The 72,089-nt window shown below is 38.7% G+C and overlaps 3 protein-coding genes across 3 annotated transcripts; all 3 read right to left on the reverse strand.

Moving 5' to 3' along the window:
- Positions 1-25,841: 25,841 nt before the first annotated feature.
- LOC109568715 (myelin P2 protein) lies at positions 25,842-30,995 on the reverse strand. Its single transcript, XM_019974138.2, has 4 exons — positions 30,853-30,995; positions 28,488-28,660; positions 28,176-28,277; positions 25,842-26,920 (listed from the first exon to the last, which is right to left on the reverse strand). Exons 1-4 carry the CDS (start codon positions 30,923-30,925, stop codon positions 26,870-26,872), a joined length of 399 nt encoding a protein of 132 aa, XP_019829697.1. The 5' UTR covers positions 30,926-30,995; the 3' UTR covers positions 25,842-26,869.
- A 10,964-nt stretch (positions 30,996-41,959) lies between these two features.
- LOC109568313 (fatty acid-binding protein 9-like) lies at positions 41,960-45,488 on the reverse strand. Its single transcript, XM_019973504.2, has 4 exons — positions 45,416-45,488; positions 43,077-43,249; positions 42,174-42,275; positions 41,960-42,010 (listed from the first exon to the last, which is right to left on the reverse strand). Exons 1-4 carry the CDS (start codon positions 45,486-45,488, stop codon positions 41,960-41,962), a joined length of 399 nt encoding a protein of 132 aa, XP_019829063.2.
- A 12,251-nt stretch (positions 45,489-57,739) lies between these two features.
- Positions 57,740-62,148, reverse strand: LOC109568624 (fatty acid-binding protein, adipocyte). Its single transcript, XM_019974028.2, has 4 exons — positions 61,996-62,148; positions 59,113-59,285; positions 58,424-58,525; positions 57,740-57,960 (listed from the first exon to the last, which is right to left on the reverse strand). The coding sequence occupies exons 1-4, from the start codon at positions 62,066-62,068 to the stop codon at positions 57,910-57,912; spliced, it is 399 nt and encodes a 132-aa protein (XP_019829587.1). The 5' UTR covers positions 62,069-62,148; the 3' UTR covers positions 57,740-57,909.
- Between the last annotated feature and the right edge of the window lie 9,941 nt (positions 62,149-72,089).

A 72,089-nucleotide genomic window follows, 5' to 3' on the forward strand; every position in this document is an offset into this window, starting at 1 on the left:
GGGAGGAGCTACCCCACGCCCCCATGCCCGAGGCCAGGGGCGGCGGCCGGGAGGACCAACCCCATGTCCAAGGAGCAGTGGCTGCACGGGTGCAGGAAGGCCTAGAGGAGCTATCCCACACTGAAGGTCAGGAAGGGCGGTGGTGAGGAGATACCCCTCGTCCAAGGTAAGGAGCAATGGCTGCGCTTTGCTGGAGCAGCCGTGAAGAGACACCCCACGCCCAAGGTAGGAGAAACCCAAGTAAGATGGTAGGTGTTGCAAGAGGGCATCAGAGGGCAAACACACTGAAATCATACTCACAGAAAACTAGTCAATCTAATCACACTAGGACCACAGCCTTGTCTAACTCAATGAAACTAAGCCATGCCCCTGGGGCAACCCAAGATGGGCAGATCATGGTGGAGAGATCTGACAGAATGTGGTCCACTGGAGAAGGGAATGGCAAATCACTTAAGTATTCTTGCCTTGAGAACCCCATGAACAGTATGAAAAGGCAAAATGATAGGATACTGAAAGAGAAACTCCCCAGGTCAGTAGGTGCCCAATATGTTAATAAGATCAGTGGAAAAATAACTCCAGAAAGAATGAAGGGATGGAACCAAAGCAAAAAGAATACCCAGCTGTGGATGGGACTGGTGATAGAAGCAAGGTCTGATGCTATAAAGAGCAATATTGCATAGGAACCTGGAATGTCAGGTCCATGAATCAAGGCAAATTGGAAGTGGTCAAACAAGAGATGGCAAGAGTGAATGTTGACATTCTAGGAATCAGCGAACTGAAATGGATTGGAATGGGTGAATTTAACTCAGATGACCATTATATCTACTACTGCGGGCAGGAATCCCTCAGAAGAAATGGAGTGGCCATCATGGTCAACAAAAGAGTCCAAAATGCAGTACTTGGATGCAATCTCAAAAACAACAGAATGATCTCTGTTCGTTTCTAAGGCAAACCATTCAATATCACAGTAATCCAAGTCTATGCCCCAATCAGGAACGCTGAAGAAGCTGAAGTTGAGCGGTTCTACGAAGACCTACATGACCTTTTAGAACTAACACCCAAAAAAGATGTCCTTTTCATTATAGGGGACTGGAATGCAAAAGTAGGAAGTCAGGAAACACCTGGAGTAACAGGCAAATTTGGCCTTGGAATATGGAATGAAGCAGGGCAAAGACTAATAGAGTTTTGCCAAGAAAATGCACTGGTCATAACAAACACCCTCTTCCAACAACACAAGAGAAGACTCTATACATGGACATCACCAGATGGTCAACACCGAAATCAGATTGATTATATTCTTTGTGGCCAAAGATGGAGAAGCACTATACAGTCAGCAAAAACAAGACCAGGAGCTGACTGTGGCTCAGACCATGAACTCCTTATTGCCAAATTTAGACTTAAATTGAAGAAAGTAGGGAAAACCACTAGACCATTCAGGTATGACCTAAATCAAATCCCTTATGATTATACAGTGGAAGTGAGAAATAGATTTAAGGGCCTAGATCTGATAGATAGAGTGCCTGATGATCTATGGAATGAGGTTCGTGACATTGTACAGGAGACAGGGATCAAGACCATCCCCATGGAAAAGAAATGCAAAAAGCAGAATGGCTGTCTGGGGAGGCCTTACAAATAGCTGTGAAAAGAAGAGAAGCAAAAAGCAAAGGAGAAAAGGAAAGATATAAACATCTGAATGCAGAGTTCCATAGAATAGCAAGAAGAGATAAGAAAGCCTTCTTTAGCGATCAATGCAAAGAAATAGAGGAAAACAACAGAATGGGAAAGACTAGAGATCTCTTCAAGAAAATCAGAGATACCAAAAGAATATTTCATGCAAAGATGGGCTCAATAAAGGACAGAAATGGTATGGACCTAACAGAAGCAGAAGATATTAAGAAGAGGTGGCAAGAATACACAAAAGAACTGTACAAAAATGATCTTCACGACCCAGATAATCACGATGGTGTGATCACTCACCTAGAGCCAGACATCCTGGAATGTGAAGTCAAGTGGACCTTAGAAAGCATCACTACGAACAAAGCTAGTGGAGGTGATGGAATTCCAGTTGAGCTATTCCAAATCCTGAAAGATGATGCTGTGAAAGGGCTGCACTCAATATGCCAGCAAATTTGGAAAACTCACCAGTGGCCACAGGACTGGAAAAGGTCCGTTTTCATTCAAATCCCAAAGAAAGGCAATGCCAAAGAATGCTCACACTACCGCACAATTGCACTCATCTCACATGCTAGTAAAGTAATGCTCAAAATTCTCCAAGCCAGGCTTCAGCAATATGTGAACCGTGAACTTCCTGATGTTCAAGCTGGCTTTAGAAAAGGCAGAGGAACCAGAGATCAAATTGCGAACATCTGCTGGATCATCAAAAAAGCAAGAGAGTTCCAGAAAAACATCTATTTCTGCTTTATTGACTATGCCAAAGCTTTTGACTGTGTGGATCACAATAAACTGTGGAAAATTCTGAAAGAGATGGGAATACCAGACCACCTGACCTGCCTCTTGAGAAACCTGTATGAAGGTCAGGAAGCAATAGTTAGAACTGGACATGGAACAACAGACTGGTTCCAAATAGGAAAAGGAGTACGTCAAGGCTGTATATTGTCACCCTGTTTATTTAACTTATATGCAGAGTACATCATGAGAAACGCTGGGCTGGAAGAAGCACAAGCTGGAATCAGGATTGCCAGGAGAAATATCAATAACCTCAGATATGCAGATGACACCACCCTTATGGCAGAATGTGAAGAGGAACTAAAAAGCCTCTTGATGAAAGTGAAAGTGGAGAGTGAAAAAGTTGGCTTAAAGCTCAACATTCAGGAAACAAAGATCATGGCATCTGGTCCCATCACTTCATGGGAAATAGATGGGGAAACAGTGGAAACAGTGTCAGACTTTATTTTTGGAAGCTCCAAAATCACTTCAGATGGTGACTGCAGCCATGAAATTAAAAGACGCTTACTCCTTGGAAGGAAAGTTATGACCACCTAGATAGCATATTCAAAAGCAGAGACATTACTTTGCCAACAAATGTTTGTCTAGTCAAGGCTATGGTTTTTCCTGTGGTCATGTATGGATGTGAGAGTTGGACTGTGAAGAAGGCTGAGCGCCAAAGAATCGATGCTTTTGAACTGTGGTGTTGGAGAAGACTCTTGAGAGTCCTTTGGACAGCAAGGAGATTCAACCAGTCCATTCTAAGGGAGATCAGCCCTGGGATTTCTTTGGAAGGACTGATGCTAAAGCTGAAACTCCAGTACTTTGGCCACCTCATGGGAAGAGTTGACTCATTGGAAAATACTCTGATGCTGGGAGGGATTGGGGGCAAGAGGAGAAGGGGACGACAGAGGTTGAGATGGCTGGATGGCATCACTGACTTGGTGGACATGAGTCTGAGTGAACTCCGGGAGTTGGTGATGGACAGGGAGGCCTGGTGTGCTGCGATTCATGGGGTTGCAAAGAGTCTAACACGACTGAGCGACTGATCTGATATATATATATATATATATATGAAAGTGAAAGTTTATTTGCTCAGTCGTGTCCAAATCTTTGTGACCCTATGGATTGTAGACTACCAGTCTCCTCCATCCATGGGATTTTCCGGGCAAGAATACTGGAGTGGGATGCCATTGCCTTCTCCAATATATATATGTGTGTGTGTGTGTGTATATATATATATATATATATTCTTTTCAGATTCTTTCCCCTTATAGAGTATTACATAATACTGTGTATAGTTCTCTGTACTATACAGTAGGCACATATTAATTATTTATTTTATACACGGGTGGTATTTATATGTTGAGCCAGATAAAGACAAATATGATATGATATCCTTCATATGTGAAATCTAAAAAAAAAAAAAAAAAAAGACACAAATGAACTTATTTCCAAAACAGAAAGAGACCCACAGACACTTACAGTACAAAAAGGTAACTTACGGTTACAAAAAGGAAAGGCTGACAGGAAGAGATAAAATAGCAGGCTGAGATTAACATACACACACAACTGTGTATGAACTATTACTTCTAAATTGTGAGTGAAAAAAAGATTGTCAAAGTGGTTAATTAATTTAAAGATGTTCTTGGAAGAGATGGGGCTTCCCAGGTGGTGCAGTGGTAAAGAATGTGCCGGCTAATGCAGGTTGTGCCAGAGATGGGGGTTCAATCCCTGGGTGGCGAAGATCCCCTGGAGTAGGAAATGACAACCCACTCCAGTATTCTTGCCTGAAAAAGTCCATGGACAGAGGGGCCTGGCAGGCTACAGTCTATGGGGTTGCAAAGAGTTGGACATGACTGAGCACACACACACACACGTATTGGAGCAGATAACATATAAGCATTTCCCCTGCTCCCCCAGAGCTTTTGAAGTTTGACTCCAAAATCACCAAGTGCTTCTGTGTTCTGAACTTGTTCATAAAGAGTCAAGTTCAAAATTCCCTGGATGCTAGTGTATTCTGGAACATGAAAAGTCATATTTCAAATACTCAACTCAATTTATTCTTCTTAAACCCCTTCAGTAGAAAAGAATTTTTTCTTACAAAAGAGTTGCCCTCAACATTAAAACAATTTCTCATAATGTTTTAATCAAAATAAGTTGATGAATTTTGGATCAGAGTCTTAAAATCAGTGAAATATTCTTTAAAATAAACTCTACCATTGTATTAACAGTTTAAAAATAGTTGAGTTTTTGTCATTGATCATCAGTTCAGTCAGTCAGTTCAGTCGCTCAGTTGTGTCCAACTTGTTGTGACCCCAAGAATCCCAGCACTCCAGGCTTCCCTGTCCGTCACCAACTCCCGAGTTCACTCAAACTCATGTCCATTGAGTCGGTGATGTCATCCAATCATCTCAACCTCTGTCGTCCCCTTCTCCTCCTGCCCTCAATCATTCCCAGCATCTGGGTCTTTTCAAATGAGTCAGCTCTTCGCATCAGGTGGCCAAAGTATCGGAGTTTCAGCTTCAACATCAGTCCTTCCAATGAACACCCAGGACTGATCTCCTTTAGAATGGACTGGTTGGATCTCCTTGTAGTCCAAGGGATGCTCAAGAGTCTTCCCCAACACCACAGTTCAAAACCATCAATGCTTCGGTGCTCAGCTTTCTTCATAGTCCAACTCTCACATCCATACATGACCACTGGAAAAACCATAGCCTTGACTAGATGAACCTTTGTTGGCAAAGTAATATCTCTGCTTTTAATATGCTATCTAGGTTGGTCATAACTTTTCTTCCAAGGAGCAAGCATCTCTTAATTTCATGGCTGCAGTCACCATCTACAGTAATTTTGGAGCCCCCCAAAATAAAGTCTGCCATTGTTTCCACTGTTTCCCCATCTATTTGCCATGAAGTGATGGGACCAGATGCCATGATCTTAGTTTTCTGAATGTTGAGCTTTAAGCCAACTTTTTTTTTTTCTTGGTGTACCCTTTTAAAAAAAAAATTATTTATTTAATTGGGGGCTAATTACAATATTGTACTGATTTTGCCATACATCAACATGAATCCGCCACAGGTGTACACGTGTTACCCATCCTGAACCCCCCTCCCACTTCCCTCCCCGTACCAATCCTCTGGATCAACCCAGTGCACTAGCCCCAAGCATCCTGTATCATGCATCGAACCTGGACTGGTGATTCGTTTCATATATGATATTATACATGTTTCAATGCCATTCTCCCAAATCATCCCACCCTCTCCCTCTCCCACAGAGTCCAAAAGACTGTTCTATACATCTGTGTCTCTTGGTGTCTCGCCTACATGGTTATCGTTATCATCTTTCTAAATTCCATATATATGCATTAGTATACTGTATTGATGTTTTTCTTTCTGGATTACTTCACTCTGTATAATAGGCTCCAGTTTCATCCACCTCATTAGAACTGATTCAAATGTATTCTTTTTAATGGCTGAGTAATACTCCATTGTGTATATGTACCACAGCTTTCTTATCCATTCATCTGCTGATGGACATCTAGGTTGCTTCCATGTCCAGGCTATTATAAACAGTGCTGCGATGAACATTGGGGTACACGTGTCTCTTTCAATTCTGATTTCCTCGGTGTGTATGCCCAGCAGTGGGATTGCTGGGTCATATGGCAGTTCTATTTCCAGTTTTTTAAGGAATCTCCACACTGTTCTCCATAGTGGCTGTACTAGTTTGCATTCCCACCAACAGTGTAAGAGGGTTCCCTTTTCTCCACACCCTCTCCAGTATTTTTTACTGTAGCAATAAAGTCTACTTTATTGCTTGTAGACTTTTGGATAGCAGCCATTCTGACTGGTGTGAAATGGTACCTCACTGTGGTTTTGATTTGCATTTCTCTGATAATGAGTGATGTTGAGTATCTTTTCATTTGTTTGTTAGCCATCTGTATGTCTTCTTTGGAGAAATGTCTGTTTAGTTCTTTGGCCCATTTTTTGATTGGGTCATTTATTTTTCTGGAATTGAGCTGCAGGAGTTGCTTGTATATTTTTGAGATTAGTTGTTTGTCAGTTGTTTCATTTACTATTATTTTCTCCCATTGTGAAGGTTGTCTTTTCACCTTGCTTATAGTTTCCTTCGTTGTGTTGCTGCTGCTGCTGCTAAGACGCTTCAGTCGTGTCTGACTCTGTGCGACCCCAGAGATGGCAGCCCGCCAGGCTCCCCCGTCTCTGGGATTCTCCAGGCAAGAACACTGGAGTGGGTTGCCATTTCCTTCTCCATGCATGAAAATTAAAAGTGAAAGGGAAGTCGCTCAGTCATGTCCGAATCCTAGCGACCCCATGGACTGTAGCCTACCAGGCTCCTCCGTCCATGGGATTTGTGAGGCAAGAGTACTGGAGTGGGGTGCCATTGCCTTCTCCGTCCTTTGCTGTGCAGAAGCTTTTAATTTTAATTAGGTCCCATTTGTTTATTTTTGCTTTTATTTCCAATATTCTGGGCAGTGGGTCATAGAGGACCCTGCTGTGATTTATGTTGGAGAGTGTTTTGCCTATGTTCTCCTCTAGGAATTGTATAGTTTCTGGTCTTACATTTAGATATTCAATCCATTTTGAGTTTATTTTTGTGTATGGTGTTAGAAAGTATTCTAGTTTCATTCTTTTACAAGTGATTGACCAGTTTTCTCAGCACCACTTGTTAAAGAGATTGTCTTTTCTCCATTGTATAGTCTTGCCTCTTTGTCAAAGTAAGGTGTCCATAGGTGCGTGGATTTATCTCTGGGCTTTCTATTTTGTTCCATTGATCTATATTTCTGTCTTTGTGCCAGTACCATACTCTCTTGATGACTGTGTAAGCCAACTTTTTCACTTTCCTCTTTCACTTTCATCAAGAGGCTCTTTAGTTCTTTGCTTTCTGCCATAAGGGTGGTGTCATCTGCATATCTGAGGTTATTGATATTTCTCCTGGCAATCTTGATTCCAGCTTGTGCTACATCCAGCCCAGCATTTCTCATGATGTACTCTGCATAGAAGTTAAATAAGCAGAGTGACAATATACAGCCTTGACGTACTCCTTTTCCTATTTGGAACCAGTCTGTTGTTCCATGTTCAGTTCTAACTATTGCTTCCTGACCTTCATACAGGTTTCTCAAGAGGCAGGTCAGGTGGTCCGGTATTCCCATCTCTTTCAGAATTTTCCACAGTTTATTGTGATCCACACAGTCAAAGGCTTTGGCATAGTCAATAAAGCAGAAATAGATGTTTTTCTGGAACTCTCTTGCTTTTTCGATGATCCAGATGTTGGCAATTTGATCTCTGGTTTCTCAATAAAGGACAGAAATGGTATGGACCTAACAGAAGCAGAAGATATTAAGAAGAGGTGGCAACAATACACAGAAGAATTGTACAAAAAAGATCTTCATGACCCAGATAATCACGATGGTGTGATCACTGACCTAGAGCCAGACATCCTGGAATGTGAAGTCAAGTGGGCCTTAGGAAGCATCACTATGAACAAAGCTAGTGGAGGTGATGGCATTCTACTTGAGCTATTCCAAATCCTGAAAGATGATGCTGTGAAAGGGCTGCACTCAATATGCCAGCAAATTTGGAAAACTCAGCAGTGGCCACAGGACTGGAAAATGTCACTTTTCATTCCAATCCCAAAGAAAGGCAATGCCAAAGAATGCTCACACTACCACACAGATGCACTCATCTCACATGCTAGTAAAGTAATGCTCAAAATTCTCCAAGCCAGGCTTCAGCAATATGTGAACCATGAATTTCCACATGTTCAAGCTGGCTTTAGAAAAGGCAGAGGAACCAGAGATCAAATTGCCAACATCTGCTGGATCATTTAAAAAGCAAGCGAGTTCCAGAAAAACATCTATTTCTGCTTTATTGACTATGCCAAGGCCTTTGACTGTGTGGATCACAATAAACTGTGGAAAATTCTGAAAGAGATGGGAATACCAGACCACCTGACCTGCCTCTTGAGAAACCTGTATGCAGGTCAGGAAGCAACAGAACTGGACATGGAACAACAGACTGGTTCCAAATAGGAAAAGGAGTACGTCAAGGCTGTATATTGTCACCCTGCTTATTTAATTTATATGCAGAGTACATCATGAGAAACGGGCTAGATGAAGCACAAGCTAGAATCAAGATTGCCGGGAGAAATATCAATAACCTTAGATATACAGATGACATCACCCTTATGGCAGAATGCGAAGAAGAACTAAAGAGCCTCTTGATGAAAGTGAAAGAGGAGAGTGAAAAAGTTGGCTTAAAGCTCAACATTCAGAAAACGAAGATCATGGCATCTGGTCCCATCACTTCATGGCAAATAGATGGGGAAACAGTGGAAACAGTGGCTGACTCTTTTTCTGGGTTCCAAAATCACTGCAGATGGTGACTGCAGGCATGAAATTAAAAGACGCTTACTCCTTGGAAGAAAAGTTATGACCAACCTAGACAGCATATTAAAAAGCAGAGTCGTTACTTTGCCAACAAAGCTCCATCTAGTCAAGGCTATGGTTTTTCCAGTGGTCATGTATGGATGTGAGAATTAGACTATAAAGAAAGCTGAGCTTGAAGCATTGATGGTTTTGAACTGTGGTGTTGGAGAAGACTCTTGAGCATCCCTTGGACTACAAGGAGATCCAACCAGTCCATCCTAAAGGAGATCAGTCCTGGGTGTTCATTGGTAGGTCTGATGCTGAAGCTGAAACTCCAATACTTTGGCCTGCTGTGAAGAGGTGACTCATTTGAAAAGACCCTGATCTGTGAAAGATTGAAGGCAGAAGGAGAAGGGGACGACAGAGGATGAGATGGTTGGATGGCATCACTGACTCAATGGACATGGTTTTAAGTGGACTCCAGGAGTTGGTGATGGACAGGGAGGCCTGGTGTGCTGCAGTTCATGGGTAGCAAAGAGTTGGACAGGACTGAGTGACTGAACTGAACTGAATTTCTCTTCCTTTCTAAATCCACTTTGAACATCTGGAAGTTCACGGTTCACGTACTATTGAAGCCTGGCTTGGAGAATTTTGAGCATTACCTTACTAGCCTGTGAGAGGACTGCAACTGTGTGGTAGTTTGAGCATTCTTTGGCATTGCTTTTCTTTTGATAAAGAGAATGGAGCTAGAAAATCTTTAAAGCCTCAATAGTAGGAGTAAACAGATTAGAAAAAGCAAAGTATTTAGTTATTCATTCAACATATATTTCTTGAGCACCAACTCTGTTCTGGACTGGAAACTATATATTCAAGGATGATAAAGGCTGATAAGATTACTGTTCTCAAGATTCTGCACTCTGCTGAGGGAGGTGGGCAATAAACCAGTAAACAAAATATATAATAACTGATAAAGACAAATGCCATAAGATAAATATAGGGTATATTGTGATGAAGAATAACAAAGGGGCATTGACTTTCTATAAGGCAGTCCAGGAAGGTCTCTCGACTGGATAACATTAAGGCAGAGACCTGGGGAAGACACAGGACTTGGAAAGAGGAGGGAAAACAGAATGCCAAATAGAAGAAACAAAAGATTGGGGCGGAGAATATGTGCAGCATGCATAGTAAGTTTACCAGTAAAAATCAGTATATTTTGTTTGCTGCATGATTGTTTGAAAAGTCTCCATGCTTTAGAATTTTTACCCAAGCTGCCTCTTGTTCTCTTAGCTTCCATTTAAAAAAAAAATTATTTTAATTGGAGAATAATTGGTTTACAATATTTTGTTGGTTTCTGCCATACGATGCATTAAAATTTGATGGCTGAGGGAGAAAAATAAATACATAGAAGTCCCAGTAACAATGTATTTCAGAAATGTACAGATCAAATTGCTGAAATGTAAAGAGCAAAAGTACTAAAGATGATTCATTTTAGCGGTATTTTTAGGTAATCATGGTTGTAGCCAGTTTTTAATTGTGTTCCTAAAACAGATCTCACTTTAATTTAATGGACATGCTCTCTCTCCCATATTTATCTGGGTATATGTTTACGTTATAATTGGAAGAATTATCTATTTCTAGTTCTGCTGGACTGGAAGCAGGATTGTTTTCTCCATCTCAAGTATAGGGCGTTCTTCCAGCTTGAACCCCCAGGGAGTTCTGTAGGACTGTATCTGGAAATTTCATTGGCCGTGCTTCCATGCTTTCAATGCATCACCTCCTTACAGAACAGTTGCTTAAGATACGATTGGAATCTTGACCATCCCTTTTGTGTACTGACCCTTTCTTCAAATATTGAGGAAAACATTTTGAAAATTGTATCAAGACAGTCTGATTCTCAAACTTATTAGACAACTGCTGAAATCTGCCAAATTCACCTTTCACCCTGAAACTCGGGGTAGGGGAGAATGTGAAGATACTTGGTGATGAAGTTTGTTATTTCAAAGATGTTCTAATCCTTTTGTCCTTTCATGGGTCATCTGCCCAAGATGTACATGCAGTTTGAAACAGAACACTTAGGCAAAAAGGTTACGGCTTCCAAGAAAGCATTTGACCTTTCCTTGGGAACAGTGTGCAGCTCTTACCTGGCAGGACATGTGTCTTCAGTATGTGAAGGCTGGTGGCGAGGCCTGGCAGTGGCTTTCGCAGAGAAACTCTTCCTGGACAAACGGACTTGTCTTTTCCTAATGGAGAAATTCCATAAAGTGAAGCTGCAAGCTTCCTGTTTTGGAAAGGTAATATATGTTTGGAAAAATTTGGATAAAGGCAGAACTATCGATAAATCAAAGATGATGTTAGCCTGGAAGGAAATATCTTCAGAAAACATGGTATTTGACTGACCGATGTGAAATGGTATCTGACTGACTGATGTGAAACTGACATGGACTGTGCGCTGAAAATTCCTAGAGGAATTGACAGCTTGCCTCCCACCCAGTTCCTGCTGATGTGCATGGTGAGAATTGCTCACAGGGAAAGCTCTTAACACAAGCACAGCTTGTTTTCCTGTCTCCCCTTGTTTGTGATTATGTTTAGCTTCTAATCAGGAAGAGGTTGAATATCGTTAAGAAAGTCTAAAAGATTTGTTTAACTGTCCCCATCATGGGCAGGGGGGCGGGGGGGTGGTGGGGGGTAGGGGGGTGGGGGTGAAATCTTCTCTAGGTGGCTACAAATTATGTGATCAATTAACCCCCAGGTTACTCCAGTGACTCCCATACATACTTTAAGTTCTAGATTTGGTCTACTCCTGTGCCCTTCTGCTTTAGTTTTCTGTCCATTCATCATGGTATACTAGCAAAAGAAGCACTAATTTGAAGTCAGAAAACCAGTTGTTTGTGACTTGGAGAGTGTTGCTGAACATCAAACCATCATAAGTTCCTAAACTCTGTAAAATGAGGATTTTCTTTTTTTTTTTTTTTTAATTTTATTTTTAAACTTTACGTAATTGTATTAGTTTTGCCAAATATCAAAATGAATCCATCACACGTATACATGTGCTCCCCATCCTGAACCCTGCTCCCTCCTCCCTCCCCATACCATCCCTCTAGGTCGTCCCAGTGCACTAGCCCCAAGCATCCAGTATCGTGCATTGAACCTGGGCTGGCATCCCGTTTCATACATGATATTTTACATGTTTCAATGCCATTCTCCCAAATCTTCCCACCCTCTCCCTCTCCCACAGAGTCCATAAGACTGTTTAAACTCTGTAAAATGAAAATTGTAACTCTTGCCTCTCTCTCAAGGATGAAGCAAGCATCAAGTGGGTATTGGTTATGAAAGGATTTTGTAGATTGTAGAGGCTTAAACAAATGTTGGTTGTTATGTATTTGTGTTATTTTTGGCTTGAGGGAAGAGGATTGATTTTAGATTGCTAATTTCTTGGATGATAGAGGAAAAGTAGAAATAAAAGTATCAAAAGGGATTAATGTCCTGAGCTCCCCTGTCAGTAGCCCAAAGTGTATCTTTAGGAGGATGTCCTATATACTTTCGTGTGCACAGAACTCACCTGGGAAGGTCTAATTAAATGCAAGTTCGGATTCAGTAGATCTGGTTGGGGCCTAAGATCCTGCATTTCTCAAAGTTCCCAGGACATGCTCATTCTTCTGGTCCCTAGACTGCATGTTGAGTAGCAACGAATCAAAGAAAATGAGGAAATGGAAGGAGGTTAACACAGGTGAGGGACGTGATGAAGGAAGAGCCTTTCTGTCTCTCATCCTTACATCTTGGTACCATATTGGTGAAATGGCTTAAAAATAGTAACATAAGAAATCTTTCTGCGAATACTGTTAAGTATCCAAACATGGTTTCTTGTTCTTAATTGAGTCTATTTCCTGGGGAGTAAATCTAGCGCAAGAGGTACATAGAAGAAATTGTGGTCTAACTTGGAACATATCTGCCTCATGATCTTTTACCTACACAAACTAGGAAAATGTAAAAAGCCACTCTGTATTCTGTCAACTGGGAACTGATTCAGTGGTGATAAGATCATTAGTTCTTGTGACCTTAGCCATATTCAAGGAGTATTCTCTTGGGACCCTAGAATAACATGTCTTGATTGGACATTGTGAACTAAACATCCTTGTCGTTCACATTTAGAACCAAATAACTTCCTTCTGGCATTTGCACAGTAATTTGGTCATCTGCCATGATATTATGTATTGTTCAGAATAATTTTTCGTTACTGAGGTCAATTCCCCTGATTTATAGCTATTTGTAAAAGCTGGCTCACAAAAGGGGTAGAAAAGTCAAGAAGAAAATAACTTTACAATAAATGACTCCAAACAAGGAGCAGATGGTGAAACTCTTGAAATACTGTAATAATTCTATAAAGATATAGGCTGATGGTATGTAGCTGTTACTGAACTGATTGAAATGTGCTACTGTTGCACATTTTTATTTTGAGGCAAAGTGCTATCTCAGCTCCTGGTTGGCTACCAAAATAATCTCTCCTGAAAATGTGCTGTTGTGATCTGTAATAAAGTTAAACAGGCATAAGCTTTGTTCAGGCATCATTCTCTAATATTTGCTGCTTACCTAGTCAGTCCAATTGGATAACCAGGACTTCTGTTGACATTACCTATATGGAAACATATAGTGAATTATCTACTTACACAAATAACACGGGATCCTTTAACTTGCTGTTTTATATTTTAAAAAGAAAATCCCAAACACACTCGCTTTGTGAGTGAATCTCAACTGTATAGAGAGAACTCTACCCTGGGTTTTGTCCACTGTAAAGTTTTAAAAATCATTAATGTGGAAAATATAAGAAACCAAAATTGCTCAATAGTTTGGTTTTATCATTTATTTTCTATTTTCTTTAAGAAGACTCCTTGAGGCTCTCAGCTGAGTGTGTGGTCTGTGTGATGGTGCAGTCTATATCCAACCTGGTAGCTGTTGCTGGTGCCCAAATCTGTTTCAAGCTCAGTATTAGGCTTTATTGCCCTAGAATGATATTTTTACACATGGAAAATTCTCAATCTGTAATCACTCAGAGTTCTAGTACTGAGTCTTCACCAAGTAGCTTTACTATCTCTGTTCTTAACTGTACAGAACTGAAAGAGGTTCCCCAAGCCTCCAAAAACATATTGAGGGATATGGGCCAACAGTTGTTTCCTTGCTGGGATGGTCTCTTCATTTCAACACTTCATCTGACTGCAGGGGTCAGTGACTTTGCTATGCCTCCCCGTGGGGTGGAAAGAGCAACTTCCAAACTGATCACAAGTTGAAGAACTGCTGTAAAATACAAAGTCTCAAGGTAAACTTATTAGACATCTCCCTTGACCTACCCATGAAGTCTTTTTATTTTTATTTTTTTTAATAAACGGTTTACTTTGTATTGGGGTATAACTGATTAACAATACTATAATAGTTTCAGGTAGACAGCAAAGGGACTCAACCATACATATACATGTATCCATTCTCCTCCAAACCAGGCTGCCTGAAGAGTGGTTTTTATGTCATGGCCATGATTCAGCGAGGCCATAGTGTGATACCCAATAGAGGAAATGGGTTATTGTGACCAGCTCTCTGTTTACCAGAGATCATCTGGTATTAATAACTTTCCTATGATATCTGTAAGAGTAATCAAATTGGAAGAGTAATCAAATTAGACAACAAGTTTTTTCCCTGAAAATAGAAATATTTTAAAATCAATAATTAATAATGACTTGGGGAAAATTAAAACACAGAAAACTGTGCTTACACCCCCCTCCCATAATTTCATCATTCAGAAATAAAATAGCTAACATTTTCTGTGAACACTCATACCTTCTTCATATTCTTGGCAAGTTATTCAATATTTCACTTTTCTCTCATCTAGAAAATGGGAACAAAAACAATACCTATCCCCTAGGGTTGTTTTGAGATTTGTGTGCATTATTACCTATAAAACATATAATTTAGTGCATGATATAAACAATTAATAAATATTTACTAATATAATCACTGTATGTACACATTTACAGCTAGTACATATGCATATTATTTCCAAAAATGGGATAAAACTTTGCTATGTTGTAATCTTTCTTTACTCAGAAATATGATGAGGCCAACTTTCCATATCAGTAACTATAGACCTATACCTATTATTTTAAATTGTTGTATAATATTCTGTTACACAAATGCAGTCAAATGTTTTAAAAATCTAGTCTTTCCTTGATCTTCCTCACTGGCAAATCTTTGCCAATTTTCTCAAACTAAGTTCCTAGAAGCGAAAAGTGTCAAATAATACACACTTTTAAAAAGCAAATGTTTTTAATAGTTCAGCTTAAGTAATTTTAAATTCTTATAGCTCAGCTTAGCTAAAATTGGCTTAAAAATGCAATTTAATCATCTTATCTGATAGGAAAATGAGAGAAACCTGGTAAGTGGCTGTATGCATTGTGGTTGCAGGCACTGACTTTGAGGAAGCTAACTGACCTAGTTGCACGACCTTGAACAAGGTCTCAATCACTCTGTGCCTCAGTGGCCCTATTGTAAAGGAGGAATTTTTTAGGGTTAGAGTTGGGATTAGAGTTAAGATTGGGGTTAGGTTATGTAAGAATAAAAGAGGGCTCTGTAATCAATGCTGTAAGAATAGTGCCAAGTTCATAGTAGAAGTTCAAAAAGTATTATTGAACTTATTTTTGTTGCATAGAGTAAAATAGAAAAGGGAGTAATTGTCTACTGAAATTATTCTTTATGTAACTTAGGAGAAGTAATACAAATTTTCAGAACTTTTCCTCAGAGAACTATTAAAAAGCACTTACTTCATTAAAAATTTTTTTCTCTCCTGGTGGCTCAGACAGTGAAGAGCCTGCTTGCAATGCAGGAGACCTGGGTTCGACCCCTGGATTGGGAAGATCCTCTGGAGAAAGGAACAGCAACCCACTTCAGTATTCTTCCTGGAGAATCCTATGGACAGAGGAGCCTGGGAAGCTACAGTCCATGGGGTCCCGAAGAGTCAGACTCGACTGAGCAACTAACAGTTTCACTTTTTCATTCCGTGAAGGTTGTTAAGTTAACTAACTGGGGTGGTTCTAATGCCTTGGCAGCCCATGTAAGTAAACCAAAAGCTAAGCCTGTAAACACCTCAAGATTAAGAAACTGGAACCAGAGGACAACCCATAACAAAGAGACAACTGGGCTTCTCTCAAGAAGGCAAACGCTTAAGCTACAGCAATTGAGTACTTTCTTGCTTTGCTTCCAGGTCTCTTTAAGCTCCTGTTGGTGGAAGGCTCCTAACCACTTTCAGTTTGTTGCTACCCAGTTAGAATCTATTTTTGCTCGAACTCATAAAAATTTTAATATGCCTCAGTTTATCTTTTAACAATGTTGATATAGCATCACTGGAGGAAGTACTTTGATTTGTTGGGCAATAGAGACCAAATCATCTGAGCTAAACCACTCAAGACCTGGTCCTCACAGAGTGCTAAGTTCTGTCAAGCTATTTGCATGCTGCTTTAAACTCTAAGGCATGAATAGCACGAAATTTTTCCTTTGCTCCAGTTGATGCTTGGCAACAGACATAAAAGAAAATAATATTTTAAGAACACTGGAAGTACCAGCTAAAAGAGCTTACTTTGCATTGTTCTTTAAGTAGGATATGTTTTCGTTTCCAGGACCTAGCCTATTAATGTACTTAAGGTGAGGTTGCAGGCCTACATTTTAATTAATTTTTTTTTTTTTATTCTTCCAATTTTATTTTATTTTTAAACTTTACATAATTGTATTAGTTTTGCCAAATATCAAAATGAATCCGCCACAGGTATACATGTGTTCCCCATCCCGAACCCTCCTCCCTCCTCCCTCCTCCCTCCCCATACCATCCCTCTGGGCCGTCCCAGTGCACCAGCCCCAAGCATCCAGCATCATGCATCGAACCTGGACTGGCAACTCGTTTCCTGCATGATATTTTACATGTTTCATTGCCATTCTCCCAAATCTTCCCACCCTCTCCCTCTCCCACAGAGTCCATAAGACTGTTCTATACATCAGTGTCTCTTTTGCTGTCTCGTACACCGGGTTATTGTTACCATCTTTCTAAATTCCATATATATGCGTTAGAATACTGTATTTATGTTTTTCCTTCTGGCTTATTTCACTCTGTATAATAGGCTCCAGTTTCATCCACCTCATTAGAACTGATTCAAATGTATTCTTTTTAATGGCTGAGTAATACTCCATTGTGTATATGTACCACAGCTTTCTTATCCATTCATCTGCTGATGGACATCTAGGTTGCTTCCATGTCTTGGCTATTATAAACAGTGCTGCGATGAACATTATATTGATGTTGGTTCGGCCTTCTTCAGGCTCTTTCAGTTAGTATCTTTTACTAATGATGTAGACTACTTAAAGAATAAAAAGTAGAATTTGGCTTTCATATTAAAGGGGCTTCCCTGACCAAGATAACTTGGTAAAAACAGAAAAGCCTGCTACCAAGAGTTGTAAGTGTTTCTGCTTTACCCCCCAGATGGGAACTACTTGATGTCTTCTTTTAGCACAGGAAGATCTCCCTTGAACAGCCCTGTTCTTGGCAGATCTGCTTGGTTGTGGTTGGTGATGAGACTGTGATGAAAAAGCAGGGTAAAACCCTGGGCATCCTGTCTGTGACCACAAGGCAGGCAGTCCCCCTGCACATTGGGCCCTGCTGGGCTATACAGCAGTCATCACCGAGCAGCCCTAGGGGAAATGTTGATTTGTGTTGTGAATGCCCAGGCTAAAGAAATAGAATGATACAACTGCTAAGGCATCTTCTTTGCCCTTCAGGTTTAATTCTTAATGAAGGAGAATGGAAGAGCAGAGGACCACTCAACATTCATGCATAAGAAGATCATGTCAACTACCTTCTTTAGACCTATCCTCAAACAACATAGGGATTCCCTGGTGGCTCATATGGTAAAGAGTCTGCCCTCAATGCAGGAGATCTGGGTTCTATCCTTGGGTCGGGAAGATCCCCTGGAGAAGGAAATGGCAACCCACTCCTGTATGCTTGCCTAGGAAATTCCATGGATGGAGGAGCCTGGTGGGCTACAGTCCATGGGGTCACAAAGAGTCAGACATGACCGAGCGAGCATTCATTCAAACAACATAAAACTCATGAACATTTTATTTATTTTTCTTAATTGACCTCCCTCAACAGGTATCCCTTCTCCCCTTCTCACCTGGCTCTTGCTCACTGAGTTGTTACCTGAAGGCTGGACCTTCGATCATTCATCTTTCTTCAGAAGTAATGTTTGTTGAATGAATGACTCTGCCACTTGAATTTAGATTAGATTGTGATTTCCTTGTAGAATGTGGTGTCTAACATATTGTTGTTGTTAATGATTGCTGTGTACAAAGAGTTTTTCTATAATTATTTTACTATATTCATTGGGATCAAGAAAACTGAGTGGGGAAAATAATTTAGTATTTCTATTGTTTAAGTATGAATCATACTTTTAGTTTCTGAGTAAATACTGAAAATAGTGATAGGCTCAATTGAATGTTTGGTGATATTGCTTTTTTCTACTTCTTTGTACTCTCTAAAAATAGGTGTGTGTTCCTTTTTGTTCACTTGTATGTTTTTTCAGTGCTTACCTGGGAGTTATTTCAAATACCTTCACTCCATTTCTCACTGCTGACCTATTGATGACCGGAGGGTTTTGACCCAAAGGAGGCAAAGATGCTTCAGTTTAGACATTTGCTGGCTGTAGAATGTGCTGGCTAAAAGAGCCCTCACACAGCTCCCAGATGACTCAGCAAAACAGATACAAATCAGCAGGAAGACTGAATGGATCTCTGTTGAAACTGGCAGGAATTCTAGATTCAATGAGCTATAAGTACAGTTCCCAAATACATGGAAAACTGAAAGGAGTTTATTCTTCTGTGCTTTTCTGACTATTCCCTGTGTCCTTTCCTCACAAATGTTTTCATAGTCACATCAACAATTCCAAAATCTAAAATCAACGTGAATTTTCTACATGATAAGTACTGAGGATGCAGCTGGAAATGGTAGTTCTAATCTCTACTCCATGTTACAAGTGGAAATAGATCTTCATCATATTACTAATTCGTGGATTCCCTGGCTTTTGTGACTTCTGAACAAGAAAATCCCTTGGCTTTCCTGTGGAATCAGGAATGTAACAGGAAATCTGTTAAGTCAGGTTTTTAACTCTCTCTGTGTTATGCATGTGACTTCCCAGAGAAACAGAAGCAGACAGATTTCCTGTTTATAGTGTAGCACTCCAGACCAGTCATTTCAAGAGGAAAGAAGGGAAAGTTAGATGTGACAGCACATTATAGTGGCATCTGGTTGCTTTTTATTGTCTGTAAAACTCCTGGGAAAGGATTTACCTTGACTAATCTGTGTAGACATCTAACCATCTGTTTTCAAACTCAGTATGGAGAGAGCTTCTGTGTTCAGGAGACTGTGGTCAGAAGGGGTGAAGTTGTACTCAACCATGCATTTATCTATTCAGCAAATATTTGCAAAAACCTCTTCTGGGAGTTAAACCCTGTGGCCTGGAAATTTTTTAAATCAGAATGTTTTAAACGAAAAATTTCTTCAATTGCTCTCTCAATCTGGAATTGTAGATGTGAATACATTGCTATATTGCAGTGAAACACAGTGGAGGGAGTTATTAAATTCTCCTCCTTTGAGACAGGATAGAGAAGTCAGCATGGGATTGAAAGTTCTTGAAAAATGATGAGGAATCTATTGGATGGGAAACAGGGTGAGATGGGAAAGTGAAAAAATATAAAATGCTTATTTCTCTTTCCATAGAACTTTCAGAAGTTTGGGAAGCAGGCAGCTATTAAAATAGCTGAAACATTTGCAAACATAATAAGGTTATTTGAATAGTAAATAGCCAATTATATTGATACAATGAATAAAATTTAGAAATAATTAGGGTCTTAAAGATCATCCAGATAAGATGCTCTTTTATTTTTTTAATATTTATTTATTTATTTGGCTGCACTGAGTCTTAGTTGCAGTATGTTGAATCTAGTTCCCTGACCAGGAATCAAACTCTGGCCCTCTGCCTTGGGAGCATGGAGTCTTAGCCTTGGACCACGAGGAAAGTCCCAGATGCCCTTTTAAAGATAGAAAAACTGGACCATGCAATGGTAAATGATTTACACAAGGTCACCCAGCTGTGAGGCTGTAGAACCAGGATCCTAGCCCATAATTTCAGATGCTGAAGCATTTTATCTATTTAGTTTCCCTTTATTAGTGGAATGTATGAAGAGTGTAACATATTTGACTTTATTCACTTTTCTTTAACAACTAATCATTTAGAAACATGATAAATAGAAAAGGTCTTATATACAGACATTATTTGGATTATTCTTATACAGAAACAAACAAAACCCCCAAAGAACCTATATGATGAATATAGGAATTCATATTTATGTGTTAGGTAAGAAGAGACATAATACTATTTCACGTATGAGTAATGCTTCACACTTTATGAAGCATTTCCACATCACGCTATTCTGTCCTCCCGTATCAAATGTGTGGGTACGGTTATTGCCTCCATGGTACACACTGGGAAACTGCAAATCAGACTTTTGGACAGAATGCCACACAGGTTCAAAGTAGCAAAGTCAGGGTTAAAATCCATATTTTTCCACTAGAGTTACAGGACTCTTGCTAGTATACTCCCATTGTTTCTCTAACACTTGAAATATTCAGTAAACACCTGCACCTTCCCATATCAGTCAGGTATTTAGTTAACAGTCTCTGTGACCTAGCAATTTTCTGGAAGCTTTCATGAACACTAAGCAGCTTAGAATGGATCTTATTTTCAACAGTGTACAATCTGGTTGAGGAAGATGGTACTTGAATAAAATGAGGCATAATATGAGATAGGTTTTAATAAAACAAATCAAAATTTGTACCAGCTTCAAGTTTAGTTTAAGTTTAAGCTTAGATAGCATATTCAAAAGCAGAGACATTACTTTGTCAACGAAGGTCCGTCTAGTCAAGGCTGTGGTTTTTCCTGTGGTCATGTATGGATGTGAAAGTTGGACTGTGAGGAAGGCTGAGCACCGACGAATTGATGCTTTTGGACTGTGGTGTTGGGGAAGACTCTTGAGAGTCCCTTGGACTGCAAGGAGATCCAAGCAGTCCATTCTGAAGGAGATCAGCCCTGGGATTTCTTTGGAGGGAATGATGCTGAAGCTAAAACTCCAGTACTTTGGCCACCTCATGCGAAGAGCTGACTCATTGGAAAAGACTCTGATGCTGGGAGGGATTGGGGGCAGGAGGAGAAGGGGACAACAGAGGATGAGATGGCTGGATGGCATCACTGACTCGATGGATGGGAGTCTGGGTGAACTCTGGGAGTTGGTGATGGACAGGGAGGCCTGGTGTGCTGCGATTCATGGGGTCGCAAAGAGTCAGACATGACTGAGTGACTGAACTGAATTGAAGCTACAAGAGCTTCCCTTGTAGCTCAGGTGGTAAAGAATCCACCTTCAATGTGGGAGACCTGGGTTCGATCCCTGGGTTGGGAAGATCCCCTGGAAAAGGGAAAGGCTACCCACTCCAGTATTCTGGCCTGGAGAATTCCATGGATTGTATAATCCATGGGTCGGACAAAGAGTTGGACACGACTGAGCGACTTTTACTTTAACTTTAGCAAGTATTCTTCAGATGTCAAATTACATCAGGGGAATACAAGCCCTATACTAGACCTATTAGAACTGTTGCACAGGTCAGTTACTATGGGCAGGATTTTATACTTCAGTAATAGTGCCAGAATTTCAATCCAATAACTGGGATCTGAGCACACTGCATTCCACTAATCTGTTTTTTTTTAATAGTAAAATGTGAGAAATGCTATTTCAAAATGTAGTCCTGTACTACTTTTTTTTTCGAGTAATTTGAACTTTCTAAATTCTGCTGAAAGGTGATTTATATTCTGTGAAGGTTTAGCATTGTTTTAGTTTGTTTTCCCTGTTGATCTACATTTAGCTATTTTTAAACCTTCACTTTTCCATATGTCATGGATAACAGCCAATTATGTCACTCCCGGTGAAAATAACAAAGAGGCAAACACTGGCTTCCTGCTTACGAAGGACCTGGTTATATCTGAGTTGGTTTTATGGTAGTATTTTCACTATGTGCGGCTATTTAGTGTCAAATTGGGGACACTTGGTACTCCTGGTTTTTTTGACATTTTACTCCATTTTAATTGATAACCATGTGAGAGACTACATTAAATGTCTAACTTTGGAAGACTTTTTGGAACAGTGGTTCTGAAGTTGGCCACACACTGGAATTTCCTGGAGTGTTTTCAGAAAATACTGATGCCTGGGTCTCACCCATTACCCATATATTATGACTTAATGGGTCTGTGATAAGTCTTGTTTTAAAACTTCTAGAAGTTTAAAAACTTCTAGATGATTCTAATGTGCAGCCATACTTAGCGAGGTACCGCCTGCTTTAGAAGAAATCATCCTAAAAGCTGAGCAGCAATGTCTTTTTAAGAAATCACCAGGTAAATCTCTAGTCAAGAATTAGAAATATTGTGGTCAACATGAAGCTAAGACTCCCAGTAGTAAAATCCAAGTACTATTATGTTACTTCTAGGTAGTGATATACTAGTAAGTGTTTAAAGCTGTCTCAAGAAAAAAGCTCTCATTAGTTGTGCTTTGCCTCTTTCCTCTTGCCTGGAAAATCCCATGGACGGAGGAGCCTGGTAGGCTCCAGTCCATGGGGTCGCTAAGAGTCGGGCACAACTGAACGACTTCACTTTCACTTTTCACTTTCATGCATTGGAGAAGGAAATGGCAACCCACTCCAGTGTTCTTGCCTGGAGAATCCCAGGGACAGAGGAGCCTAGTGGGCTGCCATCTATGGGGTCGCACAGAGTCAGACACGACTGAATCGACTTAACAGCAGCAGCAGCATGATGTAAATAAATATTCCCATCATGGCTGATTTCAAGCTACCAGTGGTTTAACAACCGGCTTGCCAAATTCTTCAAAATCTATCAGCTCTTGTGAAACACTTTGAGCCAGCTCCAGCACACCACTTCTGCTAAAAGAATGACTTCCAGGAAAGTTGATATCAGATAAGTTATTTACCCTTTGAGGATTAAATGTATTTATTTAGGCTTTGTTTAGCTCAGAGTAGATAATCATCAATTGACATTTTAAAAAGTTACTTAGGTTAGCAGATATATAGCAATGTTTGTTGGGTTTTCTTTGAATTTACCTCAGTAGGATTTTTGGTTGTTTTTACTTTTGTGTAAATAATATTCTTAATAAAGTTAGTCAATTGGTATAGTAATCAATGTCAACAGCTCTGAGATCCTGTGAAGTTCTCATCTATATGAACCTCGTGTGCATTACTAGGTAAATAATAATAACAAAGACCCTTCTATAATGCTTTTCTTGTGCCATGCACTGTTGTAAGTACTTTATGTATTAACTTATTTCTTATTTACAACTCCTTGAGGTATATTCTGTTATTAACCCCATTTTTACAGGTAAAGATAAAATCTTTATGCAGTTCTGAGAGGTGAAGTAACTTGCCCAATGACACACAGCTAGAAAGTAGCAAATTGGAATTTGAACTAGGCAGTCTGACTGCTCGTAATCAGCTTACATAAAAAAATTACTAAAGAATCAAAATTATTTTCTGAAATTATTTTTGAATCTAATTTTTCCCCTTATCTCTTCTGGTTGTTTGAAGATCTTTTTCAAATCTAACAATATGTAGCACCTGCTGAAATAATTACTTCATCTTCCTCATTATCAGCTTAATTCCACTTTTCCTGTTATGAGAGCAAAAGTTCCCATGATTTTTGTATAGTAATGCAATTATATTTATTGAGGAATACATTTTATGGTGACTCATATTACCACAGACCTCTACAAATAACACCATAGTTTTTAAAGTCTCTTTTTTATGGGTTTATCTGGCTGGAGCCAAAATATAAAAATAAAAAAAAACATACCTCAGTTATGATGTCTCCGAGACATGTGTTGACTGAATGCCCAGAGGCAGAGAAGAATCAAGTCTAGCTTTAAAAAAATTATTTGGAAATAACTTCAAAGTTGTATAAAATTTCAAGAATCAGATTTCTTCAAAGAGAACACATAAAGCTCTTACTGAGATTCATCTATTGTTCAATTTTACTCCATTTGCTTTACCATTGCTTTCTCTCTGTATCTCTATGTAATTTGTATCACATACATAATCACAACCAAAATATTTTTTTCTAAAATTTTTGAGAGTAAATCATATGCATTATAATTCACTATTCCAAAAGAGTTCACTGCATACAGGGAGATTCTCTTGCATAAACACAGTAAGCTTCTATTAGTATGTAATTTACTCCTTATATTCCAATTTACCAACTAACCTAATACTGTCACTTGGAATATTTATTTTGTCTCTAGTACAGGATCCAGTCTGGGATAAATTACTGCATTTAGTCATCAGGTATTTTTAGTTTAATGTAATATGAAACATTTCAACAGAGCTTTTCTTTGTCTCATGGGACACTGACATTTTTGAGGAATTCCACCAACACCCCCTCCTCTTTTATAACAGAACATTCTTCATTTGGAATTTGTCTGCTGTTTCCTCATGGTTAGATCCAGATAAGGATTCCAGGCCAGAACACTGCATAAGCCACGTTGTTTCCTTCTCAGGATATCACATTTGAAGGCATTTGGTTTTCATTTACCCTTATTGATGAGGGTTATTTTGATTAAAGAAGAGGTGGTCCAGGTCTTCTACTGCATGGTTATTATTTTTTTCCCTTGTAACTTATAAGAAATCTGTATGAAGATATTTTAAGACCAAATGAATATCCTGCTGCTGCTGCTGCTAAGTCACTTCAGTCGTGTCCGACTCTGTGCGACCCCAGAGACGGCAGCCCACCAGGCTCCCCTGTCCCTGGGATTCTCCAGGCAAGACCACTGGAGTGGGTTGCCAATTCCTTCTCCAATTCATGAAAGTGAAAAGTGAAAGTGAAGTCGCTCAGTCGAGTCTGACTCTTCGAAACCCCATGGACTGGAGCCTACCAGGCTCCTCCGTCCATGGGATTTTCCAGGCAAGAGTACTGGAGTGGGGTGCCATTGCCTTCTCCGAATGAATATCCTATTCCTAATCAAATCTTTGCTCTAGATTTTGCCACCAGGGAAGTCCTCTAAATTTTACATCCATTGACAATTCTTATCTGAACCAGCTTTGACTGAAATGGTTGGAAAAATGTCAGTTTTTCCAATCCCAGCATTTTTTACACATTTACCAGTCAGACTGTGACATTCTACTGTAAGGAAGACACTTTCTTCTCCTCTCTCTCACCCTCTTTTTTTTTTTTTTTTCAGTGTATTCATGGATTATTCTCTTTCTCCCAATGTTTTATTAATTTATATTTTTTCAACTTGTCCCCATTTTGGTCAGTTGAGAGTACCCTCAAGCTGACTCTGATATTTTGGTGACATATCTCTATTATTTTTTGGAAAACTTCCTTAATTTCTGGCATAAAAAGATATTTTACACTTATGTTGTACCTACTCTGCTCTCACATCTTAATTAGCCATTTCTCTAAGGAACCATCATTCCTTTTAGTGGAGAATATATTAGACACCAAGATCTGAGCGCTGGGCATACTCATTCCTACAGAGTTGTCTTTGCTTCTGAGTTCTTTAGGTAGAAAAATCTAAGAAAAATATGCATGTGCATACATACTCATACATATGAATTTACATTTATTCCAATCTATTTGTACCTGGTTCTCTCTTGTCTCCCCTCTGTCATATTTGCATGTTCCTTCTTCCAGAAGGAAAATTCTAGCTGCTAACAACATCAACACATCTTCTCATTTGCTCAATCATGTAATATATCTGAAATAGTTTTATTACTTGGGCAGAATGTTACCCTATTCTTGCCTGCCAAAAATAAGTTGGACTCAGTAATTTCATGCCTAGTTAATATTCAAAAGAAAAGGAACTCATATTTCCACAAACAGCCTTTTACAAGAATGTTTATAGCAGCTTTATTCATAGAAGCCAAAACCTGGAAATAGCTTATTGTCTTAAGAGACGAACAGGTAACTAAGCTGTGATATATTTATACAATGGAATATTACTCCATGATAAGAAGGAACAAATTATTGCTGCATGCAACAATATGAATGAATTTTTAAATCATTATGCTGACTTTAAAAAAGCAAATAGAAAAGAACACATAATGCATGATTCCATTTGTATCAAGTTTGATTACAGGCAAAACTAATCTATGGTGATAGAAACTAAATCACTACTTGCTTCTGTTGGAGCTGGGACAGGACAGGACAATCACTGGGAAGAAGCATGAGAAAACATTCTGGGATTAGGGAAATGTGCTATATCTCAGTCAGGATGTGAATTATATGAGTGCACACATTCATCACAATGGTTTGAACTCTATCTTTAATATCTGTTCATTTCACTGTAAATTAGCCACCTTGTCTATGACCACACCACTCTGAACACACCTGATCTTGTCTGTAAATTAACGCTCAATTTTTAAATTGGTTGGAGTAGTGGCTGCTATTTTTAGCTGAAGCTAGAACTCCTCATTTTAAAACAGATCCTTTAGTTTGCCTCACTTCCGATCTTCTAACCCCCATCACTCTCCTGGTCTTTGAATGCACTTGAGCTTGCTACCCGGATCAATTTACTCACTTCCTTTGACTATCTTATTATTTCCTTTTACTATCATTGCAAATATTTAAAATACAGCATGAGTTAGAATGTGACAGATAATTAAATGACATTATCCATTCTTTAGGTCTGGCCAATATACATACTTTAATCTTTAATATAGTAAACATGCATACAAATTGAAAATGTTTAAATAATACTGAAATTTAGATTAATCCTCAGTGTAAGACTTTGCTTATCTGATCTATTAAGACAAGAGCAAAAACAAACTGCAGTGTAGGCAGGCCTTGCCGATGGAAACAGCTGATTTCCAATATCAGATGATCAAATATCACTTTAGTAACAAAACTTTTCTCAGACCTTCTCATAAATTCTGGTGCAGACCACATCCTTCATCTTACATTCCTTAAAAAGAAGAAAGAGATTAATTGAATATCTAAACCTCTAACTAGGGTACAGCAAATTTGTATTAATAACAGACACTATAAGAAATCTCATAAGATTAAACTCAGAAATAAAATATCAATATGTTAGTTGATATCTGGGAATTCAGAATCATGGCTGTTGAAATAGGGGAAACAGTTTTAACATTGATCTAAGTTACAACAGAGTTATATTGTCTAAGTGGCAGGTTTTTATGCATTATTTGCACAGATTGAAAGCTATTAAAACAGTGGTTTTCAGGACAATCTGCACATTTGCATCATCTGGGGAATATTTAAAAATACCAATGGCTCCTCCTCCCTTAAGGAATTTGCTTTCAATTGATCTGTATCGGGGCTTCCATATTGGTATTTACTTTCTATATAAATCTGCCATGGAGCTAGGGATCAGACCCTCTGTACTAAAGGAAAAAACATTCAAAGCACTACATGAATCTATTTATAGTCAATGTATGTGTTGATTAGTGAAAATAGCACCTCAGACAAAAAAAATTGTTAGAGATCATCTCATATAACCTTTGTCATCATTTTTACCTGCCATCTACAAAAGGTCTCCAATAAGCTCAGCTTGTATTGATGACAGGTTTTAGTCTAAGTTACTATGGATTCTTGAAAACAATATGCTTGGATATCTACAAATATACTGCAATTGACCGTTTTGCAATGTGCTTTGCTTGTAAAACTTAGATTTGCTTTTGCTTTTCTCTTTGTGAGTCAAACCTAACTTATCCATACATTAAAAAAAAATCATTTTTAGATGTTGTTTCTAAAATAGCAGATAGGTTTTGTCATTTCTAAATTCTTGAATCTGAACCTGAAGTACCTGTTGATGACTCTATAGTTTGAATATCAAACATTAACTCTGCCTTTATTCTTAACCATTTTTTCCATTTGTAGTCCAAAGAAGAAAGACTATTTTGAAAATAACATAACCATTTTCTCTATTTAAATAGAATTATTTCCGTGAAAGTTAAGTGAAAGTTAAGTCGCTCAGTCGTATCTGACTCTTTGCGACCCTGTGGACTGTAGCCCACCAGGTTCCTCCATCCATGGGATTCTCCAGGCAAGAATACTGGAGTGGGTTGCCATTTCCTTCTCCAGGGGATCTTCCCGACCCATGGATCGAACCCAGGTCTCCCACATTGCAGGCAGACGCTTTAACTCTGAGCCACCAGGGAAGCCAACTCTATTTCCATAGTTAGAGTAAAATTACTCACCACCACCATTTTTCCATCCACCAACTTTCTCTTTATTGTTGTCTCATTGCCATCCCATTTCTGTACTTGATTCAGTGAGCCTCTTGCCAAGGTTACAGTGCTCTGCAGAGACACATTCATATAATTGAATTTCTAGGACTTTGATTAAAGAAGCAGTTCATTCAGTATTGAATCATTTTCATAACAGATGTTTCATGAGGCACATTTATTTTTCAACAGAATGAAGTGGGCTACCCTTTTGAACACTAGTAGGAGTAATCTGTCTCAAAGCAGTTGATGGAACCAACTTTGAAGAGAAACAATAAAGTTTACCTTTGTTTTTCTATTGTCAGCTGTGGTTTCTTCAAATTCTTGGCCTAGCTTGAAGGAGATCTCTGTATTTTTAAAGGGACTTTCAGTTCTTATAGTTATAATATCCCCTTTCTTGCTGATGATCACTCTGGGTTTGGCCAAGTTTCCCAGTTTTCTGGTGGCTAATCCCACACCTGAAAATCAAGATAGTGTTAGAATTTTGTTGACCAAGAGAGCATCTACGTAAAGGCATTATATGGGTGGTTATATTCTATACTCAGCTGTGCTTCCTGTGTATAGGCGGCAGGTAATATCACTTACTACTAAGGATCTCCTCCCATGTTTCATCACCTGATGGAAACACATGTCCACCAACTTGGATATTTAAAATTTTGTTATTACAAAAGTAATGTCTGAAGATTTTAAACACAGAAGTATTTAGCCTAAATAGTGCAAGTCATCTACTTTTACCTTATCCAATCCCATGCTCCTTTGAGAAGCACTAATTATAGTTTTGTATGGATCATTCCAGACATTTTAGTTTGTACAAATAAATATTGTAGATACATATTTTTAATGAGACTGTGACTTATATATGCTCTTCTATGATTTTTTCCCTCTGTAATATATCATAAATATTGATAAGAATTCCTCCCACATCCTTGATGGAAACTCATTTCTGAAAGCTTGTTGTAGCCTCTAAATGTATTTGTACCACTGCAAATGATAAAGATAAATAAAATAATTAAAAAAATATTTTTCCATTTGATAGCAAAACAAAATTAGACTCAAGTATCATTACTGTATTACTCAAGATTATAGAAATAAATAGAAAAATAGAAATGTGAAATGAGAGAGACACAAAAAGAAAAAACTACTTACATATAAATATACATGTATTTATGGCAATATATACATAAAGATGGAGAAGGCAATGGCACCCCATTCCAGTACTCTTGCCTGGAAAATCCCATGGACAGAGGAGCCTGGTAGGCTGCAGTCCGTGGGGTCGCTAGGAGTCGGACACAACTGAGCGACTTCACTTTCACTTTCATGCATTGGAGAAGGAAATGGCAACCCACTCCAGTGTTCTTGCCTGGAGAATCCCAGGGACAGGGGAGCCTGGTGAGCTGCCGTCTATGGAGTCACACAGAATCGGACATGACTGAAGCAACTTAGCAGCAGTAGCATGTATAAAGAAGTGTGAAGAATTAGAGCCAATAAAGGATTATGAGCTGTATTCTTTTTTTCTAATTCTGATTAATTGTTTCTTATTTGATGTGATTTGGACTATGTTTCTCAAACTAAACTTCTTCAATAGAGCCTAAGAATCTACATTTTACCAAGCCTCAAAGTGTCTTTTTGCACTCTAAAATTTGACAATGATTCAGTTAAGGAGTCTTTTATTGAGATTTTCTTATATTTTGCTTCTACCTCAGCTGTACAGTGAAATCCATAGATCTAACCAAACTTAGAGTATGGATCTATTCCCATAAGTTCCCATAGTTTTCCAGGCAACACAACATGATTTTGCTTTTTTTATCTAAAAATAGAAGCTGTCTTAAAAGCTTTCTGAATAGGTAAAATTACTGGTACTTTGATGAACATAGAAACCTGAGGTCAATGGCTTCTCTCTCTCCTTATTTATATAGCTCTGGAAATTTCCAAAGACTATTCATGCCTCTTGTGCTCATATCTATGGAACATTTCCTAGAAATAGTTGCAAATAAAGCTGATGGTGGTCATGACTAGACTTTCTGTCTCTATCCACTGCTCCAACTGCAGGAAAGTATGATATTAGTGTAATCAAACTTGAATTCACTGTCACAACACACTTCTTTTTTTTCTCAAAAACTTTCCTAGACTGAATATCCTGCTTTATGAACATTCACTTTTCACAGTTTATCCACATACTTATGTAATACCAGACAATCTAGAGGTAGAGAAAGAAAATTTCTGGCTTAGCTAAATAGCACTTTTAAATTGTGGTTTTCCATTAACTTTAGTATATTTAACTCTTTACTTCATGAGCACTTTAGTTGTTATAAAACTAACTTTCAGAAAAGCCAAAGAATGGGTTGACTAAGTTTTTAAGATTTCTTTCCTCTGGGTTTGAACCAAAATCCTATTGATATGAAACTGCCTTTGAAATCAGTAGGCATTCTAATGCATTTAAGCAGCTCTTATTTGAGTTAAAGTCTATTAAAATTGCCACAAACATAGTGAAAATTATCTGATTGACACAATGGAAGATTAATCCCAGAAGAGGATTGTACTTCAACCTGTGACGCTCCCAGACTCCTGGGAAAGGAGTTAGAAGGAAATAGTCAATGCATTTTTCTCAAAAAGAATCTTCTCAATTAGAACAACAAAGAACATTTCTTACCCAGAGCTTTCATGTACTCATCAAAGTTCTCACTGGAGACAAGTTTCCAGGTGCCTAGGAATTTGTTGCTCATTGTGATGGATGAGAATTCAACCCAGTGATAGGTGAGATTCAGGAGACTCAAATGAGATGCTGAAGCCTCAGAAGATTCTTTTCAAAGATGTCTGAAGCATGTGACTCTCACAGAGACCCAATGGGGAAAAGCAGTGTCAGGACTGGGCAATGAATGGCTCTTCAACCATCCACTGGGACAAAAGAAAACCTCACATAATGTCTCCTTCAGTCTCCAAAAATGTTTATAAAAATCAATGAGAGTCCTATTTGAATCTTTAAAAATTTTGGTTGATCTTACATTTTTTAAGAAGTGCTTCGGTCCTTAACACTTTGAAAAAGAGTCCATAAGTTGAGGCCTATGCTGTATTAAATTATATGGGCATGAATGAATGAATATGTGTGTGTGCGTGTGTGTGTGTGTGTTTAGGCATCTTGCTCACTCTCAATCCTGAGTCTGCACAATTAAGAATTCTTATTGAAAGAGAAGAAAGAGAGGAAAAATGTCCATGAGTATTGTGATAACTGCCTCAAATATGTTGTGGGAGAGAAATGCAGGAGAACAGTGTGAGGAAGTATTCATAGGTAAGGGAGGCTTGGAATAGTTGGCATATCCAAGGCAGGCAGAGTAGGCAGACAATACGGTCAGTTTATTACAGCAGAGCACAGAAATTGCTTTCATGGGTGAATAAAAAAGTAGCACTAAAACACGCTCTTTGACCATAGCAAAGATTTTAATCTTAAAAAAACTTTTTAGGTTCAAATTAAGCAGGTTCTTGGTTAATAAAACAAGCTTAAGTCCTTTAAAATAAGTCTATAGTTTTAGAAAGGATATTCTATAAAAATAATATGTACTGAGAGCTCAATAGTCACCATGCTAAGTGCTTCTTATGGATTATTTTATATGATCCTTTCAACAACTCCAAGAGTAAGGCATTATTATTACATCCATCTTAGCAATGAGAAAACTGGAACTTGGGGAGGTTAGGTAACTTGTGTCCGAACTTGAATAAGGAGAGGTGTGATTTGAACCTGGTATCGTTTCTCAGTGCATAGATGTTAGACCAGTATTTTACACTGCTTCTGCTATAACAGATATGCTGGAGGTCCTGGCCAAAGATCAGACAACACACTGACACCACCATGACTGGATAGAGACATTCACTGTCCTCTCAACAAGCAAGAGAAGTGTGACTTCCTGGGTGGTCCAGTGGTTGGGAATCCACTTGCCAATGCAGGGGACATGGGTTCAGTCCCTGGGGTGGGAAGATCCTAAGTGCCACAGAGCAACTGACCCCAGGAGCCACAACTGCTGAACCCATGCGCTGCAACTAGTGAAACCCGCATGCCTAGAGGCTGTGCTCTAAAACAAGAAAAGCCGCCAATGAGAAGGCCGTGCGCCACAATGAAGAGAAGCCCCTGCTTGCGGCAACTCAAGAAAGCCTGCACAGCAATGAAGATCCATCACAGACGAAAATAAATAAATCATTTAAAAAAACAGAAGGGGTGAAAGTCAAAAGATGAAGTATCCAGGTTATATGATACATCAGACTCCCAGTCTTAGACCAAGGGGAGCAAATAAGCAAACACTTTGAGCATAAGTGTGGCTCTTGGGAATACCAAGTTGATACCATACCCTTTCCTAACAGGTTTTTCACACTGACATTAATCCTGGCCTTGAGACAGTGGTTATTACCAGGTTACATGTTTACTACACAGTTTGGCACTCTTCCCAATAATTAAAATAACCCATTATCAATTTACCCACAACAGATAAATCACTGACCTCTAGGTCTCAGGTTACCAACACCATAGTCGTACCATAACCATGGCAGTTATGTGTTTAGAGTCCAAGTTGGGTTGAAAAAATGCAAAATCATACACAGTGGGCCCAAGTATCATCTTAAATTACTTGTGCCTGGATAACTCAAGGTGGGAACAAAATAGTAACTAGAACAATTCCTCTGTTAGCTGGCTAACCCAATCCTAGGCCAGGAGAATGTAACTGGAGGAAGTATATTGTACTGAGATAGAAGAAACAGTTATGAAAGAAAGGGTTTTTGATTAGCAGAATGTGTTATCTTCTAAAACAGTTAATAAAAATGAATAATGCTAGGATTTGTGTCTTCAAAAATTTAGGTATTTTGCCTAAATCTATATGTAGAATCTAAAAAGATAATACAAATGAATGTATATAGAAAAATAGAAACAGACTCAGAGAAAACAAGTTAGCGGTTACAAGTGGAGAGGGGGAAAAGCAGTGGTGCATGTTAGGGGTGCGGATTAACATAGTACTTTGTATAAAACAGATAAGCAGCAAGGATATATTATTTAGCATAGAGAAGTATAGCCATTATCTATTAATAACTTTTTAGAGTATAATCTGTAAAGTGACTGAATCATGCTGCTCATTTGAAACTAACATAATGTTGTAAACCAACTATCAGTTCAGTTCAGTTCAGTCGCTCAGTCGTGTCCGACTCTTTGAGACCCCATGAATTGCAGCACGCCAGGCCTCCCTGTCCATCACCAACTCCTGGAGTTCACTCAGACTCACCGTCCATCAAGTCAGTGATGCCATCCAGCCATCTCATCCTCTGTCGTCCCCTTCTCCTCCTGCCCCCAATCCCTCCCAGCAACAGAGTCTTTTCCAATGAGTCAACTCTTTGCATGAGGTGGCCAAAGTACTGGAGTTTCAGCTTTATACTTCAATAAATAACCATGCCCATAGGGTTAATCCTGAACTCTCAGCTCAGTCATTCTTCTCTACCTTTGGAGTGACAGTCTTTAAATTTCAATTCAATCATCTTTCCTGACGTTTTCTAGTATACCTTCATTTAGCACTCAAAGCAATTAATCATTTAACATGTTAACTTTTATTAATTTTAGATATTACTTCATTAACATGAATGTCATGCACCGAAGTCTTGATTCCATGTGTGTGGATAATATGTGATTCTATTCACATAATATAAGGTAAAAGAGGAGAGTAAAAAAGCTGACTTAAAGCTCAGCCTTCAAAAACGAAGAACATGGCATCTAGTCCCATCACTTCATGGCAAATAGATGCGAAACAGTGGAAACTGTGGCAGACTTTATTTTTTTGGGCTCCCAAATCACTTCAGACTGTGACTACAGCCATGAAATTAAAAGATGTTTGCTCCTTGGAAGAAAAGCTATAACAAACCTAGGCAGTGTATTAAAAAGCAGAGGCATCACTTTGCTAAACAAGGTCCATATAGTCAAAGTTGTGATTTTTCCAGCAGTCATGTATGGATATGAGAGTTGGGCCATAAAGAAGGCTGAGTGCCAAATTATTGATTCTTTCAAACTGTGATGCTGGAGAAGACTCTTGAGAGTCTGTCAGACAGTAAGGAGATCAAAGCAGTCAATCCTAAAGGAAATCAACCCTGAATATTCATTGGAAAGACTGATGCTGAAGCTGAAGCTCCAATACTCCATACTTCAGCCACCTGATGCAAAGAGCCGACTCACTGGAAAAGACCCTGATGCAGGAAAAGATTGAGGGCAGGAGGAGGAGGTGACAGAGGAAGAGATGGTTGGATGGCATCACCAATTCAATGGAAATGAGTTTGAGCAAATTCCATGAGATAGTGAAGGACAGGGAAGCCTGACGTGCTGCCATTCATGGGGTCTCAAACAGTCAGACACAAGTGAATGACGAAACAACTATTCACATAAAGGTCCAAGTACTTAACCCCATGCATGTATACGGTAGGTAATCATTTGTTTCCTGCCTGAATGAATAAATGAAATGTAAATTTTGTACTTATGAGGGATTTTCTTTGCATTAAATCATATAGCAAATATGAAAGCATCTAAAATTCATGCTTATAATCAATAATATGATTCTTCTAAACTTCCTTTCTTCTTTTTCTCTTCCTTCCATTTTCATACACTCTAGAGTCATGGAAAGAGCAAGGCTGTGAGTTACACTTAAGTGTAAAACTTAGTTGTAGTACCCATTCCTTCATTTAGTCACTCCATCGGTCAGTGGTAAAGCAGATGGTTCTTTCCCTATTCCGGATGACACTATCTCATGACAGGAAAGTGCATGTGAAATAATTCCAGGGTTCATTGTACATATGCTCACTGTGTGCACACCAATAATTGTTCAACATGAATTTATTGAACTGAAGTAGCACTGGAGATAATAACATGGTGAATGAAACAACTCTTCTTGCCCTCATGGGCTTTATACTCCAGTTAGGAAGACATGCATTAAACAGACACTCAGAGACATTTTAGAATATGCAATTATTTTTTTTTTTTATCGTTTGCAGATGGAGACAATGAATGACACTAAAGAGTAAGTGAGCCATTTCTATGTTGGAAGATACTTTTCATAATTTCTTACACACCAGATGCCCTGAGACCAATCGTCTTATTTATCATCAGAACTCAGACACTAGGGCATCTGGTGCTCCTCCAGACAGCTATTTGACAGAATGTGACAATGGCAATTCAGGCTCGATAGCTTCCTCTTTCATGTCGCAAGTAAGCGTTTTTGTCTCATCTTAAAAATGCTGAGATTAAAGTTGTTTTCTTAATGAAAACCATTTCTTGGAGCTTTCTCAGCCACCAGTGGGTATTTGATTTTTTAGTTACTATGGTGACAGTTGCATTACGCTGCCCAAAGGAAGTTAATAGCTTTTCTTTTGTTGAATGGCAATGAATAGAGGGAAGAAGTAGTTTGTCATTCCTCCAAACAATGCAATTAGCTTTGTTTTTACTAGGCTTGAACATACATGGCCTCTTTTCCGGAGACTGGTCTAAGATTTCACATCATTATTCCTAATAGAACACTTGAGATCTGGTTATTCATTGGGGAGGTAACCAAAGACAGAATTTCTGCATTTCAATGTTTTTCTCTAGTCATTACAGAATATACAGAGCCAGTCACAGTTTTTTCTACTCCATTTGCATTTCTTCTTAGAAAGTGATATCAACAGCATTAAAATAGGTAGTATTTTTCAGGCATTAGCACAAAGAGCTGTAGGAAACACTTTTCAGGACTCAGCCATCTGCTTCCTTATAGTCTATGGGAGGAGGCAATCTCTTCAAAATAATTCACTTGTGAAGCATAGTGAAAAGTGTGTGAGTATATGTGTGAGTGTGTGTGTGTAGCTTTATTTCATAAGGAACAAATACAAACTCACAAAAATTCAGATGATTTTCTAACCATGTGTTATCCAGGTTGCCTACTTTATTTCCTTGATTACGTTTTACAAAATTTTTCAATAATTGAGATGATATAATGTGGTTTATGGGCTTCCCAGGTGGCTTTAGCAGTAAAGAATCCACCTGCCAACGCAGAAGACACAAGAGATGGAGGAAATGGCACCCCACTCCAGTATTCTTGCCTGGAAAATTCCATGGACAGCCTGGTAGGCTATAGTCCATGGGGCAATTAACAATCAGGCATGACTGAGTGATTGAGAACACACGATGTGGTTTACACATACATATGTATGTGTATACACACACAAACACACACACACACACAAACATGTATTTCAGATAAGATAAAGTTAGATCAGAGGATCAATTCATGTATAAACTGTACTTTCATTTATTCATTTCAAACCATGCCTTCCTTCAAACAATGGAAAACTAGTTTTGTAGTTAAATTCTAGCCTGTAACATGCTCATGATTGGGGATACCTGGTGAAAATGCATTATCTTAAATGGGCACACTGACTCAGTAATGTGAGCTGTTGCCATGAACCCCAGAATTTTATTTAACCCAGAAGTTTATTTCATGCTCCCTGTATTTCCACTGCAGGTACTCCTGATCTATGGTTAGCTTTACTCCATAGAGAAAGGCTCAGAGGCTTTCAGTCCATTCATTTCATGCCTATAGCACCCTTCAGATTTCAGAGTCCTCTCCTCCAAGCAGCCAGGGATTGGGGGAGATGAAAAAGACACACTTGCCTCTTTATTCTCTTTACCTAGAAGTGGCACATGTCACTTCCACTTAGACTCTGATGCAGAAAATAGTCACATGACCCCAAGGAGACAGGTGGGTACTTAGCCATGTTTGGCTTGCGGATGCTTCTCAATGCCAATACTGTATTGGCAAGCCCAGATATCTAGAGGGAAATTAACTATCTCTTCTGTATTCAAATCTGGGCACACTAAGTCCTGACATTATGTCTGAATAACTATCTTAAAGTCTATATTCTGATAGAATGTTATAAGGAACTTGGGATACTGGTCTAGCTTTACCACCTACCAAATGGATAGCATTTGAGTTGTAGCTTTATCTCCTATACAATATTGATTGTTCTGAGAACCAAAAAAAGAAAACCTTTGTGAAATTGTTTTGTAACTTATGTATTGACACATGAACTCTATGTTACAAAGTAAACCAGAATTGATTTCTCCCAAATCCCATTTCTAACTGATTAGTTGCTCCTAGAGCCTGCCTACCTCTGCTGTAACACTCTTCCAGTCCAACTTTGTCTGCCCACTGTTTTAGTGCACATGCCTTCAATTCTGTGGTTCCTATTCTTTGCATTCTAATTGCCCTATTATCTGGGAAGGGGATGTGGGAAAAATGAGAAGACATGAGGGATTCCCTGTGCTGGCCCATTGAAGAATGTCTCATTTAGCCTCATCACAAACTTGTGAAGTAGGCAGTCTCCATTTTGCAAAGGAGAAAACCAAAGTGGGTGAACAGCTCATTCAAGCTCACAAAACAATCAACGGCAGAAGCAGGATTCAAGTCCTGCTCTGTCTGGTTCTCAAATTTCATTTCTTGCAATGTGTTTCGAGGGTAGCAGTCACTTCCTGTTCTATCATGAGGCTCGTTGCTAGAAGGTTCCTCCCGGCTCTGACCCCCTCAAAAAATTACTCAAGATCTAGATACCAACCTTCAAAGTGGACAGATTATAGTTTTCTGTAAATGTTTAAAATAGAAATAAATCAAGGATTAGGTTATGTCCTGATTTCTTCATCCTAAATTTCTGTGTATTTTCTGTTACTACCTTTGAAATAGTCAGCTGTCTTTTAATCACTTTCAAAGCATGTTCTTTTATGATTATTACACTTTTGTGCTAATGTATGAAAATTAAATACACTAAAAATGTTCAAAATAAATTATCTTTGTCAGCGGTTTTCTAAATAGTATTGGGTAGCAAAAAAAGAAATCTGGTGAGTTATTCATTGATAATAGTATTAATCATGTTTTTAGTATGCTTGATATTTGGATAATTAATTCTTTTCTGTAAACTTCAGTGTGAATTTAAAATGTAATAGTTTATCACTAAACTAGTCTAAAAATATTCAAAAATACATATTTTATTTTATAGTTTATAAAATCTGTCATTTCCTCTACTTCAAACCCTTATGGAAAGTGAATAATGGCTTTTTATTGCTTAGCAATAATTGTCATTATTATCCTTTTTCTAGAAATCCAGTGCAACTTGACAAGTTGTTATTTGTTTATAGATAAATGGTGACAGTTTTTAAAGGTAAGTCAGATCATGTGAATGTCCTTAGTAAAGACTGATAATTCTAAGTATAAACTTTAATGAATTTTTTCTTATAGAAATATTAACACAATTTGACTGAGAAGAAAAATAAAATCAGTAGGGTTTCAAGACGCCTCTGTTACTTGTAACAATAAAAGGCAGTTGTGATCTCTATCCTTAACTCATTTCTATTTGCCATCACCTAATAGAGTATTATTGATGGAGAAGAAAATGGCAACCCACTCCAGTGTTCTTGCCTGGGAAATCACATGGACAGAAGGAGCCTGGTGAACCACAGTCCATGGGGTGTCAAAGGAGTCGGACATGACTGAAACAATAGAGCATTGAACAGATGGTCGTCACTGAGTAAGAACTTGCAGAATGAACGACTTTCTCAGGAGTAGCATGCTTGATTCTACCTTCTAAAGACTCCACACCAGATTTTTTTTATCTCATTTAGGCTCTCTATAACTTGAGCTGTGACATTATGAGAAGGGAAAGAAGTCTTGAAAATTCAAAACTAAGTTATTCTTTTTAAAATTTTGCCTCTGTAAAGTCAAAGGTTTAAATGAGTAAGTGCCTAGTGCTTTTTAGAATACCCTAATCCTTGACTGGTTCCAAATAGGAAAAGGAGTACGTCAAGGCTGCATATTGTCACCCTGCTTATTTAACTTATATGCAGAGTACATCATGAGAAACGTTGGGCTGGAAGAAGCACAAGCTGGAATCAAGATTGCCGGGAGAAATATCAATAACCTCAGATATGCAGACGACACCATCCTTATGGCAGAAAGTGAAAAGGAACTAAAAAGCCTCTTGATGAAAGTGAAAGTGGAGAGTGAAAAAGTTGGCTTAAAGCTCAATATTTAGAAAACGAAGATCATGGCATCTGGTCCCATCACTTCATGGGAAATAGATGGGGAAACAGTGCAAACAGTGGCTGACTTTATTTTTGGGGGCTCCAAAATCACTTCAGATGGTGACTGCAGCCATGAAATTAAAAGACGCTTACTCCTTGGAAGGAAAGTTATGACCAACCTAGATAGCATATTCAAAAGCAGAGACATTACTTTGCCAACAAAGGTCCGTCTAGTCAAGGCATATGGAAAAACCACTATGGTTTTTCCAGTGGTCATGTATGGATGTAAAAGTTGGACTGTGAAGAAAGCTGAGCTTGAAGAATTGATGCTTTTGAACTATGGTGTTGGAGAAGACTCTTGAGAGTCCCTTGGACTGCAAGGAGATCCAGCCAGTCCATTCTAAAGGAGATCAGTCTTGGGTGTTCTTTGGAAAGACTAATGCTATAGCTGAAACTCCAGTACTTTGGCCACCTCATGCAAAGAGTTGACTCACTGGAAAAGACTCTGATGCTGGGAGGGATTGGGGGCAGGAGGAGAAGGGGACAACAGAGGATGAGATGGCTGGATGGCATCACCGACTCGATGGACGTGAGCTTGGGTGAACTCCAGGAGTTGGTGATGGACAGGGAGGCCTGGCGTGCTGCAATCCACGGGGTCGCAAAGAGTCGCACACGACTGAGCGACTGAACTGAACTGAATCCTTGTAGAAAACACTTCAACCAGTGATCTGAGTTGTTGCTAAAGTGCTGTCATCTGCGCTCCCATCACAGAGACCATACTCTGATGAAGGCCACGCCAGCCTCTGCTCCCATTTGTGCACAGGATGCTACCTTGGGGCTTGAAACCCTCTTGGACTTCTGGAGAATGAGTAAGGTACATTTTGTACATGCTTGAGTCCTTTAGGAAGGACAGAGACAAGCATGGGGGAAGGACTGTCACTGCCCACGTCTGGCAGTAGTGTGGCTACTTCAAGTGCACAGTTTTATGCTGAGGTCTTCAGGTTTAATATGACAGTCCTAGCTCCTTTCCTTGGACAAGAATTCAGTTACTGTCCCAATCCCGTGCTAAGTCCTTTTCATTACTCTTTAATTTCATCCTTATTAAGGTAACCATACTTCTTAGTTTGCCTAGGACAGTCCCAGTTTCTGCTTTTGGCCCAGGTGTGATTACTGACAGTGCCTCTCTCTTTCCACTCTTTACTGCTCACTCAGTTTAGATGACAAACTAGCACAACTTAAACACCATCCTCAGGGGTTATTTTTGACTAAGTACTGTCTGGTTTAAGTTTAATTTGAAGCATGAGATATACAGAATTCTTCCTCTTTTTCCTTTTCCTCTTCCCACTGCCACAAACACACTCAATTTTAAAATCTTATCTGTAATTACTCTGTTTCACTCTAAGCCCTGAGAGTACTTCCTGCTGCTGCGGCTGCTAAGTCATTTCAGTCATGTCCGACTCTGTGCGACCCCAGAGACGGCAGCCCACCAGGCTCCCCCATCCCTGGGATTCTCCAGGCAAGAACACTGGATTGGGTTGCCATTTCCTTCTCCAATGCATGAAAGTGAAAAGTGAAAGTGAAGTCGCTCAGTCATGTCTGACTCTTCGTGACCCCATGGACTGCAGCCCGCCAGGCTCCTCCGTCCATGGGATTTTCCAGGCAAGAGTACTGGAGTTGGGTGCCATTGCCTTCTCTGGAGAGTACTTCCTAGCAACAGTAATCAGTGAAACTATTAAGCGACTTAATGAAGCTCTAACAATTACATTCCCACTAGGTGTTTAGAAGTCCAGCACTGGCATTTAATAAAATATCATTCTGCAAAGACGAAGTTGTAAGTGATGGTGACAGATGTACTAGCCTGATTATGTTAAACACATTTATGGAGAAGTAGGATAATGATTGTTTTAAATGTTCTATAATAATTCAAGCACAGGGTAGAATGTTCAGGCTATATTTTGTAGCCTTTTTGTCTCTGTGTCTGTCTCTCTTCCCTTCTCCCTGTCTCTCTCATCTATCTATCTATTATTCATTATCTATCTATCTATCATCTATCTGTCTATCATCTATCTATCCTATCTACAAGACTTTAAGTAGGGCCAACCTTCTGCAAAAATAGAAAGCAACATTGGTTTTCAACACTTATGTTGTGTAAAGGGGATGTTAGTTGCTCAGTCATGTCTGACTCTTTGTAACCCCATAGACTATAGCCCACCAAGCTCCTCTGTCTCTGTGATTCTCCAGGAAGAATACTGGAGTGGGTTGCCATTCCCTTCTCCAGGAGATCTTCCCAACCCAGGGATCGAACCCGGGTCTCCTGCTTTGCAGGCAGATTCCAGTGGTTATGATCCCTCTTTGAAGTCACATGAATTTCAACAGAGCACCCACCCTTTGGCAGAAAGCCTTAACCTAACTGGAATGGGTCCACTGAAGGAAAAGCAAGGATCGCAGAAGTCAAGTGTGCAAAGAATAAAAGGCACTTAGTGATCTTACAATCACGCCAGAGACAGGTAGTTTCTTGTATCACCCATTTAGTTTGTCTCTAACTCTCAAGATGAAACAGCTCCGTAACTGCACTTAGTTTGGTTTTATTGAGCAATTTTATGTTGAGAAATTTTTTAAAAATTACTGGCCCTGAAGCACATCTTCTTCAAGTCCCAGCTTCCTGTTAGTGAACAAGTTTTCACTGATGCATACAATTTCTTCACACCTTTTCACAGACACCAGTGCTGACAACATTATTCATGATATATTCCTAAAAGCAAAGAGGCATCTATTAGAGTCGGTACATGATAGGTTAAATTTGCTCTGTCCCTCTTTCCCCAGGCTGCCTACTCAGGCCATAAGACAATTGAATGATTCGAAAGGTATGCGTCAAATAGTAGCATCAAAAATTTTTAAATTTAGAGAAAACTCACCACTAACATTTTTCCATCTACAATTTTTCTTTTGATCGTTGTCTCTTTACCAAGCCATTTTTGAACATGAATCATTGAGCCACCATCTAGTGTTATGATGCTCTATAAATGTAGAAAGGAATCAGTCAGAAATAGCAATTCATGACATCCTAATGACACAAGACTAGATATTTATTTTTTAATTTCCATTTTGAAATTCTTTTCTCCAAAATTCTTACATCAGTTCTTGTTCTAATTTAATACCCTCAAACTAGGGAAGTCTCAAAAGATTATTCAAGTGATGCTCTTTTCCCCCAGGTAAGCAATACCTAAACTATTTGTGAATGCTTGTTCCATATTCTGTTTTATAAAATGACAAAGAAAGGGCTTCTCTGATGGTTCAGTGGTTAAGAATCCACCTGCCAATGCAGGAGACAAGGGTTCAACCCCTGATCTGGGAAGATCTGACATGGTGCTGAGCAGCTAAACCCGTGCACCACAACCATTGAACCCGTGCTCTAGACCAGGGAGCCACCACTATTGAAGCCCAAGCCCTAGAGCCCTAGAGCCTGGGCTCCACAGCAAGAGAAGCCACTGCAACAAGAAGCCTGTTCACCACAACTAGTGAGTAGCCCTCACTCACTGCAACCAGAGAAAAGCCCGTGTAGCAACAAAGACCCAGCACAGCCAATAAATAAATAAATAACATTAGAAACAAACAAAAACTGACAAAGAGAGATCAGAGAAGCAGTGAAAACATGTTGAGTTTTTGGGCCCTAAATCATTTGCCGAAGAATTGACTTTAGAGATGTGTTCTATTAATTAACAAAATAAACTCAAACTGACTGGGTGAATTAGAACAAACTATGCCTAACTGCCTTCTAGATTTTTCCTGATTATGAAGCAGGAAGATTTAGTTCTTACCTTCACTTTCCGGTTATCTATGGTGGTTTCATCAAATTCTTCCCCTAGCTTGAAGGAGATCTCAGAGTTCTTGAAAGCACTTTGAGTTTTGATGCTAATCTTATCCCCGTCGGCACTAATAATGATTCTTGGCTTTGCTGATCCTGCAAGGTTCTGGACTGCAACACTCACTCCTGTGGGAATGAGTGAGAAGAAAACTCAATGAGTAGAGGAAACAACATGCCTCCTTAAGAAGTTTAGGAAGTGCTAGCAATCATTTTGGAAAGCAATTCAAAAAGAACGCATCCTCTCCCCATTGACATTTTGGATAGTATGCCATGTTTTCTTTAGTGCTCTCTGTATCAGCTGGTTGAGCCAAGCCTCCCAATCAGAAGACATGTCTAGTAATTATGCTTGACACTTTGAAAGCTAAGTTCACTTTCTGAGACTATTGTGCTTCATCTAAAATCGCTGGGACTCTTGTACTTCATCTAAAATCTATATTTGTGTGGTGACTTTCAATCGTATGCTTGGGCATTACCTCATGAAGTGTTTCAACAACAGTATTTCAGTAGCACGGGGTATTACTACCCTCATTTTAGAGATGAGTATACTGACTCCCAGAGAGGTAGAAAGGCTTATTCTAGATGATTTGCTTGGTAATTAACAGAACTGAAATTTAAACACAAGTTTTCTAATTGTCCATAAACTTTAGCATGCTTTTTTTTCCTTAAAAAAAAAATTCAAAGTATCTAATCTACTCTAAAAGAATATGACTTATAAAGTGCAGGCTTCTCTTATTTGTAGGTACAATTCAGATCTGGCTGAATACCATGAAATTAAAAGATGCTTACTCCTTGGAAGGAAAGTTATGACCAACCTAGATAGCATATTGAAAAGCAGAGACATTACTTTGTCAGCAAAGGTCTGTCTAGTCAAGCCTATGGTTTTTCCAGTGGTCATGTATGGATGTGAGAGTTGGACTGTGAAGAAAGCTGAGCGCCGAAGAATTGATGCTTTTGAACTGTGGTGTTGGAGAAGACTCTTGAGAGTCCCTTGGATTGCAAGGAGATCCAACCAGTCCATTCTGAAGGAGATCAGCCCTGGGATTTCTTTGGAAGGAATGATACTAAAGCTGAAACTCCAGTACTTTGGCCACCTCATGCGAAGAGCTGACTCATTGGAAAAGACTCTGATGCTGGGAGGGATTGGGGGCAGGAGGAGAAGGGGACAACAGAGGATGAGATGGCTGGATGGCATCACTGACTCGATGGACGTGAGTCTGAGTGAACTCCGGGAGTTGGTGATGGACAGGGAGGCCTGGCTTGCTGTGATTCATGGGGTCGCAAAGAGTCGGACATGACTGAGCAACTGAAATGAACTGAACTGAAATGAGGCAAATTAGACAATTTGGCTGAGAGCCTGGCCCTGCTATTCACGTTGGGAATTGTCCATTGTTGAACTTGTCTCCTGCAATAGTTGAGCAGAAGGGCTGACTCCCATCTCTTAATATTGATATAGAAATCGATTTCACATTCATATTATGGGCAGATGGGAAGCCTCTGACTACATAAAAGCAAAAAACTTTTATATATAGTTTTTTATTAAAAGGGAGGTCTCTCTTATATGTTAAAATTGCTTAATTAAATGTTAAAAAATTACTATTCTTCTAGCATTAGTAAAGAATAGTTTAGTTATTATTAGTTATCTGAGCTATTGTAAATGATATTCATTTCAACTTGAATAAGAGCTAAAGTAGGCAGAACTTACAATTCTGAGAGATGTCCAATAGTGGGAAATTTCATGAGTAAAAATATTCTATTTCTATGTGTTCTATTTCAACAAAACATTTGAAACTCTTCAAAATAAGGTTTTAAAAATCTCCCATGTGTATCAGAACTCTAAAAATTAACCCACTAGAAATTTTGCTTGTTGTTATTACTCTTTTGGAGTTATAACTTAAAGTAAACCTTGAAACGAATTTAGTTAATAAATTTAATTATAGATAGGTATTGCTATCTATAATGCGGAGCTGGGAAAAGCTATTTAATGAAATTACCAAGATAAAAAGAAACTCTATCATGAGGGTAGGATGAAGTATTTTCAAAAAGGATATATGGTCTAAAAATATAGATAATAAATTAGAAGGAAGTATCTGTGAGCCTAGTATTGCAGAAAGAGATAATTATTACTAGTAATAAAAGAGTAAATGTAGATACATAAACTTTGTTAACCCCATGAATATACCCTAAGATCCCAAATGAACAAGATAATTGTAGGAAAATTCATTGTAAAGTGCAAACCCAACCACATCACAAAAAGCATTGCCAGTTTCCAAATCTTGGAAAGCTATTTCTCACCCAGTTCTTTCATATATTCATCAAAGTTTTCTCTGGAGACCAGTTTCCAGGTTCCCAAGAAGGGCTCAACCATGATGGAAAGCTTGCAGAGAAGAGGTGCTCACAACCAAAATCCAAAGACACTTAAGCAACACACTGCTACCAGAATCTTAATTTAAAAGACTTCTTCATCACGTGACTCTTCTGAAATGGCCAACGGGGAGCAGCAAGACCAAAGATTCTAGGCACCAGTGTTGACTCATTTTATTTACTTTCAAATAAAGACACAGAAAATTAACATGCTAAATTGCATGTAAGTCAATGATTATAGCTTCTAATAAACAGATTGGTAACCTGAGAGTCATCTGATAAATATTGTGAAATGGAGACAATTTTCAGTAGAGATAAGCATTTTGAACTATGAATGCTGAGTTAACTCTGAAGGAATAACCCAACAAATGTCTAATGAACACCTGACTGAGATGTTTTCCTACTTGATACAGGGACATCCTTGCTTGCTGTACCTCAGCTGCTTTTTATTTGGACAAGTCACAGTGCCAGAGTACTCTCTTCATTATAAGAATATGCACCCCTCCCTTCCTTGCAGGGCTGATGAATTGATACTACTTAATGTAACTGAAATGTCTACAGTTGATTGGAGTGAGGAGTAAGGTATCATTGCTGTTAATTAAGAGTAATTGCAGAGTGGGAAGAAAACTAGCAATTATCATTGATGGTGTTTTATAATTTAAGTTCTAAAAATGAGGGGAAGCTAACACTAAAATTCATCTTTTAGGATAACAAAGAAATCTTGATATTAAAAGAAGAGTAATTAAAATATTAATATTGATAATAAATATCAGAATATCTTGATGTGAAAATAAGATTAATTAAAACTTTAATCTTGATAATTAATATCAAGAAATATTGATATTGAAGTTGTGAATGGAAGTTTTAGGTAGAAATATGGTATTTTGAGTCCCTTGGACTGCAAGGAGATCCAACCAGTCCATTCTGAAGGAGATCAGCCCTGGGATTTCTTTGGAGGGAATGATGCTGAAGCTGAAACTCCAGTACTTTGGCCACCTCATGCAAAGAGTTGACTCATTGAAAAAGACTCTGATGCTGGGAGGGATTGAGGGCAGGAGGAGAAGGGGACGACAGAGGATGAGATGGCTGGATGGCATCACTGACTCGATGGACGTGAGTCTCAGTGAACTCTGGGAGTTGGTGTTGGACACAGAGGCCTGGCGTGCTGCGATTCATGGGGTCGCAAAGAGTCGGACATGACTGAGCGACTGATCTGATCTGATCTGATGGTATTTTGATATCTTCATTCTAAAAGAAAGATGAAGGCAGGAAGTAGTTTAAACATCTGTGCCATTACTTCTAAAATCATTTTCTGTAACCCAAGTAATGGAAGTGAACTTTAGGCAGGTAAGGCCTTTACCGGGAAGGACTGGATTCTGAGGTTGTAGATTTACCTGACAGCTTTGAACTCCAGTTGTTTTAAAGAAGGCTGGAAAATTAGAGTGAAGAATAGTATTTATACTATTATCTGCCTAGGTCAAAATATTCCTTCAAGTCAAAGAAATCTTCATTCAGACCATCTACTTGTGGGGAAATTATACACACACACACAAAAGCAGATGCTTTGGCACCACAAAGTTAAATCTTAAGTGGTATAAAGAATTTATTTTGATGGAAACATATAAAAAAGTTGTTTATAATACAATATGGGGGAAATAGTTAAAATATCTGGAGGGCAAAACAAGGAAAGAAAAAACCTTAGAGTCAGTTTTAGGGAACTGAGACTGGACTGAATATAAGTGCCTTAGCAGTTGAAAGCACACTCAGAGGTGATGCTCAAGTAAAGAGCAAAAGACTTGATCTTGCTTTCCTGGTTCTGGATTTGTATGTGCTCAGCCTGAAACATGGCAGGCAAACAAGACTATGCATGTTTGCCGGGGTGGGGTAGCATAACCAAGGTCTCCCCTTAGTCTAACCAGTTTTGTTCCAAGTATTCTACCATTGATTGATTCAGAAATCAATCCTGTGGCCCATGAGGCAGAACAGAAGGTCAAACTTCTGCCTTTTATAAAATTCCCTCACCCTTAAGAGAGAACCAGAGGGACGGTCCCCTCCTTGGCAACTTTTGCTCTCTTGTATGATATTTAGGGGCTTCACAGGTGACGTTAGTGGTAAAGAACCTGCCTGCCAATTCAGGAGATGCAAGAGACACAGGTTTGATCCCTGGGTCAGGAAGATACCTCGAAGAAAGGCATGGCAACCCACTCCAGTAATCTGGCCTGGAGAATCCCATGAACAGAGGAGCCTGGCAGGTTGCAGTCCATAGGGTCGCAAAGAGCTGGACATAACTCAAGCGACTTACCACATACACACACACACACACACGATATTTAGAACTGCTGCATCCATTCTGTTACCAACTCAAAAATGAGGCCAAAACTGAGAATGGGAGAGAGGAAAAGGAGGAAGAACTCAAGACCACTTTGTTGCTGGAATCTTTATAAGGAGAATTGATGAATTCCATTATTATTTAAAAAATGGTGTGTCTGAGTTTTTGTTCCTTGCAGTTTAAACCTTCATAATTGGTATACCTCTGTAAATAGCTCCACCTAAATTTGGACTTTGAAAACCAATTCCAGGACTTCCCTGGTTGTCCAGTGGTTAAGTTTCTGTGTTTCCAGTGTGGGGGGTGCAAGTTTGATCCCTGAACAGGGAATTAGATTCCATATGCCATTTGGTGTGGCAAAAAAAAAAAAAAAGTATTAAAAGAAAATCCTATGTATCATGTGATATTGGCTTCATGCACAGTATCTCCCAAGTCTCCAGATCCAACTCAGAATCATGTCCTTTGTGAAACTTGTTCCAAGCTGGCTGATCCCTGTTTATGTGATACGATTATACCTTAATAGAAGTATATTCTGGAACTTTTCTCACAGTATTGCATCGAGTCCTCCTCCAGCTGACCCCTGATCTCTTTCATGAGTACATCAAGTAAAGAAAATATTTCTGATTCACTTCTGAATCCTTGAGGAATAGTGCCCGGTATATTGTAGGTACTCTATAAATGTTTTATGAATGAATGACAAGAGGAATAAAATGTGTATTTTGTTTTAACTGACAGTTTCCCTCATCACTGATATTAATCTCTCTAACAAGTAAAGACAAAGATTTTTTAAATTAAAAAAAATATTTATTGTGGTGAAAGTCACATAAGACATACTATTTTAATCATATTTAACTGTACAGTTCAGCGGCATTAGGTACATTCACATTGCTGTGCAGTTCTCACCATTATCCATCTTCTGAAATTTTCCTCACTTTCCTAAACTGAAACTCTGTCCTCATTAAACAATAACTCCCCATCCCCATCCCCACCTCCCCCACCCGCTGGGTCCCTGGCATCTACCAATGTAATCTCCAGCTCTACCAACTTGACTATTCTAGGTACCCCATATTAGTGGAATCAAATTGTATTTAAGACAGAGTTTTGGCTCAGAGGTTAAAGCATCTGCCCGCAATGGGTTCGATCCCTGGGTCAGGAAAATACCCCGGGGAAGGAAATGGCAACCCACTCCAGTATTCTTGCCTGGAGAATCCCACGGACAGAGGAGCCTGGCGGGCTACAGTCCACGGGGTCGCAAAGAGTCAGACACGGCTGAGCGACTTCACTTTTAATACATTGCTCTCTCCTGACCTGCTCATATGACACGCCTTTCATTATGGTCATCAGACGGTAGAGGGAGTCTCAGAGTCCTTTCATCTTTGCTCCGTGTTTCATTTTATCATACACATCTACCTTCTCAACCAAGAAAATTCTCTTCTAGTCCTGCCGCTATCACTACTAGCTTTGGCATCTTTGTTTGATTATTTAAAAAAAAAAAATACACCATTTCGGATTTCCATGGTGGTACAGTGGATAAGAATTTTGCCTGCCCATGCAGGGGACATAGGTTTGATCCTTGGTCCGGGAAAATTCCACATGCCATGAAGCAACTAAGCCTGTTTGCTGAACTACTGAAGCCTGGGGTCTAGAGCCCATGCTCCACAAGAGAAGCCACTGTGATGAGAAGCCCACACACCAAGCAAAGAGGAGACTCCAATAGCTGCAACTAGAGAAAGATGGAGCACAGCAACACAGACCCAGTGCAGCCGTAAATAAACAAATGGTTTTTAAAATTATCATTCCCTCCAGTAAAAAAACTTTTTAATTAAAATGTTCTTAATTGTTAATCCCAACAAAGGAGCTAGAATACAATATTCTGTTATAGAACAGTTACACATTTTATATTCATGACAGTTTAAATACTTATTTCTCCATGATCTCATTTTTCTATGCTTTTCCAGTATCTCATTTTCTACATTAGCTTTCTTTCTTGAGACTATTTAGCTATTAAACACTTTTAAAATAAATTTTAATTTTGAGATGTTACATTCTCCATTGGTGAGGGATGCTGATAAAGTTAAACATGTACTAAAAGCTACAAAATGATTCAGAAATACATCTGCTACTTTATTGCTGTACAGAAAATAGCTGGAGCAACACTAGATTTTTTTTCTAATTTTTTTATTGCTGTAGAATAGACATTACACAGAATTAACTATCTTTAACCATTTCTAAGCACATGCTTCAGTGGTATTCACATTGTTGTGCAACCATCACCATCATCCATCTCTAGAAATGTTATCTTGCAAAGCTGAAACTCTACCCGTTAAATGGTAATTCTCCACTCTCCACACCCCTGCCTCCTGGTAACCACCATTCTACTTTCTGCCTCCATGACTTTGACTTCTATAAGTACCTTGTATAAGTAGAATCATGAGTGTTTGTTTTTGTGTGTATGTGCCCAGCTTAGTTCGCTTAGCACAATGTCCTCAAGGTTTACCCATGTTGTAGGAAATCTCAGAATTTTCTTCCTTTCTAACACAATGGGATTCTGTTGGATAAAGCAAAATGTGTTGTTTATATTTTGCTTATACATTCATCCTTTGATGGACATTTGGATTGCCTCTACATTTTAGCAATAGATGAAAAATGTTGTTATGAACTTTTGTTGTTGTTCTTTAGCTGTTAAGTCATGTCCAACGCTTTGCGATCCCAAGAACTGTATCTCACCTGGCTTCTCTGTCCTTCACTGTCTCACGGAGTTTGCTCACATTCATGTCCATTGAATCGGTGATGCTATCTAACTTTATCTTATCATTTGCCACCCTCTTCTCCCTTTGCCTTCAGTCTTTGCCAGCATCAGGGTCTTTTCCATTGAGTTGACTCTACATCAGGTGCCCAAAGGATTGGAGCTTCAGCTTCAGCATCAGTCCTTCCAACACGGTTATACATGTATCTCTTTGAGACCCTGCTGTCAATTATTTTGGGTATATAACCAGAAGTAGAATTGCTGGTGTGTGCATGCTCAGTCGCTTCAGATGTGTCCAACTCTTTGCAACCCTAGGGACTACAGCCCAACAGACTTCTCTGTCCGTGGGATTCTCCAGCAAGGATACTGGAGTGGGTTGCCAGTTCCTACTCCAGGGGATCTTCCCGAACTAGAGATCGAATCCACATCCCTTGAGTTTCCTGCATTGGGAGGCAGGTTCTTTACCACTGATGCCACCTGGTTAATTCTATTTTTAATTTTTTGAGGAATTGTCCTGCTGTTTTCCACAGCAATTGTACTGCTTTACCTTCCCACCAATATTGTACAAGGTGTCCAATTTCTCCACATCCTCACTAGCAAGTTATTTTTTATAGCCTCCATCTTAATGTGTGTGAGATGCATCCCATTATGATCTTGATTTGCATTATCACTAATAATTAGCAACACTGAACATCCTTTTATGTGTTTATTGACCATTTATATATCTTCTTTGATACGAGACATTTGCCCATTTTTGAATCAAATAGTTTTTTTGTTATTGTTTTTAGGAGCTCTCTATATATTCTGGATATTAGTTCCATATCATAAATATCACTTGCAAATATTTTCTCCCATTCTGTGGGTCACTTCTTAAATTTTTATGTATGTATGTATGTATTTATTTTTGGCTGTGCTGGGTCTTTGTTCCTGGATATGGGGTTTCTCTAGTGATGAGCAGGGGCAACTCTTTGTTGCAGTGCTTGGGCTTCTAATTACTGTGGCTTCTCTTGTTGCAGAGCATGGGCTCTAGGTAGGTGGGTTTCAATAACTGCGGCACTGGAACTCAGTACTGTGGCCCACAGGATTAGTTGCTCTGTGGCATGAAGAATCTTCCTGAGCCAGGGATCAAACCCATGTTCCCTGCATTGGCAGGGGGATTCTTAACCACTGTACCACCAGGGAAGTCCTGTGACCAACATTTTTATTCTGCTGCTGATGTCTTCTAAGGCACAGGATTTTTTATTTTCCTGGAATCAAATTCGTCTATTTTCTCTTTTGTTGCCTGTGCCTTTGGTATTATATTCAAGATATCACTGCCAAGTCCAATGTTGTGAAGTTTTTCTAAAAGTTTCAAGTTTTAGGTCTTACATTTGAGTTAACTTTTGCATGTGGTGTTAAAAAAAGACGTCAGTTTCACTCTTTTGCATGTGGATATCAGGTTTTTGAGGGCTTTCCCAGTGGCTCAGAAGTAAAGAATCCACCTGTGATGCAGAAAATGCAGGAGATCCAGGTTCAATCTCAGGTCAGGGAAGATCCTCTGGAGGAGAGCCCAGTAACCCACTCCAGTATTCTTGTCTGGAGAATCCCACGGACAGAGGAGCCTGGCAGGTTACAGCCCATAGGGTCACAAAGAGTTGGACATGACTGAAGTGACAGAGCATGCATGCATCCAGTTTTCCAAGCACTATTTGTTGAGAAGATTGTATTTTATCCACTGAATGGTCTTGGGAATATGCAAGAGTTCATTTTGGAGCTCTCTATTCTATTCCATTAGCCCATATGTCAGTCTTTAGGCCAGTATCACACTGCTTTGATTATAGTAGCTTTGTAATAAAATTTGAAATCAGGAAGTATCAATTCTCCAACTTTTGTTGTTCATTTTTAGGATTTTTTTTTTTTTTTTTGGCTTCTCAGGTCCCTTGATATTAGAATGGGCTTTTCTATTTCTGGAAGAAACATCATTGGACTTTAGACAGTGATTCCATTAAATTGGTAAATCACTTCAAATGATATAGTATTGACAACTTCCAATCTATGACTATGGGATAGCTTTCCATTTATTTACATCTTTTATAGTTTTCATAGTATAAAACTTCCACTTCCTTGGTTAATTCTTAAGTATTTTATTCTTCTTGGTGCTATTGTAAATGGAATTGTTTTCTTAATTTACTTTTTGAATTGTTCATTGTTAATGTATAGAAATGTAACTGATTTTTGACTAGTGAATCCGACTTCAGGTCTTTCTCAGGGACAGTTTCTGTTGGTTTAACTTTTTCTTTGAATGGGCCAAACTCTCCTATTTCTTTCTATGTACTGTGATTTTACTGTTGAAAACTGAAAATTTGAATTTAATAATGTGCTAAGTCTGGAAATTAGATTCTCCTCCTTCTCTAGGGTTTGCTGCTTTTTGTTTTTGTTTTCTGATTGCTGGGATCTGGCTCTGTGCCAAGGACCAGCCTAAGGAATAAACTTAAGGTCTTCTCATGTCCTTTCTGACCCTGTGCCTTTTCCTTGGAATGCACAGTGACATTCTAATATCCTCTGTATATGAAATTGCTTTTGAATGTCCTGGTCTTTAATTATGGCTCCTTAAAGAGGAAAAAGTAAGAAATGAAGGGAAGGAAAAGATGCTGGCCCTTTAAATTTCCTGACAATCACTTGAGGAGCAGGAGGAGGGTGGTATTTGCAACAATGGGAGGAAATGCAACAATAGTGGCCACCACCTCCTTCTTTGCACTTCCATGATCAGAAGCAGCAATCAGTGATTAGAACACATATCCCAGGTATTTGGAGGACAGGGTCTTCATTAGGCTTCCTAGGTAGCTCAGTGGTAAAGAATCTACCTGCAAAGCAGGAGCTGCAGGAGAGGTGGTTTTGATCCCTGGGTTGGAAAGACCTCCTGGAGTACGGAATGGCAACCCGCTCCAGTATTCTTTCCTGGAGAATCCAGGTAATCTTGCTTGGAGAACAGAGGAGCCTGATGGGCTACAGTACATAGGGTCTCAAAGAGCCTGACACGACCGAGCGACTAACACTAAGATGGTTTTTGCTACATCATTCCACTGTAAAATTAATTAATAAGCAGTTAATTAATTTTATAGTTATCTTTCATGGCCTAGCTCAACTACGTCTTCTATGCTGAAAACCTTCCTCCAGCACACACTGAGTACTCTGCTTGCCTTTCGCTTCCTTCCAATCCATAAAATATACCACACAATTCATCATGTAATTCATGTCCTCCTCTATATTTTGTCTTCATTCATTCCACTAAAATTTATTGAGTGATTACCATACTTCAGGCATTGTACTAGATGCTACATATATACATAAGTGTCCTGAGGCTGTGTCAGCCTAGTGATGGAAAAGATGAGAAATTAAAATGTGGTAATATCATGTTATAGTAAGAACACGTATTTTTCCTGTGGTCATGGGAGGAAGAATTTAACTCTTCTTAGATATGGAGGGTGAGGGAAGAGGAGGACTTTTTCCCAGGGGGTGTGATGACATTCATGTTATTTCTCTGCCACACTGAGGGCATGATCATGAACTGTTTCTGTGTTACAAACCACACCTAGCACAGGGAAGAGTGTTCACTCACTCACTCAAAAACTGTTTACTAAACTCCAAATCTGCTGTTTATTGTGCAAGGGTCTGGGGACATGGCTACAAATAGGACACAGTCCTTGCCTTTGAGATGCTCTCAGTCACTGAGTTTTTCCTGTTGCCTAGCATTTTCTGGCTGTTTGGCTACACATAAACTATTTTAACATTTTGTAAATTGAGATGGGGTGGTTGCACAAATGGATGGATAGATCCATAATCGGATATAACATTAAAATTGTGTTTTCCACATAACTGAGCACAGGGATGTCCATTGATAAGTGATCCAAGTGCCATGTCTCATTCCCTAATCCAGAAATTCTTGGTACTCATAGACTCTGGTTAGAAGTGCTATAACCACATTGCTCAGAAGCTAGATCTCAAATACCAAAAACATTGCTACCCAAAGGCCATCTTGGAGGCTTACATATTCCAAGTCAATAATTCACAGAAATTGGAGCTCAGTGCTAGTAGCGATGGGAATTGCATAAAAGAAGGTATAAGTTGGCCCAGTAATTCACTCAATTCTTAATATTTCCAAGGAGGGAGTGAGTGGCTTTTTTTTCATACCTGTTTTAAGATATAGATGGGCTCTATATCCACACATCTCTGTCCGAGAAGTATCCATTTGATCCTGTCTCTCTTCCTTTAAAAGTAGAATTGTCTCTATATTTCTGTGTGTGTGTTGATAGAAGCAATGTTAACGAAAAATTATGTGAGGTTCAAAGAGGTCCCAGGGAGGATAAATCAGAACTGACATTGAAGACATATCTTGTTTCTACAGCTTTAATTTTATGGTGAAAACGTAGAAAACAAGAAACTGACTTATCTAGCAAATTTACATTGAACTGAATCTTCTTATTCTATGCTTCCACATCAACTAAAAAATAAGAATTGAACTTGAAGAGTAGATTTTGAAAAAAATCCTTGAATGATCACAGCACCATTTATGAATTAAGCTACCACTTGAACACTGATGGTGCGTGCTCAGTTGTGCCCAGTTCTTTGCAACTTCATGGATTGTAGCCCACTGGGCTCCTCAGTCCATGGAATTTTCCAGACAAGAATACTAGGATGGGTTGTCATTTCCTAGTCCAGGGATCAAACACACTTCTCTTACATCTCCTGAATTGGCAGGTGGACTCTATATTACTTTGCCACCAGGGAAGCCCACTGAATACTGATGGTTTCTGGATCTGTGTCCCAGCTAGGATTGCTCTCTTGAATATCAAATTCCTATGTCTATTCCCTACTTACTTTTACAGACTTAAACTTTGAACTTCAGTTTTCTCATCTTTAAACAGGAATACCAAATCCTCATCATAGGATTATTTTGATAATAAGTTAGAGCATATGAAGCGCATGGACCATCAGTTCAATTCAGTTGCTCAGTCATGTCTGACTCTTTGGGACCCCATGAATCGCAGTGCGCCAGGCCTCCCTGTCCATCACAAACTCCTGGAGTTCACTTAGGCTCACGTCCATTGAGTCAGTGATGCCATCCAGCCATCTCATCCTCTGTCGTCCCCTTCTCCTTCTGCCCCCAATCCCTCCCAGCATCAGAGTCTTTTCCAATGAGTCAACTCTTCGCATGAGGTGGCCAAAGTACTGGAGCTTCAGCTTCAGCATCATTCCCTCCAAAGAAATCCCAGGGCTGATCTCCTTCAGAATGGACTGGTTGGATCTCCTTGCAGTCCAAGGGACTCTCAAGAGTCTTCTCCAACACCACAGTTCACAAGCATCAATTCTTTGGCGCTCAGCCTTCTTCACAGTCCAACTCTCATATCCATACATGACCACAGGAAAAACCATAGCCTTGACTAGACAGACCTTTGTTGGTAAAGTAATGTCTCTGCATGGACCATGGTAAGTGTTTAATACATATTGATTTACCAAGAATTTTTCTAAACAATTCCTATAAACCTCTCTTTGAATTCTCCATTCTTAAGTAATTTCAAAGTGAGAGTTTAACTCTCTGCTTTTGTAAAGTAAATTATTATGATCAGAAACTTAATTTACCTCTTCTGGCTTCTCTGTATCTTGGTGTTATGCATATAGTGTGTGTGTGTGTGTGTGTGTGTGTGTGTGTGTGTGTCTGTGTGTGCTAAGTCGCTTCAGTTGTGTCTGACTCTTTGTGATCCTATGGACTATAGGCCACCAGGCTCCTCTGTCCATGGGATTCTCCAGGCAAGGATACTGGAGTGAGTTGCCATGCCCTCCTCCAGGGGATCTTCCTGACCCAGGGATCAAACCTGCATCTCTTATGTCTCCCACATTGGCAGGGGGGTTTTTCATCGCTAACGCCACCTATGCATATGGTGCATGTGTGCATGCTAAGCTGCTTCAGTTGTTTCGAACTCTTTGCCACCCTATGGACTATATTCAGAAAACAATAAATGTTTTCTTTTTTTCCATGCTGTGTGGAATGTGGAAACTTAGTTACTTGACCAGAGATTGAACTACTCCTCCAGCAGTGGAAGCATGGAATCTTAATCACTCACTCTCTTGTGTTTAACTCTTTGCAACCCCACGGACTGTAGCCCAGAAGGCTCCTCTGTCCACGGGATTCTCCAGGCAAGAATACTGGAGTGGGTTGCCATGCCCTCCTCCAGGGGATCTTCCCAACCCAGGGATCAAACTGGGGTCTCCTGCACTGCAGGTGGATTCTTTTACCATCTGAGCCACCAGGAAGTCTCTAATAAACTTATTTTTAAAGGAAGCATCACAAACAGAATGTATCAATTGCAGGACACACTTTAAAAGATTTTGGCTTCCCATAAGAGCTAAGTATGTGATAGGGAAATTTCAGTCTATGTACATGGAACTCCAAGGATCTATAGAGATGCCTCAAATTTCCACAGACTGTAGAAGAAACAAATTTTCTCTCTTTCTCTCACACACAAATGAAAACACACCCTTACTGGCTTTATTATCATTTTTGTTTGTTTTATATATTGAAATTCCAGGGAAATTTCATTTGCATAAAAAATTCCAGGACATATTCAATATCTATTTTTTTTTAAAAAAATTCTACTGGTAAGAAAAAAAGAAAAATTTGGAAATGACTACAAGAACATTTACATCATAACTCATTACAAGCCTGTCATGTCTTTTCTGGAATAAATGTAACATGTGATGATTTGGACTTAATTCTAGACAGATTCCAGGGATACCTTGGTTTACTAATAATTTTTCAGGTTAAAATTTATAGCCCAGAAATCTTTTTCTACACTCTTTGTTGCTACTCCACCTCTATGTCTTGATGCTCTAGGACAGATTTTTGTGAAATGACAACACGGGCCAGCGGACTGTGGACAATTTCACTACACTTAAATCTATCTTAGGTCCCTGAGAGGGTGTTGTTTGACTGTAGCTATGGTAAAGAAGGACTTCATATTCAGTAATAGTATATATTTATCATTTTCTACCTAAGACTATGGGAAATTCATATTTTTTTCACCTTGGATTATTATTTTACAAATCATATTATACTGGAAACAAAGCAATAATACAATTTTATATTTCCATCACTAAATTATGAGTAAGAAATTGTTAAACATAATGAATAAATCATTACATAGCCTTATAAATCTAAAAAGTTTTATTTAACCAACACAACCATATCAAAATCAGTCTGGAAGAAAATCAGTTTCTTGCTTATTAGTGGAAAATAACAATATATGTTTGGACAACGTATCCAACAGAAAGTCATGGAGTTCGATGCAAACGTCATCCATTTCAATATCCCTTGGCTTACGCTCTCTCATAAACTCTGGTGGCAGTGACACCATTCATGACACATTCCTAGGCACAAAAGCAAAATATTGGTAAAATCCTCAGGACTAAACAACTTATGTTTTATTTATTTATTGTCTCCTTCAATGTTGAGCAGGAAAAAATGTTCATCAAAAGATATTCCCTCTTGGCTCTTCTTATATACCTGATATTGTAATAAACTAGGGAGGCACAAAGATCAAGAAGATACAAGACTTGGCCTCAAGGAATCTTACCATCTATGTGGTGAGTGAAAAATATAATTAGAAATGCACAATACAATACGGTTCACATTGAGAGGGATAAGAAAATACTGCTGGGGGCACAGTATACCTAGACGGAGCTTAGAAGGATAATTGTCAGAGTGAAACCATAATCCCAATAGACTAACTTTTCATTCTACAAGGGCGATTGTCTATTTCTCTAGGTAGGATAACGATTATGGGATGACCTAGCACTAAAATCTAGAATTAAGTAGTGAGAAGATACTCACCAGCACCATCTTATCATCCACGAGTTTTCTCTTTATGGTGGTTGATTTTCCATCCCAGTTTTGTACTTGTACCAGAGCACCTTCATCTAAGTTTACGATGCTCTGTGGGGATAATTAAAAGTGATTACAATGATGGAGGGAAAAAAAATAGAGTGCTTTTATTTGCTTATTTTGAGGTACTTAGCAATTCTAAATTACAAGAAAATGTTGCAAAAGAAAACAATGAATGCCAAAAACAACATACAAAATTACATGTATATTATGATCAGAATATTATACAAACATGCATTTGAAAAAAAAATACTGTGAAAGAATATAGATAATAAATTTATGTGGAATAGCATCATAGGGGTTTTTTTTTTCCTTTCCCCCCACTCTTTTAAAAGTTCTCTAACATTGTTATGTTACTTCAATTTACTTCAAATAATATATATATATATAAATACACACATATATATGGTATGACAAGTAAATTATTATGTTAAACATTTTTAAAGTAATAAGGACAATTTTATTAAATGGGAGAAAATTCACCAGCTAAATATCAAAGGTAACATGGTTCAGATCTAGCAATCTGAGATTTTTGGCTTATAATGGAATGGCTTTCCTCCTTCTACAAAATGGTTTGCTATAGGCAGCAGTCATTTATAAATCAGGTTTTTACTCTGCTCCAGTTCTTTATTTCTCACCTTGACTTTCCTGTCATCTGGAGTGACTTCATCAAATTCCTGGCCCAATTTGAAGGAAATCTCAGTATTTTTAAAGGTGCTTTCTGATTTAATGGTGACCACACCCCCATTCAAACTGATGATCAAAGTGGGTTTGGCCATGCCAGCCACTTTCCTGGTAGCAAAGCCCACGCCTATAGTTGGGAAAAGAAAAATGTCAAGTATACAGTTTTTCTCTCATATATTTATCTAAGAAAGAGCAGGTGTGTGTGTGTGTATTTAGACAGACGCATGTGTGCCCATATACCTATCTACAGTCCAGTGTGTATATTAAAGGAGAAATACTCCAGTGAGTTTATTATTAAAGTCTTTATTTAAACATCTCCTGAAAATAAGTAAAATCAGCTAATACTTAAAGAACACCCAAGGCACAATTAGATATTAAGTCTGTTCTTTAAATTTCCCCCTCTGGGTTTCAGATGAGACTCTTCAGGAGACCCATTGTTAATTTTCTATAAGCATATGTAAAAGGTTAAATTTTCTGGGACATACATATCGTAAAAATCACTGCACTCCCAAAATAACTGTCCATCTTAACCATGAGAGCAGCCAGCTTCATTTGACTCAGTTCATGAAATACTTGGGAATCTCAACCATTGCTTCTTGAATAACAAAAATGATCTAATCCATAGTCAAAAGTAGAACTTTTAATAGGATTCAGGGGACCAATAGAGAGTCACTCAGTTAAAATTTAATTTGGGTGTACAAAAACCACATTTAATGGGATTCGCTGCCACACCTAGTTTTCTTGGCTTTTCATAATTACTCTGAAATGAAGATCTTGATTACTTTTTCTGAAAGGCAAAACTTTTCTTGCATTCATACCATTTTAGAATGGTGATGGTATTCCCAATAAATTATAGAAAAATTTAAAGAGGGCTTAGGCATCAAATGAAAATTTCAAAGTTTAAGAAATCGTTATTTTAGTAAGTTCAGAAATTAATACTTTGCTTCCCAATCACTTAAGTGGCAAACTCCTCTTTTTTAAAAAAAGAAAAAATATGAATGTGTTTTGGGGGATGTTACAGCTTTGGGTTGAATTATTTACAACTTAACATAGAAAACAGTACCTTACCATCACTGCATGTTTTATAGAGATTTATGACAGTCATAGGTGTGTTGGACTTTTTAAATGCACATGTACAAATCTACTTCTTTGACTATGTATAGATACCAAAATTTAAGAATAGTGGGGAGGCGATATATCATACAAAACAAGCAATGCTAAGGCTCTGATTTAGCCCCCTGTCTGAAAGTGGTGACAGGTGGGAAGATAATATGCTGCTTCATCAAGTCTTGTCTCTGTTAACAAAATGTAACCTCAAATTCATGGAGTGAGTCAGCACAGTGAGTGCATGAGACATCGGGTGTGGTCCAGATTCTCCAAGCTTAGGAACATCACACTCTCCTCTTGCTTGATTCTGTTTTCATTTGACTGATGAAAATGATACCTGCTGACTGAAGGTAATCAAATAGAGCAGCTAATTTCAGAATGTATCTTATTGTCTTTCATTATCATCAATACTTAATCATTTTAAAAGACTGTGGTACCTGCATGTGTGCTAAGTCTCTTCAGTCATGTCTGACTCTTTGCAACCCTATGAACCATAGTGCACCAGGCTCCTCTGTTCATGGGATTCTCCAGGCAAGAATACTGAAGTAGGTTGCCATGCCCTCCTCTAGGGGAATCTTCCTGACCCAGGAATCGAACCCTCTGTCTCTTAAATCTCCTGAATTGGCAGGTGGGTTCTTTACCACTAGCACCACATAGGAAGCCCAAACGCAATGGTATAAGAATTTAAATAAAATACTAAAAGTGTAAAATGCTTCTAAAAATAAATAGGTAAATAGACTCAAGTCCTGTAATATCAATATCAGTGCATACTGATTAGTTTATTGAGTTACAACTAGTCAGAAGTCTGGAAAACTAGTTCTCACTCATATTGATGTTCCTGATTTCCTTCTTGTCTATAAACATGGAAAACAGTAGTTATAAACAAGCAAGAAATAACTATAAGATTTAGAAGAAGGTTAAGTCTTGAGATTTAGGGATTAAATTATAACCTCTAATAAAGATATTGTGAAAAAAATCCCTCCTTAATTTGCAACCCATGGATACATCTTCATCATGCATGGGTGTGGCTGCCTGACTGAATTCCCGCCTCTCTGCTCCTTTGCTTTACCTTTGTAGTTATCTGGGGAACATACAGGCAGTCTTAGCAGAATCCAAAAACTTGAAAGCCTCTATTCTCAATAATTCTGTGTCATGCCTTGTAATATTAAGTCAAACAAATATCTAAGACTTTTAAGGAAACATTTTCAGAAATTAGATTTTTTTCTTCCATAATACAACCACACATTTTAACAGATTGACTTTAAAACAATAAAATAATTGGTTAACATACATTACTCAAAAAATTATGTTAAGATGATAAATACAGTGCTTTCAGTTTCAAATGGAAATTATCACATGCTAGGGAATAAATATAGGCTTATTTCCAAGTTATTGCTTATTTTATATGCAAAAGGAATGAATGAAAAAGAGGCAGAAAGCCAAGTAAACCAAAGATACTCAAGTTTAGCAATCAAATAAAATCTTGTCATTTCTATACAATGCCACTTATACTCTTTTTCATATCAGTTCACCTTTAGGAAGTATTAGTTGTGACTTCCATCTAGAATGTTTCTGGAAACAAATGATTCTCACTTGTTATTTTTATCACCTCTGTATAGAAAGCAGCATTTCATGTCAGACCAATGCTTCCAGAGTGAAAAAGAACCATAGGCCTCTCTTTCCTAGAGAAAAAGTTATAAGCCCAGCCATTCAACAATGCATTTCCTTACCCACTTCTTTCATGTAATCATCAAAGTTTTCACTGGAGACAAGTTTCCAGGTACCTACAAATGCATCACACATTTTGTGAGCTTTCTAGAATTCTTCAAGGTGAGAAAGAAGTGCAGCTTTCAGCAAGATGCTATTACCCTCTGAGTCCAGATATCTTCCTTTTAAAGGTGCCCAGATCATGTGATCTTGGGCATAACCAATTGGGAATGATATCCGATCATTTCCTTCATTGCCAGCCTCTGCAGTTTTCCCTCTGAGTCATGTTTTTAATAGAAATTTCTCAACTTTGGCTCTCCTTGGCAAATGGTCACTGGACTCAGAGTACAACTTATTTTTAACCTTTAACAGAATATTTCAATAATCTTGTTTTGACACCTTAAAATTCAGTGCATTGAATTTCCTATTTTTTTTTATACATATTTATTCCAGTGTAGAGTGGACCCAGTGTAATTATCTTGGGATAAATTCTGACTCCCTTTTCTAGAGTTCCTATTAAAATTGTAATTATGTGGTTCGTTTGAATTGAGGAACGTAAGAATTACCTTGGATATTCTTAAGTAATTGCAAAGGCTATTGGGGGCAGTACTGTCTCAGGAATTACCTGGAAATTAAAACAAAATAAGTAATGGCATTTTAAAGTATCCCAGCTTCCTCATTTCAAATGTTTTATATGAATGAAAAAGAAAAAGTAAGTTTAATTCTCCACCAGGAATCTAGACAGCAGTTTTAACTGACAAATGATCATTTAACCTCATTCTTTCCATTCCCTAAATAAGAGCATAGTGTGGATTTCCACAGACTTCCTAAAAAAAAGGCACCGATCCAAAATATACTCCCCTTACTGAGAAAATTCGTCCTGTTCCTGACCTATATTATAAGCTCTAAATTTATCCAGATCTAAATGGTGCTGCTTTACTTAAATGCAATCTGGAGTGGGGTAGTCACAAGCTTCTGAGGTCTAATTCCCTTCTTTTACATAGCAAATACGTCATGAGAATGCTTTTCTAAAGTAACCATGTTTATCGGTCCCCCCGCAGCCCCACCAGAATGATGGAAGACGGTCATATGGGCAACAAACTCCCGTGAACACACCTAGATTTTAGGAAAGAAAAAAAAAATTAAAACATCATGGGGTGTGTTCCGTATCACTGCACTGCGTATAACACTGAACTGTATCTGCTGAGCATATCATTGATTTGTAGGAATCCTAAGGGCTTCCCAGAAATGGTTGAGTAAGAGGATTCCGTAAAGGACAGATTTTCTGTAGGCATGAAATTTGCTAAGAAAAACGGGTAAAGTTGTGTTACAATAGTAACTTTTAATGGTTGCATATGTTAACGGCACAGTGATAATGATCATTCAGTCTGAACTGTTGCATAGACATATAGACTGTGGGTGATGTACCATTCAGGGTAGGCTTACTATTATGAATTCATCGAACAAGAAAATAAAAATGATCAAGTTTCATACAGGGATAACTTCATGTTCTAAACTAATAAATGGCTTTTGTTTTTAGTTTGTTTTGCTTTTATGATAATTTTTTAGAGAAGTTTCAGGTTTATAACAAAATTGAGAGGAAAGTACAGAGATTTCTCATGTACTCCCTGTTCCCCCATATGGATAGCCTCCCCCATTATCAATATCATTCACCAGAATGGTAATTTTTACTAAGAATGAACCTATATTGGTATATTATAATCACTCAAAGTCCATATATTACCTTAGGGTTCACTTTTGGTATTATATGTTCCATGTGTTTGGACAAAGTATTAATATAATGACATGTTGTTGTTGTTTTGATTTAGGTCATACCTGAATGGTCTAGTGGTTTTCCCTGCTTTCTTCAATTTAAGTCTGAATTTGGCAATAAGGAACTCATGATCTGAGCCACAGTCAGCTCCCAGTCTTGTTTTTGCTGACTGTATAGAGCTTCTCCATTTTTGGCTGCAAAGAACATAATCAATCTGATTTTGGTGTTGACCATCTGGTGATGTCCATGTGTAGAGTCACCTCTTGTGTTGTTCGAAGAGGGTGTTTGCTATGACCAGTGCATTCTCTTGGCAAAACTCTATTAGCCTTTGCCCTGCTTCATTCCGTATTCCAAGGCCAAATTTGCCTGTTACTCCAGGTGTTTCTTGACTTCCTACTTTTGCATTCCAGTCCCGTATAATGAAAAGGACATCTTTTTTGAGTGTTAGTTCTAAAAGGTCTTGTAGGTCTTCCTAGAACCGTTCAACTTCAGCTTCTTCAGCGTTATTGGTTGGTGCATAGACTTGGATTACTGTGATATTGAATGGTTTGCCTTGGAAACGAACAGAGATCATTCTGTCGTTTTTGAGATTGCATCCAAGTACTGCATTTCGGACTCTTTTGTTGACCGTGATGGCTACTCCATTTCTTCTGAGGGATTCCTGCCTGCAGTAGTAGATATAATGGTCATCTGAGTTAAATTCATGCATTCCAGTCCATTTGAGTTCGCTGATTCCTAGAATGTCGATTTCACTCTTGCCATCTCCTGTTGGACCACTTCCAATTTGCCTTGATTCATGGACCTGAATTCCAGGTTCCTATGCAATACTGCTCTTTATAGCATCGGACCTTGCTTCTATCACGTCACACCCACAACTGGGTATTGTTTTTGCTTTGGCTCCATCCCTTCATTCTTTCTGGAGTTATTTCTCCACTGATCTCCAGTAGAATATTGGGCACCTACTGACCTGGGTAGTTCCTCTTTCAGTATCCTATCATTTTGCCTTTTCATACTGTTCATGGGGTTCTCAAGGCAAGAATACTGAAGTGGTTTGCCATTCTCTTCTCCAGTGGACCACATTCTGTCAGACCTCTCCACCATGACCTGTTACTATGTCATATCTGACTCTTTGCAGCCCCATGGACCATAGGCTGCCAGGCTCCTCTGTCCATGTCATAGTCCAGGGAAGAATACTGGAGTGGGTTGCCATTTTTCCTCCAGGGGATCTTCCTGACCCAGGGATTGAACCTGTGTCTCCTGCATTGGCAAGGGAATTCTTTGCAACTGAGCCACCATGGAAGCCCGTAATGACATATATTCATCCTCATAACATCATACGGAGTATTTCACTGCCCTAAAAACCCTCTGTGCTTTGCCTATTCATCTCCCTTCCATGCTCCCACCACTGTCCCACAACCCTGCCAACCACTGTCATTTTTACTGTCTCCATAGCTCTGGCTTTTCCTCAATGTCGTATAACGGGAATAATATAATATGTGCCTTGTCAGATTGGCTTCTTTCGCTTAGTAATGTGCACTTAAGTTTCCTCCATATTTTTTCATGGCTTAATAGCTCATTTCTTTTTAGCACTGAAAAATATTCCGTTGTCTGGATGTACTACAGTCCATTCATACATTCACCTTCTGAAGGACATCTTGGTTGTTTCCAAGATTTGGCAACTATGAATAAAGCTGCTGTAAGCATCCATATACAGGTTTTTGTGTGGACATAGTTTTCAACCTCTTTGAGTAAATGATGGGGTAATCCTATGTTTAGTTCTGTAAGAAACTGCCACATTGAGTTCCAAAGCGAATGCACCCATTTTGCATTCCCACCAGCAATGAATGAGAGTTCTGTTGCTCCACGTTCTCAGCAGCATTTGGTACTGTCAGTGTTTTGATTTGGCTGTTTTAATAGGGTGCAGGGGTATCATTGTTATAGTTTGCATTTTCCTGATGATGTATGATGTGGAACATTCTTTCATATGCATATTTGCCATCCATGTATCTTCTTTGGTATGGTGTCTGTTAAAGTCTTTGCCCATTTTTTAAATTGTGTTCTTTGTTTCTTATTATTTAAAGAGTTCTTTGTACATTTGGGTAGCAGTTGTCTATCAAATGTGTTTTTGCAAATATTTTCTCCCAGTCTATAAATAATGGTTTACTTTTCAAAATATATGTTGACATTTTATTCTAGTAACAAACTGTCTCAAATAGATTTTCAAATGAGTATCACATTTGAGCATATATCATGTGTATGTGACACTACATTTTAAACATTTTTTTAGAGATGGACTAATACAGTAATCACATGTGGCTCTTGAATACTTGAAATGTGCTAGTATGAACGAGAAACTACATTTTTATTTTACTTAATTTTAATTAAAATTTTAAAAATGGTCTTGATTCACGTGTTATAAAACTTTTAAACATATGAAAAGCTATGACCAACCTAGACAGCATATTTTAAAAAGCAGATTCATTATTTTGCCAACAAAGGTCTGTCTAGTCAAAGCTATAGTTTTTCCAGTAGTCATGTATGGATGTGAGAGTTGGACTGTGCAGAAAGCTGAGTGCTGAAGAATTGATGCTTTTGAACTGTGGTGTTGGAGAAGACTCTTGAGAGTTCCTTGGACTGCAAGGAGATCTAACCAGTCCATCCTAAAGGAGATCAGTCCTAAGTGTTCATTGGAAGGACTGATGCTGAAGCTGAAACTCCAATACTTTGGCCACCTGATGTGAAGAGCTGACTCATTTGAAAAGCTCCTGATGCTGGGAAAGATTGAAGGCAGGAGGAGAAGGGGATGACAGAGGATGAGATGGTTGGATGGCATCATCGATGCCAGATGGAGATGAGTTTGGGTAAACTCTGGGAATTCATGATGGACAGGGAGGCCTAGGGTGCTGCAGTCCGTGGGGTCACAAAGAGTCAGATAAGACTGAGCGACTGAACTGAAAGAACCTGAATATGTGAATCTACACTTTCAACCATAAATTTTATGCAATGTAAATGTCTATCAACCATTTCAAAATAAACTTCAGAGTCTGAGTGGAGGTGTACTGTTAGTATAAAATGCATACTGTGTTTTGAGGACAATATGGAAAAAAGTACAATATCTCATTAAAAATGTTTACATTGATGATATGTCAAAATGACAACGTTTTAGATGTATTGGGTTAGATAAAATATAACCCAATAAAGCCCTAAATTAAAAAAAATGTTTTTTAAACAAACACTAAATTATTATTATTTATTTTTTACTTTTATTTTTACTGTTTATTTTTACTTTTTAGTGTGGCTGCAAGAAAAATTTAGGTTATGTATGTGGCTCACATAACATTTCTATTGAGCAGTGCTGTTTTAGAGTACCATGACACCAAGTTTCATTCATATATTCAGCATGTCTCATATGCCATTTACTAGCCACTGGGGATTCAATACTGCACAAGCTACACCAGGCACTTGATTTCTCTCATGGAGCTTATATTCTAGTACTGGAGAAGATAATATGCAAAGAGATAAATCAGAATTACTTACTTGACAGAATTACTTACTTGAAGAGATGTCTTTAAAAGCAGCTCAGTTCCTTAAAAAACTGGAAATAGAACTGCCTTATGACCCAGCAATCCCACTGCTGGGCATACACACCGAGGAAATCAGAATTGAAAGAGACACATGTACCCCAGTGTTCATCGCAGCAGTGTTTATAATAGCCAGGACATGGAAGCAACCTAGATGTCCATCAGTAGATGAATGGATAAGAAAGCTGTGGTACATATACACAATGGAGTATTACTCAGCCATTAAAAAGAATACATTTGAATCAGTTCTAATGAGGTGGATGAAACTGGAGCCTATTATACAGAGTGAAGTAATCCAGAAAGAAAAACACCAATACAGCATGCTGCTGCTGCTGCTGCTAGGTTGCTTCAGTCGTGTCTGACTCTGTGCGACCCCAGAGACGGCAGCCCACCAGGATCCCCTGTCTCTGGGATTCTCCAGGCAAGAACACTGGAGTGGGTTGCCATTTCCTTCTCCAATGCGTGAAAGTGAAAGTAAAGTCGCCTCGTGTCTGACTCTTAGTGACCCCATGGACTGCAGCCCACCAGGCTCCTCCATCCATGGGATTTTCCAGGCAAGAGTACTGGAGTGGGGTGCCATTGCCTTCTCCGATACAGCATACTAATGCATATATATGGAATTTAGAAAGATGGTAATGATAATTTTTTTAGTGTGATTTATGTATTTTTTAGTGTAATTTATATTTTGCTGTCTCTTGTATGCAAGACACAGATGTATAGAACAGTCTTTTGGACTCTGTGGGAGAGGTAGGGGGGATGATTTGGGAGAATGGCATTGAAACATGTATAATATCATATAAGAAATGAATCACCAGTCCAGGTTCAATGCAGGATACAGGATGCTTGAGGCTGGTGCACTGGGATGACCCAGAGGGATGGTACGGGGAGGAAGGTGGGAGGGGGGTTCAGGATGGGGAACACGTGTACACCCATGGCGGATTCATGTTGATGTATGGCAAAACCAATACAATATTGTAAAGTAATTAGCCTCCAATTAAAATAAATAAATTTAAATTTAAAAAGAAATAAATAAAAGCAGCTCTATTTATGTTCCAAACACACGGGCCATTCTATGGGATGCTAATATACTTTCTATGCACAAGTCCTTTAAGTTATGTATCAGGTAAGATAGAAGATTCTTTCTGCCTTGCAGTAAGCAGTCCAGAAATTTAAACCAGAGGCTCATACCTCCTGTTTTATGTATCTGCTCTACAGGGCAGCAGGGAATACAAGTAACTGCCTAGTTCCTCCATAATTTATCTTCATCTCAGTTCCTAAGATGAACTCTTGCTACATAAATACATAAATAAAATAGAATATTCCCTCACCAAATAATTATCTTTTACCACAGCATCCAATGGACTGCTATGTGAGTAAAGTGGTTTATGATAAGGAGAATCACACTAAAAAAAGAGTTAATGCCATGCAACCTTACACTCAACACTTTTTAAAGAATATTCTCTAACAAGGACCTATTGTATAGCACAAAGAACTCTACACAATATTCTATAATAACATTTATGGGAAAAAACATGAAAAAGAATAGATATATGTATATACATATACACATGTGTGTATTGTATACATAGGTATATGTATAACTGAATCACCTTGTTTTACACCTGAAACTAGAACAACATTGTAAATAAACCATACTCCAAATTAAATTTAAAAATTTTTTTAAAAGAATGAAGGAAAGAAAAAAATATTTTCCTTTTGTATTAATGAAAAAATTCAGATTTAACTAAATTTTAGTGATCAGCCTTCCATGAAAACTAGTAGAAATTATACTATTTACATTTTCAAACCTAGTTTCAATGTATGAAGCTCAAACTCGCAAATAGTTTTCACAAAATCTTTTTTTCAAACCTACTGTGTCCAAGACATTAGCCTAGATGTAGTGAGGAAGTGTAACAATAAATAACACGTGACTTTTGCCTCTCCTTAATGATTCAACTTCCCATTCCCATCAGCCTGGGAGCAAAATAAAACAATATAAAGTGTTTTTAGATGTTTTGCTTTGTCAATCATCTTAATATGAATTTTTTTTGCACAAGAAGCTCTTGCTGATCTCCTAAAGTTTTAAAAATGCTTTTAGCATCTTTCATTAGCATATACAGTATAAAAGATAAGCAATATCTTCATTCCAAACCCGGTTTCCCCTTGTACCTTACCTCCCTTCTCCATCCTAAACCATATCCTATCCATGACTTTAACTTCTTAATACCTCTTTCACCAAATATTTTCTGGATTAATACATTGATTAACACAAGAAATGAGGTGTGGATTTAGGGTACATAATCATCCTTAATGCTTGTGTATGGGTTTTAAACCAACAAAGCCATGGGCTCAAATCTGTGTTTTACAAAGATACAGTGGCACTGGGAAGGGTAGATTTTAAAGGGGAGAGTAAGCAGATATAAATTCATTTACAAAGCAAGAGTTAAGAGATGGTGAGAGACTGAGCAAAAGAATGGCAACAAGATGGTGGGTAAGCAGTGGGATAAATCGAGCCACCAGCTTCCCTGGTGGCTCAGACAGTAAAGAACCTGCCTGCAATGTGGGAGACCTGGGTTTGATTCCTGGGTTGGGAAGATCCCCTGGAGAAAGGTATGACAACCCACTCCAGTGTTCTTGCCTGGAGAATCCCCATGGACAGAGGTGTCTGGGGGACAATAGTCCATGGGGTCGCAAAGAGTCAACACAACTGAATGACTAAGCACAGCACAAGCTGAGAAATGGTACAGGAAGCTCCTTCCTTCTGGAGGAGCCTGGTTCCCATAGACAAGGCACATGGGAGAAAATTTGACTTTGTTTAGAAAAGGAATTCCCACAAGGGGAAACTATGGTTTTGTTCATAGATATTCAAATACAGCATTGATACACACATGTAAAGCCAGCCTCTTCCCCCAGAATTGTGAAAAGGGGTATTCAACAACCAGAGTCTCACTCTGCTTTGGAAATGTGGAGATGGGAGATGTGGTCCCAGACTCTCAGAGCTGTTGGTGGGCTGTGTGTATGTGCTGGGGGCACAGGCACTTTTTAATTCAGGCCAGCTGCTTTGCACTTTGCTCTACGATGGACAGCTTCCATGGAATGTATCCCTCTGACCTTTGTCTCTGCTTATTTCTTTTGGAGGAAATCAGGGTATTTTTTTTTTTTTTTTCTGACAATTTTTAAGTTGACAAGGAAACATACCTAATCACTGGATAATAAGGAGCAGAAACAAAGCCATGATGAGAGGGAGTGTTTTCACAGCATGTGGGTGGTAGGTTAAAGAAGAGTTCATGCCAAGGCTCTCCTTTTATTGAAGCAAAGTTGCTGTGTTAATGCAGTATCATTACCAATGTTTTAGAGTTTGTCAGAGTCTTAAGATGAAATTTTGCAAAAAAATTAGTCATATTTCACTTGGTTTCCTCTCCCCCCACACTACTTGGATCATTTCATATGAGAATTGTTTTACATATTTTAGAATTAAGAAGCAACATAAAGGTAACCTGTATTAGTTTGTGTACCATTCATTGAACGTACGTTCCCAGTGACTGACTGTTGACTCTGACTTCAGAATGGTGATGATTTTGAAAAGAGTGAGTAAGCCAGTAGATTATGAGTCAGTTAAAAAGGTAGTGGCTAATTACAGACTTGAGTTGTGGCTTCAAGCATGTTGCATAACTTCTTCACTTGGCCTCTTATTCATAAAAGGGATTCTTTATCCATAGTGTAGTAGGCCCAGGTAGGAATCAACTAAAGAGCTGGCAAAGCACTTTCTGAACATAGAGTGCGTCCTGCATTTTCTTTGTGTCATAAAGCAAGCACCATTATGGAGAACTGACCATAGGCAAAAGTGAAAATATTAACTAGAAAAACCAGAAAGGAATGTGCAAATGAACCAGAAGACATCACCAAGAAAATGTCCAGAAAGACAGAAACACACATGCACACTGTCAAGATTTTTCTCTTCTAGCTATGAGCTCTTTAGGGCTAGGGATTTTACTCTGTATGACTTGGTAGTTCTGTAGATCACCAGTCTCCAAAATTTTTGGCACCAGAGACCAGTCTCATGGAAGACAATCATGGACTGGACGCAGGGTTGGGGAAATGGTTTCAGGATGATTCAAATGCATAACATTTACTGTGCACTTTATTTCTATTATAATTACACTGTAATATGTATAATGAATAATATAATATTTACATATATAATAATATACAACCCACCATAATGCAGAATCAGTGGGAGCTTGTGTTTGTTTTCCTGCAACTAAGGAGCATGCAACCTAGATCCCTTGCATGCACGGTTCACAGTAGGGTTCGAGCTCCTATGACAATCTAGTGCCACCGCTGATCTGACAGGAGGTGGAGCTTGAGCAGGAATGCGGTAATGCAAGCGGTGGGGAGTGGCTGTAAATACAGATGAAGCTTCGCTTGCTCTCATCTGCCACTCGCCTCCTGCTATATGGCCCAGTTCCTGACAAGAGGGTTGGGAATCCCTGCTGTAGAGTTCATTGTTGAATTAAGAGGAAATCAATCAGATGGGCTTTCATCATATTAAGGTATATATGTTGGGGATAAACCATACAGAAGAACTAGCTTGGTGCCCTGAAGTTTAGTAGCATGCTAACTGTTACTTGTGCTTGTAAGAACTCTTCTCAATCCACAAATAATGAACACACCCTATCTTTTCCAAACTTCTATTCATATCCTTGCTTTTCACCATCTCTCACCCCAGTTACGTTCTATAGGCTTTAAAATTGTACACATA

This window comes from Bos indicus, chromosome 14 (genome assembly GCF_029378745.1).
Source record: "Bos indicus isolate NIAB-ARS_2022 breed Sahiwal x Tharparkar chromosome 14, NIAB-ARS_B.indTharparkar_mat_pri_1.0, whole genome shotgun sequence".
Taxonomy (NCBI): Eukaryota; Metazoa; Chordata; class Mammalia; order Artiodactyla; family Bovidae; genus Bos; species Bos indicus.

Excerpts from the sequence above, each read along its gene's own strand:
- LOC109568715 (XM_019974138.2), bottom strand. The coding sequence starts at position 30,925 with ATGAGCAACAAATTCCTAGGCACCTGGAAACTTGTCTCCAGTGAGAAC. Across the intron at positions 28,661-30,852 it reads TGAGTACATGAAAGCTCTGG|GTGTGGGATTAGCCACCAGA; the intron begins GTAAGAAATGTT and ends CTTGATTTTCAG. Across the intron at positions 28,278-28,487 it reads CTGACAATAGAAAAACAAAG|AGCACTGTAACCTTGGCAAG; the intron begins GTAAACTTTATT and ends GTGTCTCTGCAG.
- LOC109568313 (XM_019973504.2), bottom strand. The coding sequence starts at position 45,488 with ATGGTTGAGCCCTTCTTGGGAACCTGGAAACTGGTCTCCAGAGAAAAC. Across the intron at positions 42,276-43,076 it reads TAGATAACCGGAAAGTGAAG|AGCATCATAACACTAGATGG; the intron begins GTAAGAACTAAA and ends CTACATTTATAG. Across the intron at positions 42,011-42,173 it reads TAGATGGAAAAATGTTAGTG|GAATATATCATGAATAATGT; the intron begins GTGAGTTTTCTC and ends CTTTGCTTTTAG.
- LOC109568624 (XM_019974028.2), bottom strand. The coding sequence starts at position 62,068 with ATGTGTGATGCATTTGTAGGTACCTGGAAACTTGTCTCCAGTGAAAAC. Across the intron at positions 58,526-59,112 it reads CAGATGACAGGAAAGTCAAG|AGCATCGTAAACTTAGATGA; the intron begins GTGAGAAATAAA and ends TTATCCCCACAG. Across the intron at positions 57,961-58,423 it reads TGGATGATAAGATGGTGCTG|GAATGTGTCATGAATGGTGT; the intron begins GTGAGTATCTTC and ends TTTTGTGCCTAG.